Source organism: Glycine soja, chromosome 4 (assembly GCF_004193775.1).
Source record: "Glycine soja cultivar W05 chromosome 4, ASM419377v2, whole genome shotgun sequence".
Classification (NCBI taxonomy): domain Eukaryota; kingdom Viridiplantae; phylum Streptophyta; class Magnoliopsida; order Fabales; family Fabaceae; genus Glycine; species Glycine soja.
Genome location: NC_041005.1, coordinates 11356027 through 11428115, shown reverse-complemented (window position 1 = coordinate 11428115; position 72089 = coordinate 11356027). Strand labels below are relative to the sequence as shown.

Sequence of the window (72089 nt, the reverse complement as noted above, 5' to 3'; positions counted from 1 at the left end):
AGAAACAATTAATAGTTAAAAAAATATTTTTATTTAGTTTTTCATATGATTTTTTTCTTAAAAATAATAAAACTCATAAATGTAATGAATAATTTCATAATCACTAATAAATGAGTGCACAAATTAAAATATTCAATATTAAAATAATTAAAATCTATTATTTTTCTCCCAACACCTAATAATTAGAAAAATAAAAATAACATATTGTATAAAATGTACATAAAAATCCACTGCATATTAAATGCTGTAGTAATTAATAGTAGAATTTATTAAATAAATGGAAAATAAAATTAAAAATAATTATCTAAAATGTCTCTAATTTGAATCATAAAAATTACACAAAAACTTCCTTTTTTATTATATAAAGACTTAATAAAATCAAAATAACAATAATACTTCTTCTGTCCCTAAATATAAACTCTTTTTTCAATTTTATTTCTCCATTTTTATAAAACTCTTTTTAAGTTGTCTTTTGTATTAATTATTTTTTCTCAAATATTCTTTCTTTCTTTACAATAAATGCAATATATTTAAAAGGCAAATTCATTATCTTTCTTATATAAATTGGATAAGAAGATTAATACATATTAGGTGTGAAAGCAACTAAGTGGAAAAAGAGAGATTATGAATCCTATTAAACCTAAGGATAATTTTGATAAAATAATATAAATTATTAAAAAATTTAATACTACTAATTATATTAAGCAATTTTTTTAAAAAAATATGAATTAATTAAATTAATCTTAGATTTAAAGACGGAAGGAGTAGTAAAATAACACTTGTCACTTAGTATCATTTAGCATTACTTTTGAAAAATAAATACAAACATGAAGAGACCATTATATCACATCTTAAACATGATAGGACCACATGACAATGTAGGGCCAACAGCTTCAAAGTTTTCAAAACACACATGACCTAATCCTCTCATTATGTTCCTCATGTGATTAGCTCGTATCCCATCATAACAAACGCATGTGTTCTCAAATGGATAAAATTGGAGCCCCTAAAACCTGTTTGGGGAAACTGTTTGTAAAAGTTAAGTCAATTCCAGAAATCAAAAGAGCAAAGTCCCTAATATTTCTCTCATCGGTTAATTGTTATTCTCTTTTTGTCAAAATTGACATGAAAAGAAGAGGCGTGAATGGCGCCATTCGGAGGGTTACACCAAAATGGGCCTCGAATCGCGCTAAGCAAACGGCGCCGAATTCTGGATTCAAAAGGGATTAATTAGCATAATCACATTATCTAATTTCTTGCTTTTGTGTTTTGGTTTCAAATGTTATTGTGCTTTACTTGGTATTACCCAAACCCTATCTTCTTTCTTCCTATCCTTTTGGACCAAGACATTTATTCTTTGATTTGAATCTCCTCTTTCCACGATGTTCAATAAAAAAAATTGTGGGATTTAGCTATTTATATATAAAAAAAAAGTGGGACATGCATAAAAATAAAAGCAACCCCTGCAAAATGGGATGAACCATCTCCTAGACCAATACGTAGGTAGTTTAAAATTTACGTTGTATTTTGTACCAGAGAAGCATTATACTTCATGCAATTACTTAAACTCTTCATCACTAATCCTTAAAATACTTCTAAATTTTGTTGATTTTGATTTTGATTTTGATAATATACCTTTTAATTTTCATTCAGCACCTAATTAACGATTGATGAAAATTCTGTTATATATTTTTCCCTATATTTTTTTATATAACGCTTTCACTCTACATATTTAAAATAATAATAATAAAAAAAAAAAACCTTGAAATCTCCGCCAAAAGTTGTTAAGTAAACCTTCTAGTCAATTAGATATAAAACAATATACATACTTCAATCAAATCAAAGAATAAATAAATAAATAAAAACAATCCTTTAAGTTAAAAGCGGTTGGCATAGAGACAATACAACAAATTAATAAAAGGAAATTGATGTATTTTTCAAAGATAGATGTGAGTTAAAAATTGAAAATTAAATTTGTTTTCAATTTCAAAGATTTGAAATTGGAGATTTTTTTGTTGCCATTTATTATTGATAGAAGTAGTTTTCATTGAAAGTGTGACTAATCTCTTTGTCAGGGATTGTCAGCGTATATAAGGTAAGTAATTTCTTTTTAACATAATTTATTTCATATTCAATGATCAATCATGATTCAAACCCTAAATCATTTGATTAAGGGACATAAGTTGTTATCACTTGTGTTATGATTGTTAAAAAAATTAGAAAATATCAATATATAATATATATGTTTGTGGGAATAGAATAATTAATAATATCATGATGATGAAGGCTAACGTAGAGAGTCTACCGGTCCAAGCACAAAAGAAACGTGTATTTTGTTCATTCACAAGACAAGTTAGAGTATTGATGCATGAATATTGTGAAAATGATGTCTACGTACTAACAAAAATCAAAACTCTTATTAACAGTTGAATATGCGTGTAATTCGTATATTCCATGCCTCTGGGCTAAGAGGGTCGTGCACGGAGATTGCATAAAGAAAGGCTTTTGAGTTTGCTTTCAACAGTGTTCTACGCTAACATTTCTACGCCTTGACAAAACCATAAAAATAGGTGATTGATGATAATAATGTTCTAAAGAAATGTTTTATTGAAAAGATACTTCATACCCGCGACACTATAATGATCTTCTAAATATTTTATACATCAATTAATTCTTCGATAGATGTGAAAAGACATATTGTAATGCAGGTTTGATATTTTGCGAGGTTAAGGTATATTTTATTACGTAATACTTACGAGTAATTTCTTGTTGTAATCCTTTAATTTAGAAATTAAGGAGAATCTTGGAGGATTTTATTCCTTTATCCCTTTTATTTATTCCTTATCCCTTAACACGAGAGATATGGTGTGATATTTATGGATTTTAAAAAATTAACTATTTATTTCAAATATGTTGACCCAAACTCAAGTTAGCATGAGTATTTCAAAATATTTGTACAAGAAATTAGCTTGGGAGTTATAGCTTGGGAATGTATGTGATAAAGAGTGCATGTATCGGGTGATAACGATTACCTATCCTAAGATCGTTATGTTGCTATTCTTAATTTGTAGGGTGAGAATATGGAATGAGATACACATTTAATATTTTAAGGATCATGAGATTTTATCTATCGTTAGTGTTGGTACTGTTAGTCCTCTCTTAATAAATGAGACTACTATATAAAGCTATTGGGTCACTAACTCACTATGTAATGCCAGATCAAGCCTATTAGGGCTCACCATGAAATATCAATAAACATTAATTTAAACTAATGATTACCTTGCATTAGAAAGGATCAAATTTATGCAAAAAATAATTAAATTACCGACTTGGTGCTCACAAGGGTTGACTTGTTATTTTACGCTTATGATAACAGCATCACTTGGGTTTAAATCCATGATGATAGAGATAGACAATCTGCAATTCCAATTTAAGTTCTCATTGAACTTGGTGGTTTGTTTGATATGGAATGGTAAAAGCTTGCTCTAGTCCAAGAAGAAAAGCGGACCAATTGCTTCAATTGAATTTTATTCAATTATAAAATGAAGTAGACGATTTTTCTTCATTTGCAAATTCCTTAGAAAATAAAATTTGAACTATGCAACGTTTCAAGAACAGAGCTCAAATACAAAATCGTCCAGTTTAATATAAATAAACTTCTTTGAACATCTGCAACTGAAGCTATTACTTTGATCATATCTGATAGGATAATTCTGCTATACACTTTTGTTGGCATTAGTGAATGTTCAATGATCTAATCATGATCGTGCACAAATCCTATATGAACTATATCACATCAAAAAACTATTATGAACTTCCAACTATCACTTAGTTTTGTACTGATACTGTCATCATCCTATCATAGATACACTCATGTAACACGGAAAAAAATGTACAGGTACAGATACTGTCATCGTCCAGTTTAATGTAAATAAACTTCTTTGAACATCTGCAACTGAAGCTATTCCTTTGATCATATCTGATAGGATAATTCTGCTATACACTTTTGTTGGCATTAGTGAATATTCAATGATCTAATCATGATCGTGTACAAATCCTATATGAACTATATCACATCAAAAAACTATTATGAACTTCCAACTATTACTTAGTTTTGTACAGATACTGTCATCATTACTCTAGATACACTCATGTAACACGGAAAAAAATGTACAGGTACAGGGTATGGGGGATACAGACTTTGCAGATTTATAGAAGAATTCAATTCAGGATGATTTCACATCAAAGCAAAATTGGACAAAGCAGCTGACTCATTTTGAATCAGAAATAATATTTCACACCTCACAAGAGTATTCAGGTGCCTGCAGCTAATTTATACAGCAGGCCTGCACAACATCCATTTTAAAGCAACGTTCACAGAAAGATTCTTCTTGAAAAGGTGAAAGTGGAGGGTGAGATTAGCTCCATTTATTGGAAAGATCAGCGAGAATATCCTTTGATTATCCATCCAGGCTTACATGAAGCAAACAAGAGCACCACACAGCTACAACCATGTCATAGGGAAGGATTATCAGTCTCGTCATCACAGAAGGCTTTTGGGAATAATCGGCCTTCACTTTCTACTTCAGTTTTGGAAGTAAACAATCAGGCTTCACAGAAGCTACTCCTGAGAGTAACGGCTCTCACTTTCTGCTCCATAGTTTGGTTAAGGAAATCCTGAACTTAATATAATGCAGTTTCCTTTGTATCAGTAGCATACAAAATCTTTTTAATTGCCAGACATCTGCATAGAAAAAGACATAACAAATGCTTAAGTATATTTAGTTCATTTTAAATGAATGCTCACTATAAATTTTAACAACCACATATGTCTAAAAGACTTTACGATTGATCACAGTCCTGAGCTATTTTGGAACTATCCCAGGTTTAGGAATCGATTTTTTATAAATATATAAAGAACTGTAAGCATTTTCAAATACCAATACATAACATTATCATCCTGTTATAATCCAAGGTCCAAAACATAATTCAATCAAGAATTTCAACACAAACATAGAACACATAACCGAACTACACATAACATACAAAACTATACATCATTAGTAAAAAGCCAAAATCCTATTTCATTCTACACGTATAAACAATTCAAATAAAAAATGAGAATACAAACAAAGTAATAATTCAAAAACAAAATTAAACTTTAAAATTTTAAAAAATAGAGTTTGTTACAGATCAAGTTGATCCGTAAGTCTTTTGCGGATCAAGTTGATCCATAAGTCATTTACGGATCAAGTTGATCCGCAAAAGGCTTGCGGATCAAGTTGATCCGCAAAAGTCTTGCGAATCAACTTGATCCGTAACAGGCAACTTGATCTGAGGCAATGAAATATACATGCGGATCAAGTTGATCCGTAAACTTCTTACGGATCAACTTGATTTGCGCGATCTGTCGTACACCAGAACGCACCCAACACTGCATACCTCATATGCCGTATGCCACTGACGATCACCGCAACACCAAACACCAGAATGCACCTTCACCTTCACCCAACCTAACCGTCTGTGAAGCCCGAATACGTGAAAAATGGAAAAGTGTCGGTGTCGCACCCGTATCCGATACCGATACTCCACGGATACGGCCGGATACGTATCCTAGGAGTATCCAATTTTATATTTTTATTTTTATTTTTTAAAATACAAGATACGGCTGGGATACGGCTTAGATACGGCTTCCTAAGGCTAGACACGGCTTCAATATGACTCCAATACGGCTCGGATACAGCTACCAGGTTTAACCCTTTTTTTTTATGATTTTTAAACGCATAAGCTTTATTATTTGACAAAACCCATTTGCTTCTCTTCTTCTCCATGCTTACGAAGCTCAAACCCATTTTCTTTTCTTCTCCACACTACGTGACAACTGAAAACAAAGCTGCAAAGTGATTCTGTTCTGCATCGACGTGGTTCTTCTTCCTCGTTGATGGTTTTGCAAGCCATCTTCAACGGCGCCTTCTTCTCGACGGCGGGTTCTTCTTCAACAGCTCTCTTCATTGGCAGTTCTGCAAGCACTCTTGTTGTCGTCGATTCTCGTCATCATCGATTCCCATCATTGTTGTTTCTTGTTTATGGATGTGTTTGATGTGCTGTGAAAGATGTCTCGTATAACAGAAATGTTTGCATCTTCAGAATATCAAGATGACCATGCTCCACTGTGGTCATTTGTTACAATAAAGGAAAAGATAGGAGATGGGGGTGGTAATAGGTTGTGGAGTTGTAATTTTTGTGAAAAAGTTGTCAAAAGTTCATACTCTAGGGTTAAAGCACATTTGCTCAGAATTTGTGGTAGTGGAATTGCTACTTGTCCGAAAGTTACTGATGCATATTTGGTTTATTTGAGGAGGGTTTGTGAAGAGGCTGAAAGCATATTAAAGTCTAAGAATGTTCCTTTACCTACTGACAAAAGGACTCCAACACCACCAACATTACCACCAAAAAGAAGAAAATCAAGCAATATAGAGAGTGCATTTAATATTGATGATAGGAATCATCTTAGAGCAGAGATAGCAAGGATGTTTTATTCTGCCAGCTTGTCATTCCATCTTGCTAGAAATCCACATTTTGTTAGTTCTTATTCATTTGCTGCTAACTGTAATCTAAGTGGGTTTCTTCCTCCTAGTTATAACGCATTGAGAACTAGTCTTTTACAGCAAGAGAGGTCTTATATTGAAAGGTTGCTTCAACCTATCAAATCTTTGTGGAGTTTAAAAGGAGTTACATTGGTTGTAGATGGTTGGACAGATGCTCAAAGAAGACCTTTGATAAACTTCATGGCTATATCTGAAGAAGGACCTATGTTTTTAAAGGCCATTGATGGGTCCAAGGAGTACAAGGACAAACATTACATGTTTGACTTATTAAAGGATGTAATCAAGGAGGTAGGGCCACAAAGTGTAGTCCAAGTCATAACTGATAATGCTTATGTTTGTAAGGCAGCTGGGTTATTGATAGAAGCTGAATTTCCTCATATTTTTTGGACCCCTTGTGTGGTTCATACTTTGAATCTTGGAGTGAAAAACATTTGTGCTGCAAAGAATGTTGATGGTAATGAGAATGTCTTCAATGAAGGTGGGTGGATTGCTGAAGTAATTGGCGATGCTTCTTTTATCAAGGTTTTCATCATGACTCATTCAATGAGATTAGCAATTTTTAATGAGTTTTCATCTCTTAAATTGCTTTCAATTGCTGAAACTCGTTTTGCCTCTATGATAGTCATGTTAAAAAGATTAAAATTGTTGAAACGTTGTTTGCAAAATATGGTCATTAGTGATCAATGGAATAGTTATAGAGAAGATGATGTCAGAAAAGCTGCACATGTAAAAGAGTTGATTTTGAATGATATATGGTGGGATAAAGTTGATTACATCCTTTCTTTCATGGATCCTATATATAGCATGATTAGAATATGTGACACCAATGCTTCTAATCTTCACTTAGTGTATGAAATGTGGGATTCTATGATAGAAAAGGTGAAGACAACCATCTATAGGCATGATGAAGTGCTAGAAAATGAAGTTTCTACTTTCTTTGAAGTTATTCATGAAATACTTAATTCTAGGTGGAGTAAGAGTTGTAATCCACTTCATTGCTTAGCTCATTCTCTAAATCCAAGGTAATATTTTTATATCAATTTTTCAATAATGTGTATGGCTTAGCTTAGCTCTTTCTCAACCATAGTATGACTACAATGTATACATATATTTTTTTTATAGGTACTATAGTGATAATTGGCTTAATGAGGTTCCAAATAGGGTTCCTCCTCATAGAGATGATGAACTTTCTAGCCAAAGGAATAAATGTCTTAAGAGATATTTTCCACATGTTAATGTTAGGACAAAAGTTTATGAAGAATTCTCTAAATTCTCATCTTGTGCGGGTGACTTTGGTTCATTTGATTCAATTGAGGATAGATGGGCATTAGATTCAAAAACTTGGTGGGTGATGCATGGATCCTCTACACCTATACTCCAAAAGGTTGCTTTAAAGCTTCTAGTGCAACCATGTTCTTCCTCATGCTGTGAGAGGAATTGGAGTACATACTCTTTTATTCATTCTTTGAAGAGAAACAAAATGGATCCAAAAAGGGCTAAAGATTTGGTTTTTGTGCACTCTAATCTTAGGCTTTTGTCTAGAAAAGAGGAAGGGTATAAAAAAGGAGAGACAAGATTGTGGGACATTAATGGAGATGTACATGATCCACTTGATGATAGTGCTGGAGTTCTTGAAATGACAGATTTATCTCTTGATGAGCCAGATTTAGAAGCTATGCTTTTCTTAGATGATGGCAATGGAGGAGAAGAAAATGAAACAATTAGAGTTTGACAATAATTTAGTAATTTCTAACTAGTAATGATACTTTGATATAGGCTATTGTATAAAGCCAATACTTATATGAAAGCTATATTTTTTTATGTGAAATAGGGTAGAAACTGTATTTTTTGCTTATGTCACAAGTATGTCTTTTTGTAAATTGTGATCATTATATGAAAGCTATAAATTAATGACAAATGAATGAATGATCAAAGTATTAAAAGCGTTTGATGTGATTCAATCTCACAATTTGTTTATTTTTGTTGACTAATTGATATGGTATTATAGTCTCACAATTTGTCAGTGTCACTATCTCTTTTGTGGCTGAGGAAGACGCCCTTAATGGAGCCTGTCCTACAAAAGAGAAGAGTGATTGCTTGGAAGCAGGTCCAACTATGAATTCTAAATTAAAAGAATTAATACCACATGAAGGTATCATTTTATGGTCAGACATAGGTGAAAATGTCCTGTCAAAAATCAGATTTAGTTGGTACTCATTGAGTCTGCAATATCCTGTCATTTTCTGATTCTAATGATTCTTTCTCTGGTTTTGTCTAGTGACAGGAGATGTAACCAACATAGCATTGGATCCTTTATTCATGTTTGTTTTCCATTTGGGTGTTAATGGTGCAGCTATTGCTCATGTTATAAACCTTAGGTTTTCTTGATTTGATGATGATTTATGTTATTTGTTGTTTTACAAAGTTGAATATGTATCATATGGGGTTGAATTAATTGTGAATTGAATATGTATCAAGTAATGACTTGCTGCTGAATTGAGCTACAAGGTGGAATGAATCAAGTGGGTAAATTCGCTATCCTGCCATGAATTTGGCAAATTTATATTAGATTACTTGATTAACTATATATTATGTATACTACTATGTTGTAATGGAATGGAGGCACAATTGTTGTTATCAGTGTTATGAAATGCAATTAAAAATCATGACATGATAATGATTTGGTTTCTAAATTCTATTTCTGAAATAAGTTTTTGTGTTGTGTATCCTCTGTTTTTTTTTTTTACTTTGTTCTTGCTTTTTTTTCCATGAATTGCTTCCTTTTGTGTTCACATTTTTCATATTTTTACTTCTGTTTTGAACATACAGCTTCATATCAGAATTCTAAATCTCAAGCTTCATATCATTTTCTAGTCTAGGCAACATTGATATTATGTCTTGATTTTTCATGTTTTATTTTTTAATATGAATTTGAAGCTATTCCAATGAAAAATCTAACTGTTCTAGGAAAAAAAAATCTGAAATTATATATAACTTTTTATATATTTTATTAACGTATTCAAGACGTATCGTATCTTTAATTTAAAAAATTTGTCGTATCTCCGTATCTGTGTCGTATCGTATCTCGTATCTAGGCTTCATAGCTAACCGTTCATCGAACCAAACCGATTGCAAGGAAGGAAGCACTGCGCACCGAAGAGAGAAAAGAAGGAGACAATGCACAAATGGAAACATTGTGCCATTTATAAAAGCCGGATGCTGGGTGCAGTAAATGGAAGCACTGTTCATGGCGGCACTGTTCATGAAAAGAGAGAAAGAAGGAGCATCAGCGGCAGCAGGCAGTAGGGGTAATTTCGGCAATTTCAAAAGTTGTTGGTTGCACCAGCAATAATGCTTGGTGCACCTAGCAACTCCCAAAACAAAATGAACAAGTTCAAAGGAATTCTCCAACAAATCCCTTCCAAGTCGGTAGTTCAGTTTTTTTCTTTTCTTTTATGATAGATCACACATATCCCTTGGAGATCCCACTGAAATTTTCAGGAATTATTATGAATCACAAATTCTTCCTCTGAAAATATTTAATATAATTATATATTTATGAGTCCAATTGTGATTTGTTTTTACTTTAGTTTAGGAGTGACAGAAAAATAGAGTAACTGAAATAATGATTCAAAAAAATTGTTTCATTGGTCTAGTTAGAGATCATTATATAAATCTTATTAGTTATTGCTTATTAGTACTTTTTTTCTTCAATTTTTAAGGATAAAAATAATTATATAAAAAAGATTTGATTTTGTTTTAAGAATACATTTTGAAAGAGGAAAAAAAACACTTTAAATTCTTATACTTTTGATCAAATATGTTCAAAGTCTTTCTACTTTCATATGAATAAATTTGGTCCTCAAGATTTAATTTCTCTTATATTTCAAAAGATATGATGAATTCTCGAAGAGAAACAACTACATCCACTTACTCTTTTAAAGTTTGAAGATCAAATTCGCTAATATAAAAGTATTATTTTAGACAAGATTTATATATAGTCCAATCGATTTAAAGATAGTCTTTCACCTTAAATTTTTTTAAAAAATCTTTTTAACTTCACATGTAAATTTACAAATGATATTTTTTATGCAAATAAATAATATTACATGATCTAAGGATAAAGCTAACAAAATTTAACAACTAGAGTTTGGATGAACTTTTCAATTTAAATTCGAGATTAAAATAAATAAAATGGTAAAATGAATAAAATTTTCTCAAATTAAAATCATTTCAATATATCAAGGAGAAAATTTCTATAAGTTAACTTATACACAAGTATTTTTTAGGATAACTTATACGCAAGTTAATTTTAACTTATAATAATATAAATTTAATTCATTTTTCTCTATAAATAGTTATTGACAAATTTATTCAAAGCTCAAGCTAAATCAGCATTTACTGATGAATAAAAAATTGATCATGACTCAACGCATTTGTGGTTGATGAGTTAAAACAAAAAGCAAAATCAATTTATACAATATGCTAAATTTGGCTTATGAAAAATGCTAAAAAGACGTTTTGCCATCTTAAATTAGTTAAAATTCAAAATAATTTTTTTGATTAAAGTTTCCAGGAATTCCCACCCACCCCCCGAAAAAAAAAATAGCAAAAGAGAATCCTAACTGTATATAGTTTATATGAAATTATCATAAATGATATAAGTATTTACTTTATATCAATATCAAATAAAGTTAATAGTTGATATTAGTAATGGATCTTTACAAAACTCTAATAATATAGATGAAAATTTACAACAGTAATGGTCATTATTTTTATATTAGAGGGCTCTAATATGGTTCTATAATTTTTATCAGCGGTCTCTTGAATCATATCTAATTTAATTATTTATCAAATCAATAGGACATTACTAAGATTTATGACGTTTTAAATTTTTACTAAAGTATTGACAAATATATACAAAGAAAAAGTTAGGATGGATTACATTATAGAGTAGTTTCTCGCTTGATAAAACATTCCAACACATTTGTCCTATAAACAATAGTGTTTTCACCGGATTCTGAAGTGTTCTCTAGACCGCTCCACCAGCATCTGATCTCATCCTCCGGGCAGTACCGAGAGTTAATCTGCACTCATTTTGTTCGCAGGATTTTGTTGAAGTACACCTTGCAAAAAAATCTTTTTTGCCTCATAGTTTAGCCATATGTGGTCTACTGCCATAATATTTCAAGAAGGGGTGTTGTCCACTTCATAAATTGAGTTCCCACTCAACCCCAGGCGCAATGTAGTAAAGTGTATCAACACTATCATGAAGATCCTCTTCCATTTTTAAGAGGGATAATCCAAAATCAGCAACTTTGAATTATGAAGTCGTTGATTGGCCAGGGCCTCTAAAATGTGGTCCAATTTCAAAGTGCTTATGGAGATAATTACAATGTCTACATTGTTATGGAACTATGTAGGGGAGACAACCTTTTGGAGCGCACACTCACCAAGAAGCATCAGCGGTATGCTGAAGAGGGAAGTAATTCCAATTGTGAGACAAATGCTAAACATCACTTCAGTGTCATTCACACCATGCGGTTCATAGAGATTTTAAACCTAAGAATTTTTTGTTTCGATCATCTAGCAAAAATTCAACATTAAAAGCTTCTGATTTTGGATTATCCCAGTTCTTAGAAACGGGAGAGGATCTTCATTGTATGTTGGTACACTTTACTAAATTAGGTTTTGAGTGGGAAGTCGAGCTATGCTTCAGACTTTTGGAGCATAAGCATTATTATTTATCTCCTATTTAGTGGACAACATCCCTTCTTGAAATATTTTGGAAGTAACATCTTTGATGTGATCACATATGGCTCACTGGACTTTACTGGGATGCCACGGCTAAGCGATGAGGCAAAATATTTTTTGCATGGTGTACTTCAACAAAATCCTGTAAACAGAATGAGTGCGGAAGAAGCTCTCGGTACCACCCCACCGCCTAGAGGAGTTCAGCATACCAAGTAGGAGATCAAATTGTTAGTGAAGATTGATCAGGAGAACACTTCTGAATCTGGTAATAACAAATAGTAATATTTAGCTGACAGTAGTTTCAAACTAAGCAAGTCACAATATCATTGTTGTTTACATTTTCTTCTGTAAAATTAGGGGAGTACAAAAATGATACAAGATTACATTGTACCCTGAGGCTTAAAGGGACGTAACTAGTTTGTCAGTGGCCAAAATGTCACAAAACCTCTTTTAGCTTTTAAGTACTATGACAAGCAATATAACTTCACAGTTTATATATATATATATATATATATATATATATATATATATGGTGGCCTTCTCTTGGTTGCAAAGCTAGCATTATCGGTTCACCAAAAAAATAGGTTAGCCTTACCAAAGTATTCACTGAATCAGGGAATGCAATTCATGAAGGATTAAAGGATCATTCTTTGAACACGACACATTTTAGTGGTCACACCGTGACCTGCATTTTATGCATAACACATGAATGCTAAGATTAACATTTGCATAAATCTCATGTCATAATAATAATAAAAGTTAGAAGATAGAGCAGCAGTCATTACATTTTTACAGATGTTTAGCTTCATAACCTTAAAGCAATCCAATCATTGAATGGTTGACATAGTTGAATTGGTTACAGTAGCATAAATCAATTATAGGTCTAACCATAAAATTGCAACCAGAAGGTGCAGGAAAACAGCAGAACTATGTACCTTAAGAACATAATGTTCAGGATTTTTCTTATATTTTTCAAGAAATAAATCTAAAAGATATATAACCAAGATTTTATTTTTTTATGTAAAAGAAAATGAGTCTAGTTTGCACAGATACAAATACAAATAGTTAGATAATCAACATGTGAATATACCCAGAAGCCTGAAAGGATAAGGCTGGCACCCCAACTAAATACACACATTAAATAAATACATCATACGGTATTTTATGAAATGGAAATCCACCACCCAAACAGCATTGAAATTATGTAAGACCAACCACAGACATCATTAACTGTTGCTAGGATACATGTACAGTTGGATACGGTTTTAGATTGAAGAAAAAAACCTTGTTAAGAACTTCATCAGATTTTTAGGTGAGAGAAAATCATTTTATTCAAGAGTATAGATATATTATAAAATAATATGTAAATGCTAAAAATAAAGAGATTAAATACTCACATGATGCATGGTTATGTCTGGTGCAAAAGCTCTTCTATGGATTCAAATTCTTTAAGATTATTAACTACATGATGAATTTTGGCAGATAGCTTCTCATTGTGCTCTTCAACAATTTTCATAAAAGAAGTCAACTGTTCTTGATATGTTGCACACAACCGTTTTTTAAGCCGAAGCTCTGCTGTTAATTCCTGAATTTTCTTATCCTTCTCATCCTAAAACCAGAAAGCAACAGAAAGTGATAAGGAAATGTTAGCAAACATATCATTTTGAATCAAAAAACAAGGATGTTACGTAAAATATCCCAAAAGCAATACATTTGTCCACAATAGACTATACAGCTACATAAGAAATATGAACCTACCATTGTTTGGCGTGCTTCACGTGGAGAGACTACTAATGGATGATTATGATCCTTCACAAACTTTGTTATCACCCATTTTCCAGACTTATCATATTTGATATGAATCATTGCCTTACAACCTTCCCTTGTGCTTGCCCTAGGTTTACGAACTGACGCAAATTTACCTCGGATGCTGACACAATAACCCTCTTTATTACATCCAAGTCTGCGGGCAAGAATCCTACCATCCCTTTCTGAGCGTCGACAAGACATCACACGCATGACAAATCCTAATCGCCGGGCATATTCATCATAGAATAGCTTAGCAGCATCTTCAGATTCAAATTCCATGCCTTCATATGGTTCCTGAATAGCATGATCTTCACAGATACCCAACTCTCCCCAAGAAGAACTCTCTAGTACTCTACACCCCTCATTTGGATCCACTGCCACGAAATTAAATCTTTTGAACCCATCAGAATGTTTTCTGATGATGAGAATAAATATTGCAGGAGATAACATTTTTCTCATTTGCTAACAATGTTGATAAATGGCGGCGCTAAGGCCGCCATGGCAGACTGGCATGGCGGTTTTTTTGTCAACCACCATAGGCAATTTGTGAAGGGAGGCCCACTATGGCAGTGCCATAGGCTGCAATGGCCTGTTTATATGGGAGAATTTTGGCCTTCCAGAGTTCCGCCATTGATAACACTGTTTGCTAAGAGAGAAATGTAAAGAAAGAACTTTAAATTCAAAGAGTTCAGGCATTCAATTGTAGAGAAGAATTCAAGAATTCTATAGATAATCAGAAGGTCTATATGTCATTTGAGATTTGACTCAATTGTCCCAATGTAGAACCCTTGCCTGTCATATGAATGCACACACATGCACAGACAGGCATAAATCTTATTTTTGTTCTTTTCATTGCCCTGCCCCCAAGAAAAAGAAGAAAAAATAAATAAATAAAGGAGTCCAGTGAAAGGATGCCATCCAAGCAATCACTGCAACCCATGTGCATCATTGGCTATGTATCTCTTTCAAATCAATGCTATGTTTCTTCGAGACAGGATAACATACTACAACTGGTTTCTTTAGGTATGGGTCATGGATCTTGTATGAGGTTTTAAAAGGTCGTTTTCTCTGGGGATATTTCTTTGTTTTGGGAGGGTATGGGCAAAACAAGCATAGAAAATGCAGAAAAATTAAGTACAAAATGATCATCGATGACTGCATGAAGTTACACACAGAATTTAAGGCATTTCGGAGGGGTTGCATGTTTTAGGATTAAGCTATGATGTTGAATAACCAACTCACTATATCAAATTCAGACATATTGCAAAGATATAAACTATACACACCATGGTAGTCAAAATTGAGATCTTACTCAAGATTGGGAAGGGGAGTATGGGTTGTAAATCGGGAGATCGTAACATGGATCATAAGATCCTACAAAATTTATGAATTCATATATATGCACATATAATCATATATGTGGGCATATATATAAAGTAGCATAAATTATTATATCACACTTGAAATGCATAATGAACTTCAATTCAACATGATAAGCAAAAAGACAGTATAATTTGCATTGAAGTTTTCTAGCATCCCCACCAACTGAAATGCAATGCTTCCAAACTATATCACTCCTATTTTCAGCAGCATTCTTAAGAGGCACAGGTGCATAAGAGTTTGGTATTGGGGTTGAAATCATTTTTATGATGGTGTAGAATAAAGGTATGCGTATGATGTAAACATAATCAAACAGATGCTGTGTGTGTGCTGGAAACAGAATCACAGATGAGAGAAGAGTGCGCAGTCCACACAAATAGAGAAGAAAGAAGAATATCGGGTGAGAGAAAGAGATGAGTGTACATGGTTTTCTTTTTAGGTGAAAAAGGGGTGGTAATTTTTGGTTTTTTGCCAAAGGAAGAGTGGTATTTTATTTTTAGGTGAAAAAGGGGCCAAAGGAGTATTTGGACGGAGAGGGAATAGCAAAATTGGGCTTTGGGCTTAAGTAATTAGGGTTTTTTGGGCTGAAGCAGTTCTGGGTTAAAAACTGGGTCACAAACCTTACCAGAAAAACATCCAAACAGACTCACAAAAAGCACTGCACTGCACCCGAGTCTCAATCTTCCACGGCAATCCAGTGTGATCCGCCGAAATTGCAACCCAGCTGCGACGGGAGATCAGAGAGGGTGGAGAAAATCATAAACTCATGATCTTACGCTACACAATGCGATTTTGACTACCATGATACACACCACAACAATCAACAGAGAATTAACTATGTAGCATGCAACAAACTGTAAATTAGAAGTGTAACTCCATCACTACTGTAAAGTGGGCTTTAGAGGGTAGGTAATTGCTGATACAAACTTTCTTTGATTCATTGTATCAAATATCAATTGACTTTCCCCATATGTGATTCTGTTTTTAGCATAGTTTTTACTTTTTAGACTTCTTTTATGTTAACAATATTTGAAAGCTGAAAGTGGTAACTATGTTTGAGGAGTACCATAATCAAAGACTATTATTTGAGCTAGTAGAATAGATATTGAGGAATGGACACTAGGTAAACCACTTTTTAATTAAACCGGAGCCTCCTTCTCACTCCAAGGGGAAGGGTGCAAGAACTAAGGTTTATTACCTTAAAAGCCACAAACCTTCTACATCAATTGTGACATTATGCAGAGACCAGGATAAAGTCATAAACAGGATGCAAGGCTTTATACATAAGACATGCATAATTTTTTATTCATTCAGAATTCCATATCAAAATTAAATGATTAGAATAGAACACCTTCATATGTTTCTTGATGCATCTGAACTTCACACGTACTCAAACCCACATCCCCAGAAACTTCCATCTCATCATTACCATCAATTAATTGGGATTCCATATTGCATAACAACGCAACGAATCAGCAAACCACAAAAATAGATGTAGCCTTATAGAACCTGTCCAGAATTAACAGATTGATATAATTATGAAACTTGTACTTTTGTCTTTAATAAAAGAATAATTTTCATACAAACGAGTATGAAACTGATACCAACCATACTCAAATCTGAAGTTTAAATGAAGTACAATAAGAAAATTAACACACAATTCAAATTAGCAGGTACGGTTTTCTTTTCTAGCAGAACAAATATATTATTATTATCACTACTACTGAGATAGTTCCCAATTCCCATCCGTCCAGAACATAAAGTACAAAACAGTCTAAGATTTTGTCTACTAGTGTTGTTGAAATCTCCAAGTGAAAACTCAGCTTGTTAAGAAGTAGTGTAGCAATATTGACAAATGATATATGGTTTTTGTGAATGAACAATCAAAAAGATTATCAAGCACTGGAGGGACAGCAAGAAGAGGGTTAATAAGAAAATAATGAGAATGGGGGCATATTTTTCAGAAACCTTGCTCGCCAGTAACAGTAAACCATTTTGAATCACAAATTGGTTCTAGGTAGTCAATGTTCATGAAGTATCCATCACCCAAATTCTAAACTCTATTCCACAAAACCCAAAATCAGAATTGCAGATACAACTATGATAGTTACCCAATTGCACAAATCATGGATTAAACAATATAAAGAACATAAAACAAAATTACTTGATACAAGTCATGTCCTGAAAGTCGAAATCCAAACAAATTCAAAATAAAACGTAAACCCTTAAAAAAAAAAAAAAAACTGCCCGTGTTTACCATCGAAATATCGAAGAAAACAAACTCAATTTAACCATAGTTTTAAGGACGTTGGAATGAAAGGGTTATAGAAGGAGAAGAGTGAAATGATGGTGATTTTCAGTTAAGTAACAAACCACCGGTGTGGTCCTGGCTCAGTGCCGTTGGAGTGCGGTGTTTGTCGCCACTTCACTCCACTTGAGTTGAGTGCCCTAAACCTTAGTGGCTTTGTGCGTTTACTGATTTTTATTTTCACAAAACGTTATTCCAATTTCCAAGCATTTTTTTCCAGAATAACCTGTGCAACTCGCTTTTGGTTTCTAAGTTTTATTTCTAACAACTTGAAATAAGCATTAAGTCTATCTTTAATAATAACAAAATATTAAGATGAGCACTTTGGAATAAAAGTTATTACATGCAAATATATATATATATATATATATATATTACATAACAACATGATATCATGCAATTAGACATATTTAAATGCCAAAATTGTAAAATTGGTCCTCCACTTTATCTCTAATTACGAATTTTGTCCCCTTATAATTTAATTCACAAATTTGGTCCTCCAGTTTTATAAATTCTTGTAAAATTGGTCCTGAAAGCCCGATTTGGACGTTGACCGTTAACCTCGGACATTGACTGTCACGTGTCAATGCCACATGTCAACGTCTGAGTAGTTCCTCATAAAGACTTTATTTTTTGTAGGTAAAATTACACTTTTGGTCCCTCAGTTTTACTCCAATTTTGATTTTGGTCTCCATATAGTTTAATTCACACATTTGGTCCCCCAGTTTTATAAATCTCTTTATAAATTGTTCATGCAAAATTGGTCTTTTGAATGGTTTAGTCACTGGTGCTAGAGACATGGTAGGTCTTAATAAATCTCGCACTTCTTTTTCATTGTAAGTTTTTCACTCACTTGGAACCTAAAGAAAAATCACTCGTTGTCTCTCTACCACTTCTAGGGTTGTTCAACTTGGGAAAGTGATGCATGAATTCCAACCTGAGTCTCAAAAGGTTCTGTAATAACTCCCTCTTTTTTTTTTCTTTTTTTGCTCTCCCATGTAATATTATGTGTATACGACTGCTTAAGTGGCCTATGAATGACAATAATATTTTTATTTGAAATTTAAAATACAACTTCTCCAGTAATGAAATTTGGCTAAATTTATAAAGGGATTTATAAAACTGGGGGGACCAAATGTGTGAATTAAATTATAAGGGGACCAAAATTGAAATTGGAGTAAAACTAGGGGACCAAAAGTATAATTTTACCTAAAAAAATGAAGCTTTTACAGGGAACCACTCAGACGTTGACATGTGGCATTAACACGTGGCAGTCAAACGTGGCATTGACACGTGACAGTCAACATCTAAGGTTAACGGTCAACATCTAAATCGAGCTTTTAGGACCAATTTTACAAAGATTTATAAAACTGGGGATCAAATTTGTGAATTAAAATATAGGGGGACCAAATTCAAAATTAGAGATAAACTGAGAAACCAAAAATGCAATTTTACCAATTTAAATTTAGTGTATTGCATATGAAGATGAAGTTTCCCTTGGATTGACATTCACATGAGTCACTCTTCTTTCACACGTTTCAAATATATACGCTTATAAAATTAAATTTTTACATTGAGACAAATATATATTAGATGTTTTATTTTTCCAAAAAAGTATAAAGTTTCACTAAAATGAAAAAATATTTCTCTGTAATCAAAAGACAGAAATTTTCATGGTGAGATAAAATGCTAGACAGTGAATAAAATGGAAACTGCTCCAAGATGGTGAGACAAAATGTCGTACGAATATTAAAATTTACATATGATATCAATATATAAAGAGAATTTTAAAATTATCTACGTGAAAGAAAGTCTTTGATAATTTACATTGATGAGATAATAAAAAATGAATATTGATTTGCTTAAAAATGATTTTTCACATCAATTTTAGTAATTAGAATTTTATATAAAAATATATTTATATTACAATAATAATAATAATAATAATAATAATAATAATAATAATAATAATGATAATAATAATGATAATAATAATGATAATAATAATGATAATAATAATGATAATAATAATAATAATAATAATAATAATAATAACAATGAATCTCAAAAATTTAATTTCACCCCCAATAATTTAGATATATCAGTGATATCAACTAAATTGTATATTCCAGTAAGCTAAGTGTAAATTTTCTTATTTCATTTCATTAAAAAATGTTCACTCGCATAACTTTTATTGCTCTAATATATATTTTATTGATAAAATTATTTCTTAAATTAATAATGCCGAGAATTATTAATAGTTTACGAATTAATTTTATCTGATAAATATGTACTTATTTCTCCCCCTCTCTTTATAATACTAATATATTTGAAGTTCTATATCAAAATAAATCAATGCTCAAAAGGAACTTATTTATAAAATTAAATAATAATTCAAATTTATTTCATCGAAGAGGTACATGCTCAAATATTTTTTTTAAAATATTTAAGAATAATATTAAAGGTAATGACATTTATAAATGTTATGTTGCAATAAAAAAATGTGTCAAATATTTAAGACACACTACAAAAATATTACATTTTATCATAAAATATTCAATATTAATTGTGTCATTGATATTTTAGTTAATCTTTATAACTTTATAAAGAAATAATCATTAAAAACTAACAATAATTTAAAAAATATTATGTAACTATGATAAAATAATCATGTCAATATGTGTATATAATATCCTAATATTATTTGATATAAATTTAAAGGAGTGTAAGTGATTCGAGTTAAGTTTTATCTATTGTTAACTCAATTTAATTAAATTTAATTGATTGGATTAGATTGAGTTTACCTTTTTTATTTTTTTACAACCCAACCCCTCTTTAATTGAATTCAATTAAGTTGGTCATCCGATTGAGTCATTAAAAAAATTCACATTTTTAAGTCTTGAAAAAAAATTTAAAAAATCCTCAAAATTAAAAAAAATCCTCAAACGCAAAAATAGTAACAATATTTTTAAAAATCAGTTTTGCAATTACTCTTTAAACATCAAAAGATATATCATAAACCATTAACTTATAATCAATTTAAGTAACTCATTCATATTGATAAAATATAAAACTCATAACTTATTTAACAACTCATAATATTCATAAAACATAACATTGATTTACAACTTAAAATACTTAAGTCAAGAATAATCATTAATCACAAAATGTGGATTTTTTAATGCACACTCGAGACTCATCTAAAATCACAATCATCACCATCCTTCATGTTCATAATAGAACTCCATCATCAACTCAAACTAAAAGAAAAAAGTTTTCACCAAATTTAGGAATTTTAAAAATCAATAGAAATAAAAAGTAAATTAACAATCCATTGTGCCATTATATATAATTTGGGGTTAATTCAAGGATTAGTTAGACTTAGTAATATAGTATAATGCATAACCATAACTTAGAAGAATGATGCCTCAGAAGTTTAAAAAATAAATAAAATAAAGAATAATGATGTAAGATTGAAGATTTTGCCTTAAATGGAGTTTAGCTATGCAAGAACATGAAAGAGCAACTTATGTCTCCTGCTAGTATGCAAATATTTCCCATAGAGAGGTAAAAGCATACAACGAAAAACAGATGTGTCTAATGCAAAATGAAGAAACTGACTTGAGAATAAGATAAATTGTGATTTTGTATCCATTCTTTTATATCAAACATCCAAGTAATATAGATTAAAGCTAAAACCACAAATTATATGTATACTAAAAAATATTTGAGCTAGAGAACCTATATAGTGGGTGCATTGTACCTGTTAAGTCAAAAGATATTTATGTCCTAAAACTAATCAGGACCCTTAATTATTTTGGCTAGATGTAAACAAATACAAAGGTTAAAAGTTGCATCTTATGAGAAGTTTGTGTTTAATGTTTCAGACGATAGGCAAATAGAGTCATAATCTGATACAACATTTAAGATGACATTTAAGACTTCATTTAATATTGTGTCTGAGATCTCTTTTGCATAAACATTCTTCTAGGATTTGTCGAATCCTAAGAAGTCAAGGTCTGAAAGTCCTCAACCTCTATCAAAATAAGAGCTTTGTTGCACAAGACCTATTCCTGACATAAAGGAAGTGACTACCAACTACAGTACTTAACACGTAAGCTTCAAAGAGTGGACTCTCTACATGAGGAAAGAACATACATTTAATGTAAGCATTCAATGCACCAATGGTCACATTCGTCAAATGAAGATCAAGTGTAGAAATATGTTCGTTGTGAAACAACAAACACTTGAAGATGATGCTTATATAAACCAGAAGCTTTGAAATTTTGAAGAATGAATCTTGTGCAAAAGACATTCATTATTCTTTTTGCACAATTTTTTTTGTATATTCTTGTAAAGTTAGATAAAGCTCTCAAAATACCTTGAACATAATGAGAGAACAAGACTAAGTGTTGATCGTATATGTGAGACAATTCTAGATTTAGTCTCTGTGCAAACTAAAATACAAATCTCTTTTGACTTGTTTAGAACCAGCAGTGGCTTGGTTGGTAATGAGAAGTAGGTGAAACTTGTTATTTTTCCAAGAATTGAATGTAGTCTTAGTGGTTGAGATGAACCTGTATAACTTTTTGTATCTGATATTTACTTGTTTTCCTTTTGCTTCCAACTAACCCAAGGTCTGAATTTATTTTTAGACATTTGAAAACATCTTGTGCTTAACGTGTTTGTTTTTCATCTTCTGATTGTGTTTTTCATCTTCTGATTGTGTTTTTCAAATGATTTGTTATCTGTTTTTGCAAAGTTTCTTCTTCAGACGAAAAAACTTTGTTTGATTGCAATGATTTGAAAATTTTCTAAAGTCACAATTCAACCCTCTTCTTGTGATATTTACCTTCACGTAACATTAGCAAGTATAACATTCATGTGTACACCTTGGTCGAAGCACCATGAGTTGTGCATGCAATGAAGTACTCCAGAACCACCACATCAAGTTTTTTTTTTTACCTGAAAAACAGAAAGTATAATCCAATATCACAAAAAAATAAGATAATATAAAAGGTGGAGAAGAAAAAAGAACATATAAAAATATTGATACAATTCCTATAATATTATGTCACTATTACTTAGGAAGAAAGCCTATTTGCTTGGGTTTGTATGAAGAATACATACTTTTTTCTTTCTATTATGCATATATAAGCCTTGTCCTATGCAATTCTGGTTGCAATTCTAATTCTTTAGAAATTGAGGATAAAGGTGAAGTATCTTTCACACCTTTCTTCCATCCTATATAAACCACAAAGATAAAATAAGTGAAATTCATCAAATTCAATTATAAATATTATACTGCAAGATTTAAAAAATATAATTAAAGAATAGCTAATTATATAAACTCATTAATCACTCCCCCCCTAAACATAAGAACAATGATATGTAAGCCTTATATAAACCTTTGAATCATTAATTATTTTGAGATAGAGAGATAGGCACCAAAATTAGTCAATGATAAATAGTGAAATAGAGACAATGAGATTTTGTTCCTTAAATTACCTTAGGCACGACAAAAGTGTAAAAACTAACAACCCAAAAAAATAGGAAAAAAGCACCAATTACATAACCCATCCTATCATTGTCAATTATGTGTTTTTTTTTTTTACAAATTTATTTCAAAGTGAATTGGGTTATCAATTGATCAATAGCAATGTCCATAACCAACTCCAAAAAATGACACACACCCAATCAAAGAGAAAAAGTAATCAATGAAAGTAAAAAACTAAAAAATCAATGGAAGAATAAATTAACCAAATAGCTACCCTTTGTTGCAATGTGAATTGATTTGTAACTCATTGTGTTTCTCAATCTCCTTTCCATAATCCTCCTATTATCTTCTCGTAAATCTTCTCATTTGCAATCCTTTTGAGCTCATAAAAAATGGTTGATGGTCTGTTTTCTTTCGTAGAGCAGAGGAGGGTAAAGAGAAGATAGTAAACCATCATGAAAATAAAATATGCTTTTGGTTAGGGGAAAAGTAATGGAAAAGGAAACCATAATTAAACCAACCAAACTGTAAAACATCAAAACAAAACCCTAAAATCAAAATCCTAATATCAAGAATCACTGAACCCTCTCAAAGAAATAGAAAAGAACAAAGAAAACCCCAAAACCCATTAAATGAATCATAGAAAAAAAGTAGTATAAACTTTATCTATGTTAATCAAAGAAAAAAGGTAGTAAAACCCATTCCAAATGAAAAGATGGAGCCGGGATGGAGCTAGTGAGAGGTGGGGCATTGTTGTTCAGCAACAATGGTGGTGCAATGGGTTTGCAAACAGAAAAAAATGAGACATGAGCTAGGGAATAAGATAACATGAGTGGATAGGTCTCAAATTTCAAATTCAAATTTGTGAAGAAGGATGAGAGAAAAGAGGAGAAAAAGAAGGGTGGGAAGGTCTCTCGTTCACATTTTGATTTTCTAGTTTTGATGATGAAGAGAGAAGTGTGACATTCAAATATTATAAAATATTGAAGTACGGTGAAAGACTAAAATACCCACATAGATAGACAACTGTCAAACTTTTAAGGTTAATGAAGTAATTTTGCTAGTACATTGCTTTATTATTTAGATATTAGGATATTATATTAGATTAGATAATATACCATGCTAGTTTTTTTTCTCTCATAGTATTTATTTATTTGTAATTAAAAATGAAAGGCTTAAATGTAGTTTTGGTATTTTTTCTTTCACGTCAATAAACATTGTAGTCTGTACTAGATTACTTATACAATTTTGGTCACTTCTAGTTCCCAAAGGCCCAAACAATGTAATAATTCATTAAAATAAATAGTTTGACATTAAATAAAATATAAAAGGTTATCTTTGGTAAAGTCTTTGAGGAGCTTATAACCTTTGATCAGCTTATAAGTTCATTTGACCAAAATAAGTGTAACGACTAGCCACTATTACATGATAACTCAACATACTAATAAAGCAGAAGATTTACTTTAATTATTTCAAAACTCTTCAATTAATTTATTTTTGAAAAGAATAAGTAAAATTTTCGCATTTCCAAAACCCATAACTCGTAACAAAAACCATGCATCTACTAAACATAACCAAATCCACACTGGTGGCTATGCCACTTCAACAACAAAAGAAGAGACATACTTGATTACATAAAACTCCTAGAAGTTATACATAAGACAAACCTAAATTGGTCATTTCTATACAAAACTCAATCAAGGAAAAGGAAGAGAGTGACACAACTTTCGCTCCCGTGTTCGCTCCATCTACGACGCCTCTAAGGAGAAGATCCAACCTAGAAATCGTATGCTCCCGATGTACATCAAGTACGAGATCATCACAAACACATGTAACATACAAGGATAAGCACACCAAAACAACACATACATATAAAAATAAACTAAAATAATTTATATAAAAAGGTTTGATCCTTACAATCATCAGTGAACACCTAAAACAATCTTTTCTTCACCATTTCAAGTGAAATATACAACATATAAACATCAATCAACATGATCATAATACAAGTCCTTAAGTATCAACCACAACATATATCAATTACTCATCATCATGAATCATAATACAACATTCACATATACCAATAGTCAATTAGGCTACAACTGACATACACAAACTACTAATTAGACCACAACTGACACACTGACTCTACTCCATGGAGTTTCAACACAATATGAGCGATCCCCCATGAGTTTCATCCTTTAAAATAGTCTCATTCTCAGACCATTCAAGGAGTCTCTTAGGCTGACCCTACGGAGGAAATGTGATTTTATTGAATATAGACAAGTGTGGGTAGTGCTTACCTCTAGGGTTTGCAAACCATACTTCTCAAAGGGTTTCACCCACTCATTTATTCCATAGGTCCATTCCAATTAGTCACTACGAAAACCTAAAACACTAGGTTGAGAGTCCACCTGATATTCTCAATGTACATGCTTACTCATATGTCCATGCACCAACAGTGCACCCTATGCATGAACTGTGTATACACCGTATACCAACGACAACAACAACAACAAACCTTTTACATTGTTAACAAATTTAATAGACACAAGCACACATTTATTGTAACAGAGACCCAAGCCTCACTTCAAACACCCAAACCACCTAGAAGGGTTAGGGTCATTTTACAATCCCAAAATTGTGATTGTGGTGAACATCAGACTAAATACTTACTATGTTCTCACATAATGGCTGCTTGTAAATCTGTCAATGTTGATCCCATGAACTATATGCCGCTATTCACTTTATAGAATATTTTGCACATCTACGACAACTCCTTTGGTTTTATTGCCGGATTAATGTGTCAAGAATATGAAGGATATGTCCTGATCCAAGGAGAAGGAGGAGTTCAAAGGGTCATCCGATTTCAACTCACAAACCTATTAAGATGGACGAGTGAACGAGGAACTAGAAAAAATGTGAAATATGCCGACAACAGGGTCATAACAGAACAAATTGTCCCAACATACCTTTATCTTGGACAAATATTATTATTGTTTATGTATTTTATTTATGATGTAATGTATTCTTCAATAAATAAATTGTTAAATAAAAAATACTATCATTTTTTAAAAAACAACCAATAGAGAAGTCAGGTTCCTCAATTCCAACTTCTCACTATCGGCACAAAGAGGTGCATTTCAGGATTTAATTTTTAAAGTGATGTATATTGAAAAAATAGAGGAGAGAGAATGTACATTTAAGGAAAAAGTCCTTTTTTCATCCCTATCTCTATTTTACTTTTGGTTTTTCAAAATGCAAAAGGAGGTTTGGAACACATTAGGGGATTCAAAGAAAATATTTTTGGGATTGGAGTGAGGAGAACAAAAAAATAACATGGGTAGGTTGGGAAGAGATTTGTAAAAATATACGGGATGGTTGTCTAGGAGTGAAGAATTTGAAAATCTTGGATGATGCTTTGTCGGGAAAATGGGGTTTGTGGTGGGAAGTTCTAAACTTTAAGTTCTAAATAACATGGAGGTGGCCTCTTTTTCACAAAAAAAAAAGGGGGTTTGTGGTGGGAAGTTCTAAACTTTAAGTATTGGGGATGACAAGGGCTTTTGGAGGAGGGTGAGAGAGCAAGGGAATCCTTGTGGTGGAAGGATTTGAAGAAAGTTTGTGGAGGGAGAAGTAGTGATAGATGGTTTCACAAGGGTGTTGAATGGAAAGTGCGAAAAAGAGACAAGATATGATTTTGGTTAGACGACTGGGTGAGTGGGAGGAGTTTGGCAATTTTGTTTCCCAGATTGTACCTTATTTCAGAACAAAAATTGCATACTTTGGGTAGGATGGGGGAATGGAGGGATGGAGTGTGGTTTTGGGAGCTAAAGTGGAGAAGGAATACTTTTGAATGAGAGAATGATTTGATCATACAATTACAAACTGTTCTGAATTCTATACAGTTTCAAAAGGAGGTTTTGGACTCTAGGTAGCTGGGAGGGCAGTCCTTGGGAGAATACTCAATAAATTCTGCATACTCGGTACTGCATCAAGCTGGTTATGAAGCAGACACAACTTCGATTTCCTCCTTTATTTGGAATCTAAAAATTCCGAATAAAATAGCATTCCAGATGTGGAGGATTTTGAAGAATCACATTCCTACAAAAGACAATTTGAGGCGGAGGAACATCATCGTTAATCAAGCTGAAATGGTATGCTGCATATATATGCCAACAACACAGTGAAACATTGCAACATCTTTTTATTGAGTGTTCAGTTTTGTGGAGCGTTTGGATTGAGTGCATGTTGTGGTTTGCTCCTGATTTTTCCACGGCAATACCTGGCTCTATTGAAGAAATTTATCTGTTATTCTCGGGGATGAGTTGGTGGCAGGTCCTATGTTGTGCTGTTATTTCATGCTTTTGGAAAAGCAGGAATAATAGTATCTTTAAACAGATTCAAGTCAACAAAGTTTCTTTGATGGAGGACAAAAAGTTTCAGGTCAGGACATGGCTTCACAAGTTTTAATTGCTCCTTTGTTATTTGGTTTTAGCAATCCCGAAGCTTGCTTGGCTCCGTGAGGATGTTTATTGTAGTTTTGATAATCACTTATTTAGGGTGGAGGGTCTCGAGCCATTGTTAGCTTTACCGTAACTTCTTGCATGGGTAGTAGTGTTGTATATCATGTATTTATGTATATTGATAGCTATTAAATGCGGGAAGGTGGTTACAGGTGAAGGTTAAGTTTTAAAGATAGGAGTGTAAAGGATTCGTTGTAGAGAGTTATGGCTGGGCTGGCTTTTGCTAAGGGAAGGTTATTTTATATTTCCATCAAAGTGTGATGCAAATATAGTATAACCTTTTGTATTTGTATTTTTTTGTTGGCATCTCTGGGCCATGATATTAATATATATTGAGTGAAAAAAAAATAAACTTATTGGTACATGAGCTTATAAAAAAATTAAAAATTATTTGATACATATACTTATTTTAGTATCTTATTTTGAAAGCAACTTAAAGTAACTTATAAAAAATAAGTTACCTTATAAGTTATTAATTTTTTTCTTCCTAATTTTATTTTTAGTATTTTATTTAAAATTCCATTTTATCATTTTATTCAATTTAAAAATCCTCTAATTTTTTTTCGTTGTCTGGAAAAAAAAAATCTTGTATCTAATTTTTTATAATCATACAAGTGAGAAACGTACACAATTAAGTAATTGTTATACAAATAAAAAAATGAGTGATGAAGAAAAATTATAAAGAATTTTTTTTATTTTTTTAGATAATATTATTAATAAAATATTGAAATGTTAAAAAATGATTTTAAACGATATAATTTAATTTAATTCTACTTTAAAAATTTAAGTGAATTAATCATATAATTTTATAAAAACAAAATTAACAAAATCTACGAGAATAATTTTTCTTTTTAGTTGACGTTTTTAAAAATTCAAGCTGTAAATTTTCCTTAATTTTGGTTTTAGAAAATTGTACAATTTATCGATCTTTACATGATTTTAATTGGTATGTTTTGAAGTTTTGTCTAAATATTAAGTATTTTCAATAACTAATAAATTCCATGACTGGTCTACTAGATTGAAGTTCAAAAGAATATTGTGGTGGCCATCAAAATATCCGTGTTAGATTTGGGCTCAGATAAATCTTATAGTGAGCTACTATATAATTAAGCATATATATTGTTACCATATACTTTATGTAATCTGAAATCCTTATCTATTTTAATAATTATAAAAAAATTATCATTAAATAATTGATAGTTTTATTGAGTTTAATGTGATGTATTTATGTATTGTCATCATAAATCATTATTAATATGATTTTTAAGATAATTATTTTAAAAATTAATAAATTTATTATATATACATAATGGGTTGTGATTTGATAACATTAGCATTAATGCATAACTTTTTTTTATCAAAATTTTTAACATATAAAGATGTTGAAAGCAAATAAAAAAATTGATTGTGAAGTGTAAATTAATATCATGATTTAAAGAGAGACTCTTCTCTCTTTTTTTATTCACCAAAAAAAAAAAATCAAAAGCTAACTAATATCTTAGTGTCCTTAAAACACTAGTTAAAAAAGTAAAAGAAGATTTTATTTTATTTTTGATAGGTGATCCTACTTAAAAATGTGATGCGATAACAAATTAATCCCTAAAAGATGAAAAATATAAATTTAATTAGTCTTTGAATATGCAAAAAATACGACTAATTAGTCATGTCGTTAAATTTGTAAGACCATTTTGTCATTAATTTATAATATTCAAGAAATAATTTGACAATAAATTATATTTTCGAGAATCACTTTGATATTAAGTTGCAAAATTTAGTGATCAATTTGTCATTAAATTATAATTAGGACTAATTTGTCACTTTTTTTACAATTCAATGACTAAATTTAAATTTTTCATTTTTTAGAAATCAATTTATCAGCGTCTCACACTTTTAAGATAAATTTGACTATTTATCAAAAAATTAGAAATTTAGAAAACATAAAAATGCACTTTTTTTTATAACTTTTAATTGCTCTGTCACATAAATTCCAATGAAATCTTTCCTCCAAAGGTGGTGGAGAGACCATTCTAGTAAAATTATATCTTTTTGAAATCAGTAATTCAATTAATGCAATTGCAAGTTACATGGTTTAGTTATACTTTCAATTAAATGATATTTTCAGATTTATTGTAAAAGATTACACTTTTTTTATGGGACAAAAGATTACACTTGGTCATCCCATGTTTTTTCTTTTTTTGGCATTAAAGATGAAAAATAAAATTAAATATTAATTACTGTTATTTAGATCACATTGAATTAAATTAAATCTATTGAAATTTAATTCATTATATTCTATTTAACTAGTCTATGTTAAAACCAAAATACTATTCAACTAATAATAATAATAATAATAATAATAATAATAATAATAATAATAATAATAATAATAATAATAATAATAATAATACAATACATTTTTTTCCATTTAGTTACTCATTTTGTAGCACACACTCTTTGTTTCCAATTCTCTCTCACAGACCTACTACTTAGATGTGGAAGGAAAAGAATTCAAATTTATCATAGGATAAGAAGGGCACCAAACTTGATCTTTTAATTACCTAATTTCAAAGTTGTATCTAAAGATTTACAAGATTCACTCACTAATAAAGTCATGATTAGATTAAATTAAGATTTACATGTTCTTGGGTTGAGATGATTAATGATAAGCATATCTTATCATTAATTTTTTTTGTATGAATTAAATTATGTACAATATTTTCACACCAGTAATTAATCTTTTACTTATATGATTGCAAAATCATATCCAAATTAAGATTTAGCATATTTGATCACAACCAATGGAAGTTGTGTTAGTGTTATATATATATATATATATATATATATATATATATATATATATATATATATATATATTCAAAAAATAGAAGATTATCTATACATACATGTTCCTCTCAAAACAAAACAAAAAAAGCTATCCATAGGTGCATGGAAGAAGTTGGCAATTTTAGGGAAGGGTTCTTATGCTACGGTTTATCTTGCTACTGTTGCTCAACAACAGATCTACCTTCAAGCATGCTTACCACTGAGGTCTGAGGACCTTGATGGCTTGAGGGAGGCAGTGTCATTCGTGTATAAAAGAGCCACATCGATCATAGTTGTAACCTCCTTTGTGTTGAAGCCAAGTGTCCATCAAATTAAGTGTTTTTGGTGAAATTATATACAACTACCGACAACATCAAGGATTTCTCGGCTTCCCCAATGGCATCCTCAGTGGTGAGCTCATGGAGCGTTGTCGAAAGCAATTCCTATGTTATGATACTAAGATCTAGGGGTGTGCAAAAAATTAGGGTCAAACCGAACTAGATTGCAACTGACCAACCCGAACTAGTTGCACACTCGAATTGGGTTAAAAAAAATTGCCCCGTTTTGTAGCCAGTTTGGTTCGACCAAACCTGTTTCGGAAAAAAAATAGTGACTTGAATTTAGTGAACTGCACTACGCATTATCCTTCATGACAGTTAGGGTTCCTCATCAGTTTCTCGGTGAAGGGTTTCTCAATCGGAGCTGACCTCAAGGGAGGCCTCGCTTTCTTCGTAATCTTGAAGAGTTTTTCAGCCCTTGCATTTGAGAATATTACATTTGAGAATTTTGCGCCTGAGGTAATGCATTGGTTGTTTTGTGAAATTTCACTGTTTTCAAGGTTTTTGATTGCGTTAGTTTCTTTCTTATCACTTATTCACTTTGAAGAATAAATTCAAAACCAATTTGGTTCCTTGGATGGCAAGTAGTTCCAGAGCTCCACTGTCTTGTTGTCTTTAGTTCATATAGGTTAGAGGATCATGATTTTCTTTGTGTTTGTATGTCGGTGATATGTGCTTGTTGAAGTGCTGAAATTTTTTTTAAGGGCCACAAAAAGTCCATCTTTGCTTGTGATCTATAAAAATGCGTTGTTGTGATGGATTTGTTCCTATGTAAGTTATGATTGTCACTTTTATGGCTTGTTCTCTCGAAAAGAAATGGTATCTTAAATTAACTTGGGACCTTGATTAGTAGACTAGTTGGTCTTACGTTGAATCCCAAAATTCTGTTTCGTTAAGGACATTTTATCAAAGTTACAAGAGGATAAATTTATTCCATGATTATGGTGTAGGACACATTGTACTTTTGGCAATAGCACTACTCTTTTGGAGCACTGTCATGTCCACTGCAAGTCTACAGGCTTCATAACCGCACAGAGCAGAAAATCATCACAGGAAATAATTGGTTATGTATTCTTAAGGTGAGTAACTGATCACTTTCCAGTGTTAACAATCTCATCTACCACTTATTGTTGCACTTTAGTCTTTAGAAGTCTACAATCCAGTGTTGTTCTTAAACTGTCCAATGGGGAAAGAATTAGTTCTTAGATCATATGTTTTTATACAACAATGTGAATTGAGTTTTAAAAGTGACAGGTTTAATATGGTTGAAAGTGATAGGTTTAATATGGTTAAAAGTGATTTCAACTCCTACATATTGAGTAATATGGAATTCAATTTATTGCATTATGTCATTTGTGCTTCTCAAGTATATATTGGCCTTTTGGTAATGCTCTCAGTGAATATGTTGTATTGTTTATGCCTTGTTCAAAGAAAATTTTTATGAATATTTGATGTCTTAGCTTTTTGCTTTTTTTATCGATGACTTGTTAATTTGTTATTTATTTTCATTAGTTTTATGTTTCTATGTTGAACTATACAGATTTGAGCCAATGTTGACCATGAGTGAAATATTGGGTGTTGTCATGGAATTTGACAATGTAGATGCAGTATGGGAATTTTGGAATATATTGTTAATTATTTTTTAATTTTCTCCTTTCATTTGAATATATCCCTTAGTTTGAATTAGAATTGGTATGTTTTTTGTAATGGGGTGTTGGCTTGTTTATGCCACAATTTTCCCTTGTTTGTCAATGCTTTATATTTCAGTTTATTGACTTAGGAGATCAAAAACTTATTTAATCAACACTCGAGACTTTATTTAACAAAATGAACTCAATTTTTGTCGAACTAGCCACTTGTTGGTGGATTAGTCCAACTTCTCATAAAATTAGGTATAAGTTACAATTTTCTTCTATTTTTTCAGCTAAAATATGCGAGTTTTCACTGTAATTAAGGCATGATTGTATTGACTTTGAATTTGAATATCTTTTTAAGCTTGTTTTATTATAATTCTATATCAATTGTAGATCTTCTTAAGCTAAGATAAGTGCATTTAACATTGTTTTCAGCTAAGATTTATATACTTATGTTCTTTTCAAATGTAAAATCATTAGATGGAAGACCATGATGAGATTGACATCTTGGCCTCTAGCATAGTAGGAGAAAGGTTACCGCCTCGTTTCATAGGGCGTAAAAATCAATCTACTGCATGGGATCACTTTGATAAATTGCCAGACCCCAATCCTTTATCCCAAGCTAAATCACATTGTGGTGCTTTGATCAAATATAGTAGTGGAACAACTTCCATGTGCACTCATTTAGACAAATGCAAGAAGAATTCAGACGTCATGAGCAAGAGGCAAAAATCAGATTCTTCTTCAACAACCATTACTCCTTCTTCCTCTTTCATGATTGACCAAGAAGCATGTCGGATTGCATTGGTCAAATTATTTGTGGCATTGGAGCTCTCCTTCCATATGGTTGAGCATGACACCTTTCGAGAACTTTTTAGCATTGTAGCACCTTTTCTTGTTGTCATTTCACGCACTACCTTGGCACGAGATGGTCTTAGTCTTTGGAGTAATGAAAAAGTAAGATTGAAGAACTTTTTTTCTCAACATTGTCAAAGAGTTTGGCTCACTACAGACACATGGACTTTGTCACAAAATCTGACTTTATGAGTTTAACGGCACATTTCATTGACAATGATTGCATGTTGCAAAAGAAAGCGATAAACTTTTGTCAAGTCAAAAGTCACACGGGAAGAATTTGGCTAGGATGGTTGAGAGTTGCTTAAGTAGTTGGGTGCTAACTCATGTTCTTTCATTGACGATTGACAATGCCATTTCAAATGATAAAGCAATTGAATATATGCAAAAGAGGCTAATGTCTTGGAATCGTTTGGTGTTGAATGGAAATTATCTTCATATGTGATGTTGTGCACATATTTTTAATTTAATTGTGCAAGAAGGTTTCAAAGAGGATATTCCAGTTATTTGTAGGGTTCGTCCTGCTGTCAAGTATGTAAAATCCTCCCGTTTTAGATTATCTAAATTCAAGGAATGTGTTGCCTATGTGAACATTGAATATAAAGACCTTGTTTGCTTAGATGTAGAAAATAGATGGAATTCTACTTACTTGATGTTGGAAGTTTCTTTAAAGCATCATAAGGCATTTGAGGAGTTCAAATTAAGAGACAAAAATTCATGGGCATGGCTCCTACATATAGTGATTGGGAATTTGTGCGTTCAATCTTGCCATTCTTGGAGATTTTTTATGATGCTACTTTATGCATTTCTGGTTCATCTTATGTGACAAGCACTATGTAAATGTTTGAGGCCTTTGGGATTGGAATGAAAATCAGGGAAATGTCTACTTCCAGGGGTGTGAATATGAGTGTGAGAATGATGGTTGTACGCATGAAGGAAAAATATGATAAGTATTGGGGCAATCCTAATCGTACAAACATGCTATTGATGATCTCTCTTGTGTTGCACCCGAGTTACAAATTAAAATTCACGAATTGGCTTATTGCTGAAAGTTTTGATGGTAAAGGGGGTGAATTGACTTGTAAGTTGAGGGATAAAGTGGAATCTAGCTTGAGATCACTTTTTGAAGAGTATAGTAATGGTGGTGATGAGTTTGAAGTTAGCTCACAAGAGGCTCGAGCTCAACCTAGTGAAAGGGTCGAGAATGATCCTTATGATTATAGTCAATATTTTCAATAAACTAGATCTAGTACATTTGAATTAGATATATACCTGGAGGATGCTAGAGATAGTCGGCTGGATTTGGATGTTTTGAATTGGTGGAAGCTAAACTCAAGCCGATTCCCAACTCTTGCAAGCATTGCAAGAGATGTGTTTGTTATACTTGTCTCTACTTTGGCCTCTAAGTCTGCCTTTAGTATTGGAGGAAGAGTTCTTGATCCTTATAGTTGTTCTCTTACACCTCAAATGGTGGAAGCACTTGTTTGTACACAAGATTGGATCAAAAGAACACCATCACCACTACCTTCAAATGAAAATAATGAATTTTTGGAGTTTGAAAGAATTGAAGAATGTAACAAGATTTTTTTTCTCTTAAGGTTGTTTTATGTACTTATTATATAATATGAATGACAACTAATTTTTTTTTTTATGTTTCAGAACTTGTTCCCTCACTAGCCGCATTGGATGTTACTCATTCAGTCTCCTTGACCTTTACACTTGATGATGATTGAAGAATCAAGAACGCTTCTTTTTAATATTTTTTAGTTATTAGGATTGCTATGTAATCAATTAATTTGGAGTTTGGACCTTTTTGATTTGGATCGTCACGATTATTGAACTATTGCAAATGTCAAATTTGCTTTCAAAATTCTTTTTGTGTTAATATCTTTGATTAGCTACATTTTCTATTAACATTAAGTTACATTGATTCCTCTTGTTTCTAAAGGAATTTGTCAAGCTTTAATCTTGGTGGGGAGATATCATCCGTCATTGGTAAACTTGCAATCCCTTTATGTATTATACCTTTTGGTTATTTGATCGTACACTTTTTCTCTTGGCTTTTATTTTTATATTTAACCTGAATTTTGCTCTTCTGGCAATGACAGAGACCTGCAAGGAAATAAACTAACTAGTCAAATTCTAGATGAAATTGAAAACTGTGTTGAACTTATTTATCTATATGAACCATGACATTATCTTGTTTCTATTTACTTATTTGTGTATCATTCTTTTCATACCCTGCTGGAGTTTCCTATGATACAAATGTTGATCACATGTTTTTCATTTTTTAATTTAGAAGGGATTTGTCTGATAATCAATTTTATGGTGATACACCTTTCTCCATATCAAAGCTAAAGCAGCTTGTGTTTCTGTAAGTTGAAACTAGAACTTGTCATTTAATGTGTTTCTTTGGTTTTTCATGCTACAACATGTCCTGAGTTGAGTTGGTGAATGCAGGAATTTAAAGAGTAATCAGTTGACAGGTCCTATCCCCTCAACATTAACCTAAATTCCAAACTTGAAGACTATGTAAGTTCTCATTTTGTCATTAATGGGGTATAGAAAATAAAATTGCAATCCAATGTGAGCCATGCCACAGTTAGGATATTGCTATACAAAGTTCTAATAGTCGTATGATTATGTTTTTTTGTGATCTTGCACGAAATAGACTCACCGGTGAGATTCCTGAACTGCTCTATTGGAATGAAGTCTTGCACTACCTATGAGTTTTTTTTTTTCATATTTTGTTTGTATCATTTACATTTACCACTATTACATGTTTCTTATTATAGTTTACTATACTATGCAACTGGTATTTGTGAGTATTTCAACCATTTCAATGTGGTTTCTCTCTTTCTTTTTTCTTTCTTAAATATCCTTTTAATCTTCCTTGGTTTATTAAATTTGCTATTTTTTCTATTTAACCTGAATTTTTAGTGATGTGAGAGGCAATAATTTGACTAGCATCATACCTGATAGCACTGGAAACTATACAAATTTTGCAATCTCGTATGTTACTTCCCTGATGCATTCAGTAGTTGCATTGTAGTTGGTTTTGTCGAAATTGTAACTAAAAAGTTATGCATGAAGTGCAGATAAACTAACTCCACATCCTAACTCTTGAATTCAGTTCATGAGTCAGGATAAAAAATGGGTTAAAATTTCAAAGGACAAGTTATGGCATATCTAGGACCACTGAAAATGGCACTTTTGATTGCATGTACCTTCCTTCATCCCCCCCCCCCCTTCCATTGTTCATTATAAATAATCATCTTGTCATTTTGGTTAATTTGTATTTTTCTGGGCAAAATTATCTTCCTAATTCAAAAAAATAATTTGAAAACCAATTCAAAACCAGTTCGACTCTTAAAACAGTTTTAAACTAGTTTGAAACCAGTTCAGAATCGGTTCGGCTTGGAAAACAGTTATAAACTTTGGTTTAGAACCAATTCAAAATTGGTTTTCTAAAACTAGTTCGGTTTCAAACCAGTTTGAAAACTAGTTCGCAGATTTAGGTTAAAAACCAAACTGGTTAAACCAGTTCGAAAATCAGTTTGGTTCGATTTTTTTATGAACAGGTTTTTGCACAGCCCTACTGAGATCCACTATGTCATCATCGCCAAGCACCTCCAGTAACTCGACTCTAATGATGACTTCAACGACTAATTGAACAATTGGATCTCTCAACCACACTTATGTATTGATTGAACAAACATCCTCGTTTTCTTCTCTAACTATTGCAAATGACGATAAGCTTGGGGTTTTATTCTCCACGTTAAGAATCTGTCTCCTCGTTAGGTCATTTGATGTGGCAAAAATTTCTCAAGTTCTTTGTGTCAATTACATTGACGAGGAGAAGAATGTGATACAAAATGATCGGAAATAATGACAAAAAAAAATGAGAAATCTTTCAAATTAGAAATGTTTGTTTTTATCTCTTTAGTTTTTTTTTGCATATTTTTAGTGTTGTTATAATTTTTTTGGTAAAATATCATTTTTGATATATTATGTTTTAATATTTTTTATTTAATACATTAATTTTTATTTTTTTAATCTTTTATGTCTTTTAAAGTTTCATTTTCCTATTTTTTTTATATTTTCTTAATGTTTTTAATTTTAAAATAATTTATTTAATATAGCAGTTTGGAGTTAGGGTCAATCAACCCAAATTTTTAGTGTCAAATCAAACGATCTAAATGATGATATATTTCAATTTTATAGAAATTATCAAAAAAAAAACTGTGGTATCAAAAGGCGGACATTTCTAATAATGAAAAATATATTTTAAATTTAAGTTTTTTTTTTACAAAAACTAATTTTTATTTAAGCCTAACATAAATGAATGATACGAAGAGTCTAGTGAGAACAAAGGCATTCGATACTCTAAGTAATAAATGACAATAAATTTGGGTTGTCATTTATGGTTAAGAATTATAAGCGATAACATCCACTTCTTGCCAAGAGTCGCATTTTTTTTTTGCTAGCTTTTTAATAATAAAGATTTAAAGATCAAATACATTTCTTGTCGTCACTTATATTATTTATTTCCAATTTGACTCTTGTATGAATTGTTTAGTTAATCTGTATATATTAAATTATTTTTAAATTCACTTTCGCCTTTTATTGTTTCCTATTTTGTTTTATTAATGTAAGCAAAAAAATCTATTTTATTTTATTAAATAAATGACCTAACGGCCAACAAATAAGAACAAAGTTAACGATAAGATACGGTGGTTGAACATTAGCAAGCAAGGGAAAAAAACAGAAAATCAATTAAGGGGAAACTATATATATAAAAAAATCTACATCCAATGTCAGCCGGTTATTATTGCTGTCATGACACTATAAAATTGATGTAAAAATAATAATTATTATTTTAATTAATATAATTAGGATTTCGATAAAATTATGAGTTTATAAGCTTCTGTTTTCCTCTGAGTTCTTTTAATTTTTTTTTTATTTTTTTAGTCAAATGTAGTTGTAAACAACTACCATTGAAAAGTTATTTGTTATTGAAAGAGTTTAGCTTGATTGAATAAAATTTGTGAATTATTATAAATCACGTAATATTTGTTTTTGATTCTAATGGATAAAGAAAGACTTAATATAAATTTTGGTTCATTATGTTTTAGCGTTATTTTATTTTTGTATATTAAGTTTTAAAAGTTTCATACTGATTTTTTATGTTTATCATGTTGGTCTCTTTTTTTCTTAATTTTCTGTTAGAAACATTAGTATTTTGTTAACTTTTAAATCTTAAAAAAGGATCAAAATAATACATTTTAAAAACATAAAGACCAAAATGAGACTTTTAAAACTTAATGTATCAAAATGAAATAATTACGAAACATAATGGATCAAAAGTGACATTAAGTCTTTTAAAATAATTAACTTTACATAGTGACCACTAAAAAGTGCTACTATCTTTATTTTATTTTTAAAAAATAAACAACTAAAAAAATAATCATCTCCTCCAACCTCTTCTAGATCTAAAAAAGTAAAAAAATAAAGTACCATACAAATCGAACAACGTCAACACATAATCTCATTAGAACTACCAAAAATACTTACTTATACTCCTCACTGTAAAACCAATTAACCTAGATCGGAGCAAGAGTTATCTTCAACGAAAGACAAAAACATAACCCTAACTCACCAATTAACCTAGATCTAAATGAAGAAATCACAATGTATTATTTGTGAGGTCTGTGAGCAAGACCTCCGGGCAAGTAGAAGATTTTTCATCCGACATCTACAATCGGATTGGGTGAAGACGAGTAGCACAAAGAGGGGTCAAATTTTGTGACTCATTGGAAGAGGATTATGACTAGCCCGACTTGTCAAACCTTATTCACAATCGGCATTGTCGGTCTTCTTCTTTCCCTTCACCAACACACTATTGTTGCCGACGACAATGAGACAGTTGGTTGTCATTAGGTGAGACAACAATTCCGGGCGCATAAAGTGGATGCATCGAAGACGAAAGTGAGGGTGAGACAACGGTCTTTTTCGACTGACGGCGAGAGACAAAGCAACAAAAAGAGAAGTGACCTTTACCCATTGTGATTGAAAATAATTGGTGCATGAAATTATTATTATTATATATGATTAAATAATAACAATAATAATAATAATAATAATAATAATAATAATAATAATAATATGAGAGTGAAAATTGTTGTTTGTGGTTTCAAATTCATTTTTTCTTCATTTACTTAGTGATTTTTAATTTGTTAAATATAAAAAAATAGTGATGATTTTTAGTCACCATTATATTAACTTAACTATTTTAAAATTTAAATACTGACGTATACTAACATTTCTAGCAAAAAATTAAAAAGGAAACATTTTGAAAACATAAAAGGCTAGAATGAAATTTTTAAAATATAATGTACCAAAGCAAAACAATTATGAAACAAAATGGACCAAAAGTGACATTAAATCATTTTAAAAGTTAACCAAACACTAACATTTTTAACAAAAAAATTAAAAAAATGACTAAAATAATATATTTAAAAAACATAAAACATCATAATAAAACTTTTAAAATTTAATATACCCAAACAACTAACTGCTTGTTATTATTGCAGTGCATTTTTTAAAAGTAGCATGAAGTTAGAAAATTGTCTACACCAAAAATGAGTATTGTCTTGATTATTAGTAATTTTGTAATGAATAATTTTTTTAAGTAAAAGTGTAGGAAGAGGCAAAATGTACCCGATTTCAGATGTAAGAGAAATTGAATAGTGAATCCCTGGCGGGTAGTGTGACTGACTTTTTTTTTTTAAAAAAAACCAATCAAAGTATTTTTCAATCAAAAAGTAACAATTAATCTTTTAAAATACTGACATTTATTTAACGGATTAATCTTCACATTAAATAGATGATTCAAAAAGTAATATTTTTCACCAATCATAACTGAGTATAGTGATGGGTAGTGTGGCTGACGGTTATTAATTAATAAACACTAGTAGATTGCGTCTGAATGATATCCGTATCCCTGTGGCCTGCTGTGGTAGTAGTATTTACTATTTAGTTGGCAAGACTTAGGGTTAGGCTGGTTTTGTTAATACTACAACATCAACACTTCTACAGATTCTTTTCTTTTCTTTTCTTTCTCTTCTTGGTTTGGTTGCTGGAATACTATGGAATCTAATCCAACAACCATGGACGCAAAACGCGAACTCGAAGTGGAAGACTGGGAACTGCTCCACCCAAACGACGACGATTCAATCGTGTTCGGTGGGCCCCCACTCGACTCTATCCTCCCCGATCACTTCTCCCTTAATCCCAATTCCAGTTGCAGTTCCAATTCCAATTCCAATTCCTCCTCCGAGGTCGATCGCAACTTCGACGATTCCTATGTTGCCAATCAGATATTCCCAAATTCCACCCTCGCACCCTGGAACGGGGATTCCGATTCCGACACCACCGCCACCAACGCCCCCGTGGTGGCGATGGCCGAGGCCGAGGCCGAGGCTGTGGTGGAACAAGAAGAGGAACAGAAAAAAATGGAAGAAGTGGAAGAGAAAGATGATGATGAGGAGGATGAGGGGGAGGAGGAGGAGGAGGAGGAGGAAGAGGAGAAGGAGAAGAGATTGGTGTGGTGGAAGGTTCCTTTTGAGGTGTTGAGGTATTGGGTGAACCCTCTGCCTCTGCCTCTCCCTGTTTGGTCTCTCTCTGTCGCTGCCGCCGCTGCTTTTCTGGGACTCTTCTTCCTGGGACGGAGGTTGTACAGAATGAAGCGCAAGACTCAAACTTTGAAGCTCAACCTCGCTCTCGATGATAAGGTCCTTTCTCCCCCTTACTTCTTATTATGTCTACCCACGTCATTCAATCAAATTATTTTCAAGAAATAATAATAAGCATTTCAGAAAACGTGCATGTTTGCTAATATAACTGCTTATCTAACCAATGGAGCTTAAATCAGTCTAGCATAAGAGTAGTCTAGTCAGCCAAAAATCCTGAATTCAATTGGGATTCTAAAATGAAGCTCAAGCATCATGAATGAAAGCCTGATTTTTTTCGGACTTTTCTAGGCTAATCGAAGCAAACTAAAAAGACCCGTGTTTAGTTCAAGCTCAAAATTTAGCCTTACATTTTATTAGGTGGGTTTGGGGTGGCTTGACTAGTCCAACCCATTTTGCCACCTCTAGTAGTTGGTCCCTCAGCACGGTTCAAATCTTGTTAAGAGAGGTGTTCATATTTAATGTCTGATAGTGTCGTAAACAAAATTGCTTCCGAAAGAGGATACCTGTCATGAACCAAAGAAAAATAAGTGATTATTTTTGGAAAATTGTTTAGTGTGTGTTTGGTTTGGCTTATTCTGAAGAGGTAATTGCTTGTTTTTACGGTTTTTTTTAGAGTTTTTGAAGGATAAGTAATTGTTTCTTTAAATCTAAGTGTTAATCTTTCCTAAACAATGCCTTAGTATGCTGTTATAAATTGGATGGGAGTGTCTGAGGTAGCTTAACCTGCCTTAAAGTTAACGGTTCTTTTGTCGAATGGTCATGAGTAAATATATAATTTGATTCCTGAAGATGTTACTGGACAGGGTTGCTTTGATTCCTCAAAGGTTTTGTCTGTACGTGAATTGGCAACTTCAGGGATTGTCCTGTATATGCAGAGACTCTAGAGGACAAATGCAACACAAGTAACATCTTTTTGGGAATCAATTGTATGTTTACTCAATAGTTGCTTGCGGGTTTTCATTATCAATATAACAAAAGGCTACCAGTATCCGTAAGAAAATGAATTGGAAACTCTAGACTCTGGTCTATGTTTTGAATATTGAGTTTTACATCGGGCAAAGACAACATAGTGATTGGATTATGTATTATGCAAGAATTTCCTGCGGTAACTGCTGAATTTTGTGGATTGGAACTTGATTAGATTAAGATTTTCAGAGATATGAAAAGGGTGTGTTTAATCTGCTGTTGTGTCAAGGGTGTGTTTAATCTTCTGTTGTGCTAGTCCTTACTTGCACCTATGGAGCAGTTTTGGATGGTTCTTCATAAAGGTTTTTGGTAAAGACTAGAAACGAAAGGGTGATGGAGTTTAGTGTTCCAGTGTGGTTTGTGTTGTCATTTGGTGCCATTTAGTTGGAGAGGCAGACCGATCTCATATTTAAAGGTTTTTTCTTTGGAAGCATATTTAAGGGTGTTTCTTTGTCCTCAACCTTGCACTTTTGTCTCTAATGCTAATTCTTATCAAATAAATACTTCATTTGTTGGTGGTTGCTATATAATATTAAAGGATACATTATGTATTCATGTAAACATGTACTTTGAGATATACACAGTCGCACACCAAATAATTCTGCACTAATTAATGGAAAACACACGAATTTATTAGCTTGATATTCTATCTAGCTTTGCCATTGCTTTTTATATTACCCTTTTTGTATGTCTCCTTTCTGGTGCAATAACAATGAAGTCTAAATGATTTACTTGTTTTAGTAAATCAAAAGATTGTTAGTGAATCATGTAATGTCCCTGATTGTCGACTTCTCGGCTGTTCTCACACTACGACACTTCACGCGGTGATATTTCATTCAACTTCTTGTTGGCCAGAACCCTTCATAGGTAACCCTTTTTGAGATCTCGACAATTTGCTTCGACTCTTTTCAAAATCAATGAGATTTTTCAGAGTGTTTTATCCTCATTCACACGCTTTCTGAAAAACTTTCCAAAAGGTCATTCATCCCATAACTACTACAAGCCAAACATGTTTAACTATGGAGTTTTTAAGTGATGCGCTATCAAAAAGTAGATGCATCTTGTTGGTATATGTAATATTAATTAAGTCCTTTAAGTCATCCTTAGTTATACATTCTCATACTTACACAGCTTTTAGATCTCTCTCATTCTCGTGTGATTCGATCGGGTTGTTACAAACTACAAACTCGAGAACTAAGCTAAGGCAAATGAGAATATGTTTGAATACCCTATATATGCTTGATATTTGACTTGGATAAATTCTTTTTGACTTCTGCCCTGCATATCGAGGGTAAATTCTTTGTCTTTTGCTCTTTAAGTATGCAGACCATGTTTAGTGTGTGGAGTAATTTGTACTTGTTTCACTGCAGTGCATCAGTTAAGAAAAACTCGTAGAGATCATAAATTCAAATGCTTGGCTTCAATTTGTGTTTCTGCATGCATGTGGATTTATTAAAATGATTGGTAGAAAAAATAAAATGAAGGGCAGTATTTATTTGAAAAATTTATGAGTGGTGATATTTTGAACTGTGACTCACTATATATTTATAGTTTTTTTTTTATCTTCAAATGTTATGATTTCATGTTGTTGAGGATTGGTCATGCATCCATATCCACTTCACTTGTGTCATGCATATGATGGTTTTGTTGATGTTTATCTATCTTCTTGCTTTCTTTGACAAATCTCGTGACATTATCAATCTTGTGGCACTCCCAAAACAATTTTTTCAGAAGGTGTCTCAGCTCATGGGTCGTGTTGCTCGTCTTAATGAAGCATTTTCAGTAGTGAGACGTGTTCCCATAGTGCGACCACCATCTCTGCCATCTTCAAGTGTGACTCTGAGGCCTGTGATGAGTATGAGATGAAGAATTTGACAAATTACTTGATTGAAAGTAGTGTGAAATGCAATAATTGTTTAATACTATAAGAATCCTTTTGTATGAATACATGTATGTATGAATCTATTATGTGTGTGGGAGTTGGATTTTATGAAGCTTTTCAGTAGCTTCTTGTATATGATTATGATATCCTACCATACTCTTACTTTTTATGTCTTGTCAATATGTTTGTGCTGTAAAATTTATTTTTTGTTTCGGGGTAATATTGAAAAAAGAAAAGAAAAATTACAGGCTTGGGATGTGTAATTTATATAGTTAAGAATTATGATCTCAACTATAAAATTGTAATAAAAATAATTTGGTTTTACCCTTTGTGATAATATTTAAAATGTTCTAGATTGAGAATGTAACAAGGAAACAAAGCAATGGGTTGACTTTTTGCAGTGTCACCGTTTTAATCTTGTTATCTTGCTAGTATAGTCTTGCATTATTTTCCAATAATCAGTATCAAGAATACTTGTTTCGTCTAGTTACAGCTTTTTTTTTTTTTTTTGCATATCTTTTAATAAGGGAAGCATTTTTATACGCGATTTTCAATTTTCACGCATAAAAAAGGATAACTATAATTTTTTTTTAGAAAGTTACAAATTAAATAGATTTAGAAAGTGTACTAGTAGCTTCTGAAGTATATACTATAGGGAGTATATAAAAAAAATTATTTTTTTCATGTGGATTTTTACTTTTGTCATGTAGATATGTAGATTTTAATGAGCACTCATTAAAGTATAGTTGAGAATTATACACTTTTTTTTAGATAGAGATTATACAATTATTTCGGAATTGTACACTCATTAAATTAAATAGATTTATGTTAGGATATATAGGGTGGATTGAATAATTAAGAAAAAAGGAAGAGGAAAAAGGGTGTGAGTTTGATCTTTAGGTTGAAAAAACTAATAATTTAATAACTAAATTAATTTATGTTCAATATATGTAATAGTTAAAGTTGGATTATAAGTTTCAGGTGGATGTTCTTGTTTAGTTTAGGTTAAATTGTAATTTTAGTATTTTTTAAAATTCTGATATGCAATCTGACTCATATATTCTTTTCTTGAGATTTTTACAAGTTTTTCTTGAAATTTTAGTTGACACATTTTAAAAAATTTATAATTTTGGTCCTAATCTCACTTTTGCATATATTTTACTTTTTTTATTTTATTCTAGTCCAATTAAACTTTAAATCTAACATATTCATTTAAGAAACCATCCAACAATAGTTTAATTAATTAAAATGTAAAAAATGAAATAAATAATTAAAAGTTTGAAAAATTGAGAATTAGATAAAAATTACAATTTAATCTTAATTTATTATTAATATTTTAAACTTTTCATGTACATTATTTATTATATCTTATTTATAATTTAAGTACTTTTTCAAATTTATCTCTTTCTTTCTTCTCATCACATTATTCACCTAAAACTTAATCTGGACTATTTTTATTTAACGAAAATTGATAATTATATTTACTTATATATTATTATTAAATTCATAATCAAGCAGTTAAAACATAGTTTAAGAATTTAATAGAATATTTTTCTTACGTTAAAAATAATGATGATGCAAAAAAAATTGCTTTTCAATTTACTAAATGTATAAATTGGATATATTAATTTATTTCCAATATATTTAATTAATTTTCAAAAAAATTATCAAGTTAAATTATAAAATAATTAAATAATATATTCATGTGGTAAATATTTAACAAATGCCATAATATTCTTTAAATAATTGATATATATATATATATATATATATATATATATATATATCTTTATATTAATAAAAATAGAGAAGTGTTGGAGAGAATTCTTATGCATTTGAGCAACAAAATCCGACAGAAATTTGTTATCTATTTTTTAATCCATAAAATTATATAAATAAAGTGGCTATATTAATAAAAGTAAAGAAGTCTTGGAGGAAATTCTTATACGTTTGAGCAAGAAATTTTAAGAGAAAATTTTAATTCATAAAATCATATAAATATAGTAGTTAATTAAGGTAATTATAAATCATTCTCTTGAACCTCTTTCTTTTAGGGATGACAACGGGTTTGATTTTTCTATCTCTTTCTCACAAAGGCAGAGTTGGATTTAGATTTATAAAGTGCGGAGGTAAAAAAAAATGAAACTTAATCCCATCTCTATCCGGTTTTGTTGTGTTCAAGAAAACTTATGAGAAACTCGTCTCACATTTTAAGAAAATAATATTTATTTATATACTTTAAATAAATCATAAATTAAGTTATTAATTATATTTTAATTCAATCAATATATATAATTTAATAAAAAATAAATAACGTAAACATATTTAAGAATTAAATTTTATTTTTAGTATAATTTTTAATTTTGTTATAATTAGTATTAAATTATAATATTATTTATTTAACTATTAAAATAATTATTTTGTATTTTAATAATTATAAAAAATAAAAATGAAATAGTTACATAATTAACAATTACATACAATATATATAATACAATATATATAATAATAGGATTATATATAAATATATAAGCACATTATTAATAATTATAAAGATGTGATGTAGTGGAGTAGGTAAGGGGGTGGGGCTCAACAATGAGTAACATACCCGTCCCCTTCCCTAAAAATGTCGTAAAAAAAACTTAAATCCAACCTTGGTTAAAATAGAGTTTTTCTTATCAAATTCAAGTAGGATTCGAATAGGTACTCATGAATTATATTTTTATTATCATGACACATCATATTATCATGTAACAAAAAAGTTATCATTGAGGATAATAAAATATGTTTTATTTTTACAGAAATTAATACAAAAAAATTATGAGGACACAAGTAATGTTTTCATATTTTACAAGAATTTCAAGCATATTTTATCCTAAAAATAAAGATCAAAAGAAATAAATAGACTTAATTGCACTTTTTATCTTTTTTTTTAATTTTTGGCGAATTTTACTTTCAACAAATTAATTTGGTATATTTTATCCAGAACTTTAAAAAAACTTACAAATTTTACCTTCTATTATTTTACTAATAACTTAATTGCACTTTCTACGCCCAATTTATTTTTTCAAATTTTGCACCCAACTTTTTTACTTTTGGCATATTTTGTCCCTACTCTTAATATTTTGTTTACAAATTTTACTTCCAACTTTTGTGCTTATTAATAGATAAGTATCAAAGGATGAAATTTGTAATTTCCTTAAAAATTGGAGATAAAATTTACCAAAAAGTAAAAAAAAAAAAATTAAAGATAAAAAATATAATTAAATCAAATAAATTTTGATGTTTTATTTTTTAGAGAACAATTGCTTCACGAATTTGATTATATTCTTAGGAATAATATTATTATTCCTAAAAATGTTATCTGAGTGTTATTCTAATAAAAAAATATTTGATACATACTTCTAATTCTTGAGAATGCTTCTTAATTTATTCTAATTTAAAAAATAAAAAATAAATAAAATTAAATAAAAAGATGAGAAATTATTTTAAACATTACATTGCAAACGTAAGATTCTCATCACATGAGAATATAAAAATGAAGAAACTATGTACAATATGTATTTATGGGAATACGTTATGACTGAAAATATTTTTTTATTCCATAAAAAAGATTTGTTGTTTTATCTTTTACTTGTACGAAATAAATACTTGAAATTTATAAGTATTTATTTAGCATTGAATTTTAAGGAAAACCATTAAGTAGTTTGAACAGCAGTGTTAAGAAACGTTTCGTTGTTACCATAGAAAGGAACAGAGAGAGAGAGAGTGGTTTTTGAATTCAAAAGCAGTGGACAAAAGAAGACAACCTGGATGCAGTTTCCACGCGTTGTGTTCCTTCTCCTACAAACCCAATTCCCTCTTCTCAATGATTATTCCCAATTAGTACAAGTGTAGAACTGAACACTTCACTTTCCAAACACCCAATTCCACTGCTTCTCAATCCCAAAGGTCACTCTTCATTCAATCATGTTCTTTCTGATTTGGATCCCACCTCTGATTTCTTGTGTTTTACCTCAAATTCTTGCTTGATTTCATGACCCTTTGAGATATCATGTCTGTTCTGTTATTCTTTATATGACCCTTTTCAGCATAGTTTTAGTACTAGTGAGTGCTTATTGTTTTTATTTGGTTTAAAACAGTTCTTGTTGTGTTGCATCAATCTGACAATCCTTCTTAGGTAGATCTCCAATATATGATATGATATCTAAGGATTAGTTGAGTAGTTGTGATCGGATAAATATGTTAGTTGAGGGTAATAATTCTCTGTTGACAATCTCAGCATGTCATTTGCACTTTGACTAATAGTATCGAGGGTTCCTCCATGTTCTACTACTTTTTCCAATAAAAAAAATTGAATTGGGTTCAATTTTCTATGATGGGTCTTGTTTTTGCTGATTGGATTTGGAATAGAGTCTTGTCATTATCGTTTTTGGTGGCATGTTATTCCTTTTCCGATAAAAAGGGTATTCTTTTGCTTTACTATTAAGATGGATTTGTGATCTTGATTGAAAAATTTCAATCCATGTAATCGCGAGATGATTGTCCTTGGAGCTTGGCTTAGAATTGAACTTTTCATCTTTTATTGTTGGGAATGTGGTTTTCGTATGTTACTGCATCCACCTTTCAGATTTATAAGAAACTTCAATTTATATCTTGCTCGTTGTGCGTGTGCTCTTGCATTGTTGTGATCTCTCATAAGATTTTGGAGCCTTATTTTTTGTGTGGCACTTTGCTGATCTCAAAAGTTAATTGATACATTACATGCCCTTTTGCTTTTGCATCTTATTGATGAACTTTGAATGAGGGAAAAAGATGTGTTTCCTGTTGTTGCAGGGGTATAGCATTGAATTGGGTTGATGTGCAATGCAGAGATCACGGAAAGCTCTTGTGGAAAGAAGGGCTATACAGGAGGCTACAAGTGGGAGGAACTATCTGTATAAAGTTTCTCTGTCGTTGGTTTTTGTTTTGTGGGGTTTGGTCTTCCTCTTCAGCTTATGTATAAGCCATGGCCATGGTTATGGAGGTATTGTTTATTTTGTTTTTCTTCTCCTGGCTTTGTTTTTAGCTATTGAGGTATGCTGTGTGTGTATGAGATTCCATCTCTACTTGGCACTGTTTTTGCTTGTAGATTGCTTTGTCATCATAAATAATGGTTGTGGCAGATGGATACACAGCTTTGTTTAATGATTGAGCGGTAAGTTTTGCATCAGTTGGCCTATGTGTTGTTTGATGGAATAGATCTAGTAATTGTAAAGCAGTGTTATCAATGGTGGAAGGATGAAATTCTGCCATATAAACATGCCATTGTGCCTTATGGCACTGCCATGCAGGCCTCCCTTCACAAATTGCCTATGGCAGTTGGCAAAAAATCTGCCATGCCATTCCGCCATGGCGGTGCCATAGCCGCTATTTAACAACACTGTTGTAAAGAATTCATTTCTTATCTTGGAATACAGATATTGATCACCTTTACCCCTATGTTTCCTAATATTGCGGTAGAAGCTTTATGCGTCCAATTTATTTACCTGATGGGTTTTATGTTGTTAAAGAATTTTGTTTGGGTTTATAGGTTGAGTTTGGTCAAAATGATTATTATTTTTTGGCTTAAATCTCAAAATAATTTCTTCCAGCAGTGTCTTAATTATCAGAGGGTATGACTTACTATGGGGTCTGTTGTTTAAATCAGGAGTGGAGCTAAAAAAAGAAAAATTAAATTAAGTACAAATGCCACACTCTGTTCCCCCTCGGCTAAAATGTAAATTCATAGAAAGTAGATAAGCATCACGTATTATCACAAGAGTGAGTGACAGATCTAAACAATAAAAGTGTCTTGACTTTTACAATCTTTTTCTTCCTTTTCTCACTCCTTTGAGAAATTTCAACTATATTGATTGGGAGAAGAAGCCTTCCCTTTGATATGTAAGTAGTTGAATACTTGAATAAAATCTGACAATTTCATTACTAGATTGACAAGCACTTTCCACGTTTCACAATATAAACAGAGGTTCTACAATACCATATATTGCCACATTTCCTTCATTCTCTTGGATGAAAATTTGCTTCTTGAGGACAAAGCAAACATATATGGCATTGTTTTTGAAAAAACAAAAGAATCCCCTTTCCTTGCAGATGTATGTAGCTTATTCTTATTTAGTTGGTTTATTGTCTGTATGCAGATCATGAATCTAGAGAAGTTCCAGTTGGTGTATCAAATTGGAATGAAGATGAACACAGACAATGTAAAAACTCTAATTCTGCTGATGAATATTTAACTAAAGAGACTGATGATGTCTACATTCCTTCTGAGACTTTCTCCTCTGATGGTGCTAAAACTGATGGTTTAATCAGTGAGTCACTTTCCAGTGGAGAAAGCATAAATCGTGTAGAACCGGGTGATAAAGAAAGTTCCATTTCTCCTGATACAGAGGAGCATGAAGTTGAGAGATCTGAATCTGCTGTGAAGCATCAAAATGATGTGCAGAAGTATAATCACTTGTCTCAAGCAATGCCTCTTGGTCTTGATGAATTCAAGAGCAGGGCAATTGGTTCTAAAATTAAGTCAGGTACTAATCCTTCTGGAAGTGTGATACATAGATTAGAGCCTGGTGGTGCTGAATACAATTATGCTTCAGCATCAAAGGGAGCCAAAGTTTTAGCTTCTAACAAAGAAGCCAGAGGTGCCTCTGACATTCTAAGCAGAAACAAAGACAAATATCTTCGAAATCCGTGTTCTTCAGAAGAGAAATTTGTTGTCATAGAACTTTCAGAAGAAACCTTGGTAAAAACAATAGAGATAGCTAATTTTGAGCACCACTCTTCCAATTTCAAAGAGTTTGAATTATATGGCAGTTTGGTATATCCGACAGAGGCTTGGATTTTCCTTGGGAATTTCACGGCCTCAAATGTGAAGCAGGCTCAAAGGTTTGTTCTTGAGGAGCAAAAATGGATGCGATATATAAAATTGAATCTTCAAAGCCACTATGGTTCAGAATTTTATTGCACACTGAGCATAGTTGAAGTTTATGGGGTGGATGCCATTGAGAGAATGCTAGAGGATTTGATAGATAAGCCATTTGCATCTGGGGAAGGTAATGGTGAGAAGAGGGTAGCATCTCCCCTTGTTAACGCTGCCGAGGCTGACAATGTTAGGCAAAATACTATCACAGGGATCAATTCTGATCCTGCTTCAGAAATCTCTTCTGAAAACCCAGAAGCTATAAATGTGAAAAGAAATGTTCCTGATCCAGTTGAAGAAATCCGTCAACAAGTTGGTCGGATGCCAGGGGATACCGTTCTCAAGATTCTGATGCAGAAAGTTCGTTATCTGGACTTAAATTTGTCTGTTTTGGAGCAGTATATGGAGGACTTAAATTCTAGATATATCAATATTTTCAAAGAGTACAACAAAGACATGGGAGAAAAAGATCTACTTCTAGAGAAGATCAAAGAAGAAATTAGAAGATTCCTTGAACGACAAGATGTTATGGTATGTTATGTTTCTTCCTGAATATTTTTGGCAATATTTGTCTATAATTATAAAACATTACTATAGTTTTACTTTCTGTTCACCTAAAAATAATTTGTTATCCTTGCAGATGAAAGAATTTAGAGATCTTGACTCTTGGAAGTCCCATTTTTCTGTGCAACTGGATCAGGTACTAAGGGATAATGCTGTTTTAAGGTGAGAATTTACAAGCTTTTCTTTGATTTTCCACAATAAGGGGCTTGTTCAGATCTAATAACTAAGATTTTTTTGAATTACCATAACGACAATGAGGTTCGAATCTAAAACATGCAAACTAGACTAAGGGCACATTCATTTAAGGCTTTTAAAAAAGTGATTTATTTTTAAAGATTTTGTAAATAGTAGAAGCTATTTTTTTCTTTGGTTACTGCTTCTTATTTTGAAAGCTATAGTTATAGCTTTTTTCAAAAGCTACTCAAGACAACTTCTCAAAATAATTGAAGATCTATTATTTTTTCTGATTCTGATTTTTGTTTTCCACAAGCTTAAAACACTCTAATTTTTTTTAAAATTTATTTTTCAAAATAGAAGTGTTTTTTCATGAAAAATAAAAAATGAAACAGAGGAGCTCTAATATGAGAGGAGCTTAGTAGCATAAGCAGAGGAATAATTTCCATGCATTTCCCTGGCTTGGTATTTTCTATCGTTATCCTTTGGCAAGTAATTGCTTATCAAGAAGTATGAGATGAAGATTATTTTGTTTTTGGTTTTAAATAAATTTTTAGTCCTATAACATAGGATTGTTTTTATTTTGGTCCTCTTAGATTTTTCCCCCTATTTTGGTTCTTATATATATTTTTTTGGTTTCATTTTAGTCCTTGTTCCTATTAAGTGGTGACATTACTAGTAGAGATTGGAAAACAGGTGTGATGTTTCCTAATTAAAATGAGAAATTTTCAATACTAGAGAAACCTATATCAAATGTTTATAATTTTATTGGGACATAAACAATAAGATCAAGGTTTAAATTGAAACAATTTTTTTATAGGGATCAATAAAGGAATGTTTTTAAGAGGGATAAAAAGAATCCAATTTATAAGGACCATAAAGTTATTTGATTATACAGTGTCTTTTTTAAATGAATTATTTTGTCTTGGGATATGATTTTTCATTTGTTTCTTTGGTAATGCAGGTCTGAGGTTGAAAAAGTCCGGGAAAATCAAGTGTCTTTGGAAAACAAGGGTGCAGTTGTGTTTTCTGTGTGTGTTATTTTTTCATTGCTTGCTATATTTCGGCTATCTTTGGATATGATTATGAGCCTCTATAGAGTCCTAAGTTTTGAAAGAACAATAACCTCCAGGAGATTTTGGCAAGGGAGCTCTTCCTGGCTTTTCCTATTATTGAGTTGTAGCATTATTATTTTCATATTAACTTTATGAAAATCCATTTTTAAGCAAAGGGGTTACTATCTTCTGCATGATTCTTGGTAATTGTGTTGGTTTCATATTTCATTCTGTATGGATCTCAAAACTTCTTTCTAGTGTATACCATCATTTTAATTACTGAAAGTGTATAGTTTTATTACATTAGTATTTGAAATTAGAATTTTTTTAAATAAGTTTCTAAAAGTGCAATTTGCCAATTATAAGTCCATTTTTTTTATCAAAAAACTGTATGATTTAAATAATAATATTAATATATGTTTAAGGATTAAAATGATAATAAATTACTAAGTTTAAGGTTTAGATGAGACAATTGAAAAATTTGTAAACTTATTTAAATTTTTCTTAATTATAGAGGCTAATATAGTAATGTGTCAACGCTATACATTTCGAAGGATGAAAATGATGGTTCCATTCTACTAAACTAAACGTGCTCTTTCCGCTAGCGTGAGGAAGTTCTATTACTTACACGGCCATTAATGAAAGAAAAACAAGCCACGCATCTCAAGTGCATGGCCATAAAAAGTGTGAAGACCAATAAGCAAATTGCACTTATCACACGTGATTGACATTAACTAGTATTTTGAAATCATTCTTGATCGAAACCACCGAATATGTAAATCAATTCGTATTTGGTTATTCTAATTATCTAAAGGTGTTAGTTTGAGTTTTAAATATATAATTCTGATAAATGATAAACATTTAAAAAGAAGATTTTTTATAAAGTTTTGTTAACTTTTAAATAGGTCATTTTCGTAAGACAAGTTAAATGACTCATAAAATAAAAATTAAATTCTCATAAATATCATTCAATGGTTTTTGTATATTAGAGGAGAAAAGAAATTTCATTTCACTCTAGGTTTTATTCCAATTTTTTTCTTTATTCTATCATGTTGGCTTTCTAACTTTTTTGGATGGTTCTTTTGATTAACTCAATTCTTCTGCGATTCTTTCCCCCTATCCCAAACACAAAAAGAGGTAGAGAAGAAGTAAAAGCATAAACATTACTCTTCATCATGTGGATTCCAATGATTTGGAGCATTTCTTATATGACTATTAGCGCACCTTGTTAAAAAAAAAATCTAGTGAGTGCACATCTTCATGTAAATTTTAAATAAAGCCTTTATTCTTTGCTAATAGGTCCTAGGCATTTGGATACTAATGGTCTAAATTAAGAAAGAGTCGAGTGGCTAGTTGACTACAAATGCGAAAGCCCTCATAGATACATTTGGATATTCCTTGAAATATTCTTTTGGGGGCGTTTTCCCTTTCCCAATTCCTAGTGTTGAGCTCCATATATCTTTAATCCATGGCAGCCCACTAAATACCTGTCTTCCATCTTTTGACGTAACCTCCACACATTTCATGTTCATACGATACATCTCTTTTCCACAACCTTTGGTTTATGTTTCGTTTGTTTCTGTTTCCATTCCCCTAGTGTACAGTTCTTCCCTTTTAATTTGTCACTTTATCCTCTCAATTTAATTCCATCTTTTTCTTTAGATTCTTATCAGGATGTGCAAGTCACTCTTTGGGTGTTCTTTGATGCCATCTTCAATAATTTAAGTTAAAACTCACCAAAATATGAAGTTTCGTTTGCACGGTCAATTGGTCATGTAATAGCAAATCTAATGTTTGGACCGATCGTTGAAACAATAATAAAGACAAACCATAGCAGTGAAGCACGTATGCAAGCCAATTAGATAATTTTTCTTGTTGAATATCTTGGTTATTCTTCAACAATGAGCTACATACATACATACATATTCTTTCCCAGTTTTGCCCCAGTTTCGAATTTGGTTCCACTATAATTTTATTCACAAATTTGGTCTTCCATTTTTGTAAATCGCTGCAATGTTGGTTCAGGGCGTCTCAATTGAACATTGACCGTTAGCCTTAGATAGCCCCAGACATTGACTGCCACGTGTCAACGTCTGATTGGTTCGATGGAAAGGCTTGATTTTTTTTTACCCTGCTGTGATGTGGTAAAAATTTGGTGACAATGAGGGACCAATTCAAAAAGGTTTTTTTTTAATTAACCCTAACCCTAAAATCGCGCAATCCCGAAAATCGCAAACCTTAAACGTCGTGAAGCAGCCGCCGTGGGTGAAGGTGCTTGAAGTTGAGTGAAGGTGGTTGAAGAGTCATTGTTGATCCTAGGAAGATGGACGGGGATTTTCAAGTAAGTTATTTTATTTGTGGGTTTGTTTGTGGAAGTGGTCCACATAGTTTAGGGTTTTGTTTTGTGTGTGCATGCCCGTCAAGGAAGTGGTTTTGGTTAATTTGTGTGGTGGTTGTGTGTTTGTTTGTTTGTGTGGGGTTTGTTGGTGGTTAAATTGTGAGTAAAGTTTTGTTTATTTGTGCTGAGGTGTCAGGGTCGACGAAGGTTTATTTGTTTTATTGTGTTGTTGTGTTCCGTTGAAGGTGTGGTCCCGACCAATTTTTTTTTTTGTTGTGGTGGACCCTTGTTGTTGTTTAACCGGAAACATGAATGCTTGTTTTGTTGTTGTCGTTGTGATCCCCCTTTTGGGTTTTATTTTTGTTATGTTTTGAAAAGCTTTGTTGGTGATGTTGTTTTATTAATTTTTTGGGCTTTGTTGTCGTTCGCGTTTTTGCAGGCCAACTGAAGAATAGACAGTGAGGTTAAAGATTCACCATGGAGGGATGTTTATTTATAATCCATCCACTGCGTATGTCAATGGAGAAATCGTTGAAGAAGAATGGGTTTGGGATGTGGATACTATGTCATACATTGACTTGACGAAGGTCATTAAGTCTATTGGCTACAAAGCATTCAAGTGCTTATGGTACAGGCACCCTAAAAAGGCACTTTGGAGAGGGTTGAAGCCACTGAATGGTGACTCTGATATTTTACAATTGGCTGAAGATGTTGTTGGGTTTGATGTGGTGGAAGTGTATGTGGAAGATGGGGTAATTGACAGATGTGATAAAAAGTTGGATGATGTTGAGGGAGATGAAGTTGTTGTAATTGATGGAGTGGAGGCTAAACCAGTTGTGGAGGGTGAGGTTCTAGTGGAGGCTGAGGTTGAAGTGGAGGGTAAGGTTCAAGTGGAGGGTCAGGTTGATGTGGAGGGTCAGGTTCAGGTTGATGATGAAGGTTTGGTTGAGGTTGAGGTGCAGGTTCAAGAGGAGGCTGGTGGTGTGGGTGACATGGAGGTTGTTGTTCTGTGTCTGGATGATATTCATGTTGGGGTTGACACAGTTGATCATGATCTGGGGTCTAACGAAAGTGATGAGGAAGATGATGATGATGATGATTCTAGTGACTATAGTGAAGATTCAGTTAGTGATTTTGAATAAAACTCTGAATGGACAACATGGTTGGAGTCTGAAACATTTAGTCAAAGTATTGAGGGCAATTTTGATCCTACTAAGCTGGACCCAATAAATTCTGATTTGGCTTATGAAACTGAAAATTCTGATGAGTTGGATACTCCAGTTGGAAGTGAAGATGAAGGTCCCCCAAAAGTTAGATATCCTCATTTTAAGGTGACTGAAAATGATGAAGATGTGAAGTTTGAAGTTGGGCTGCAATTCAGTGGTAAGAAACAAATTCTAGAGGCTGTGAAGACCTTTGCTGTTATGTCTAAGAAGAATTTAAAGATTTAAAAAAATGACAAAAGGAGAGTGACTATAATCTGTAAACAAAAGGATTGTCCCTTCTACTTACGGGTGAGCAAGTCTATGCAAGCCACTTATTGACAGGTACTCTCATTCCAAAATGAGCATTGTTGCTTTAGAACTGTCAGAAACAGTCAAGCTACACCTGAGTGGGTTTCAAAAAGGTTGATGTCATTATTAATGCATAGTCCCGACATGAGGCTAAAAGCATTAGTTGCTTTTGCTTTATAAAAGTGGGGATTCAGATTGAATATGGATCAGGCATACAGAGCAAAGGTTAAAGCAATGGAAAAAATTGAAGGTGCAACCAGAGATCAATATAAACATTTAAGAAGTTATGTTGCAGAGCTACTAGATAAAAACAAGAACAACACTGTGAAGATCAAGTGTGATTTAAGTCCGCATGGTCCAATTTTTGAACGTATTTATGTATGTCTGGAGGCTTGTAAGAGTGCATTTGTAACAACTTGCAGGTCGTTGATAGGATTGGATGGCTGCTTTCTAAAAGGAGAATTTGGTGGGCAATTGTTGACTGCAGTAGGTAAAGATGGAAACAATCAAATGTTTCCTATTGCCTATGGTATAGTGGAATTTGAAAATTATTCATCTTGGAAGTGGTTTATTGATCTGTTGATAGATGACCTAGATGGTATGCAAGAGGGATCTTGGGCTTTCATTTCTGACCAGCAGAAGGTAAATATTTAATTGGAACTAATATCAACTATGGCTTTCATTTAATTGGTCCACTGTTTTTTGCAGGGTTTGGTTGAGGTAATCAAAGAGCTTGGTGAAAACGTAGAACATCGCCTGTGTGTCAAACATTTGTATGGTAACTAGAAGAAGAAGTATCCGGGAGCACACATGAAAGAGTTGATGTGGATGGCAGCTCGAGCAACAACTACCCCTGACTGGGAAAAAGCCATGTTGCAGATTAAAAATTATGATGAAGAAGCATGGAATGATTTGCAAAAGTTAAACCCTGCTTGTTGGACAAGGTCTGCTTTTAAGGTAAACACAAAGTGTGATTTTCAAGTAAATAACATGTGTGAGGCATTCAATAATGTAAAAATGGAGTACAAACATAAGCCAATTATTACACTATTGGAGGGAATTCGATTTTACATAAGTTCTAGAATTGTGAAGTTGAGGACTACCCTGATGAGGTATGAGGGGTCAATCTGTCCTAAAATTCAGCAAATCATGGAAAAGAATAAAAAAGCATATGAACCATGGCGGGCTCATTGGTGTGGTGATGCTGATCTGTCTTTGTTTGAGGTGTCAAAGGGCATGGAAAAATATGTTGTCAATCTTAAACAACAGACATGTTCTTGTAGAAAGTGGGAGTTAACTGGAATTCCATGCACTCATTCCATAGCATGCATGTGGATCAATGGTGTTGAACCAGAACTCAGTGTCAACTCTTATTACAGGTGTTGTTTTATGTAATTTCTTGCAGTGATGTTATTATTTTTTTACCATGGTTTTTTAATTTGAATATGTGTACTTGTTGCATTTGGTAGGAAGTCTACTATGCTCACCACATATTCATTTATTGTGTACCCATGCAATGGACCCAACTTATGGCCTCCTCTGCAGACACCAGTGATGCTTCCACCTGTCATGAGGAGAGCTCCTGGAAGACCAAAGAAAGCAAGGAACAAGAAAAATGATGAGTCTACCAAAAAGCTCTACCTGCTAAGACAGTTAAGTTCAGTAGTGTGTAAAAATTGTAAGGCAATTGGACACAATAGAAGGACATGTAAAGGAAAGACATTTGTAGATAGGACCATTCCAAAAGGGGGAAATACGGTACTTTTCAGTTGCATAAGTGTTGTAAATATCATTTATCACAGATTCTAATTACATTCACCATTCTTATGATTTTGGTTATACATTTTGACAGAACTTGAAGAGACAATCATCATGTCCCACCCCTGTTGCAACAAAGAAACAAAACATTGGTCCAAGCATAAGTCAAACCCCATCTACAGGACATCAACGAGGTGACAGCACCAGCGAAACACAACAATCACGAATCAGCTAAGGGACCAGCCAAGGACATATTTGGCACAACAATGTTTTACCTGCCTTGTTTTTTGGGTGTAATTAATTTAGGAACCTAGTTCTGTCTGAATGTTTAATTCAGAGGCTTTGTAATGCACTCTTTAACTTGTTACCAGTTGCTGTAACTAAGCAACCACAATATGAAAGAATGTTTTATTGCAATGTTAAATCTGCCTTGTTTTTTGCAAATATGGTGACTTTATGGATGCCTTGTTGAATTTAGGTAGTTTGTGTTGTTAGAATTTTGGCAGAAAGCAAGTTTACAGTTGTATTATATGATCACCTTCATTAGGCCCTGAACTTGCAATTCAGGAACAACTACTTTGAGTTGCTACTGAAGAATATTTGCCTTTATTATATTTAAGCTATTTTCAAATTGGTTTTTACTTTGTTGGTGTTGATTGTCATTTATTGTGTCATTAATTTAGGTGCAATTAAGGATACACAAAACACTCTACAACCTTAACACTGTACCTTTTAACAAAATGACTCAAATTCAAGTCACAATACTTTATTTGATTACATTCACAAGCTTAAATTCTCAAAACACAGCCAAATTACTAACATACCAATTCAACAATTCCACAATTCAACAAACTTAGGCATATTCCACAATTGTACATTGAGGAATATATTATTTTATAAATATTATTTCATTACATACCAATTCATCAACATCACTTTCTTCCTAACTAATTACAAAATGACAACAACTTATTGACTTGCATACCACCAACACCAAATTACAGACCTCGGATACATAATACACATACTAACAAGCAAAGATAGACCCAACACACAACCAAAAGAATCCCTAAAAAATTTTCCTTCCTCTTCATGTCCTTGATCCTGCTTTGCAAATCTTTTTCCCTCAACTCCAATTCATCAACTTTCTTCATCGATGCCACCACGATTTTCTTCTAACGACTGTTGGCAACTGGATTGTGCCACTTAAAATAATTACACCCTTTCCTACTTGTAATCTACATGCCGAAAATATCCAAAAAGAATCAACAAATAACCTATAACAAACCCCTTACGAAATTATTTTTCCTTACCTTGTATAGACCACATCAATAGAAACGCCTTCCTGGATTATCCTCGGTCCACGATGTCACCAGTGGAGCCTCTATGTTATAGAGGCACAACACGCGACTTCGGGCCTCGAAGGTGTACGATGATGAACTCCTCTCCATGGCGCCGTTTACGGAGGATAACAAAATCTTGAATGTTAACCACTACGTAGCGACGCAGTGACGCCAACGACCCACCCACGCCGATGACCCAACCACGCCTACGACGCACCCACGAAGAAGAAAACGAACCTCCACACCAACAACGTCGCTGAACCATAACCCATACGAACACGATGAAGCACAAATCAAATTTAGGGTTAGGGATTGCATATAACTTATGTTTTAGGGTTTTCATTTAGGGCTAGGTTAAATCCTCAACGTCACCAAATTTTTACCACATCACAACAGGGTAAAAAAAACCAAGCCTTTCCATCAAACCAATCAGACGTTGACACATGGCAATCAACATCCGAGGCTAATTGAGGCTAACGGTCAACGTTCAATTGGGCGCCCCGGACCAACATTGCAGCGATTTACAAAAATGGGGGACCAACTTTGTGAATAAAATTATAGGGGGACCAAATCCGAAACTGGGGTAAAATTGGGGGACCAAAAGTGCAATTTTGCCTATTATTTTTACAGTTTTAATGTTATCACTGTAGTATTCATGGTTTGGTACGAGGAGAAAATGTGGAACTTGGGAGAGATTCTGATACTGGTGGTCAAGTACCTGTTTGTTTTGCTACTATATTTGTATTTCATGGGTCAATTTTCATTTTGGGTACAACAAATTATCCAGGAGGGCTAGCAACACCCTGAGTAACACACTTCTTCTAATATATTTTTTTTATGGATTAAAATTTATTGATAAGTATAAACTAGTACAAAATTATGAGTGAAATTCATTAAATACAAAATGATATATACAAACTTTGATGATTTTTAATAAACTTTAACCAATAATAATAAAAAACCTGTGATGATGTAGCAAAAAAAAAAAAAGAACATGCTAAAAAGACTGTGTTACCAATAGCATTTCTTTTTGTCCTATAACATTATGCCTTGTTAAGAACCAAACTTAAGCATAATAAAGCGTTTCCTGCTTTTTTTTTTCTCTAGACACATATTGGCAAATTGTGACAGGAGAATTATGTCCTCAGCAGCCATGACTGATCAATTAATTTCAGGTGAAATATGTAGTGAAACTTGCTCGTGCTCTAGCCAACACAAAAGGAATTTACCGTGTTGATCTATTGACTAGACAAATAGCTTCACCAGTAGAAGTGGACTCTGGCTATGGAGAGCCTATTGAGATGTTGTCATGCCCCTCTGATGGCAGTGACTGTGGGGAAGCATACATCATTCGTCTTCCATGTGGACATCGTGATAAGTAATTACCACGCGTGAGTTTCCATTCGGGGTATGGTCATAAAATGGATCTTGATTAGTACAACACATTTGATTTTTGCAGGTACATACCAAAAGAATCACTTTGGCCTCACTTGCCTGAATTTGTGGATGGCTCTAAGTCACATTGTTAACATGGCAAGAGTTTTAGGGGAGCAAGTGAATGGTGGGAAGCCAACATGGCCTTATGTTATCCCTGGTCACTATGCTGATGCTGGGGAGGTAGCAGCACACTTATCAGGTGCATTAAATGTGCCTATGGTGCTCTCAGGCCACTCGTTAGGCCGGAACAAGTTTGAGCAATTGTTGATGCAAGGGAGGCTCTCTAGGGAGGCCATAAATGCAACCTACAAGATCATGAGGAGGATTGAGGCTGAGGAGTTAGGTGTGGATGCTACTGAAATGGTTGTCACTAGCACAAGGCAAGAGATTGAAGAGCAATGGGGACTGTATGATGGGTTTGATCTCAAGTTGGAGAGGAAGCTTAGGGTCAGGAGAAGACGCAGAGTGAGTTGCCTTGGAAGACACATGTCAAGGATGGTGGTATGCACAAATGTCACTATCTTCTTTTCAAACAATGTTCACATATGCTTAAGTGTGTGTCCTGCTGAATCTTGTCATCAGGTAATTCCTCCAGGCATGGACTTCAGCTATGCCACAACACAAGACTCGGTGGAAGGTGAGGGGGACCTCAACTCACACTCATTGGATCTGACAGAGCTCAAAGCAAAAGGAACTTGCCTCCAATTTGGTCTGAGGTCTTAAAATCTTCCCTACAACTACCATCTTTTCACTAGAGCAATTCTTGCATTGCATGAGCACATTGCTTATAAAGCAGAACCAATGAAAAAATTCTAGCTAATATTAAAAAAAAACTTCAGCATGAACTTTTTTTTGTTTTTTATTATTACTTCAATATATTTTGAGTTTTAGATTGGTTGTACTTGTAAATATTGTGATCAATGCTTTTGAGAATAAAAAAATTGAGGGATTATTTGATGTATAAAGAATTATAACCTTTTCTCCTTAAATATTTATACCTGTATCTCAAGATGAGTTATGATGTGCCCATGCAGATAATGAGATTTTTCACAAATCCTCACAAACCAACAATACTAGCCCTGTCCTATCCTGACCCGAAGAAAAATGTCATGAATTTGCTCAAGGCTTTTGGGGAATGCCAGACCCTAAGAAAACTAGCTAACTCGGTGAATTTTCCATTTATATTTTGAAAACATGCAGATTTGCCATATCATATGATTATCAGCTTGTGATCAAGCAATATATTTCTGCTTTTATAACAGACCCTCATACTTGGCAACAGAGATGACATTGAAGAAATGTCTAACAACAGCTCTGTTGTTCTTACCATGGTGCTCAAACTCATTGACAAGTATGATTTGTATGGTTAAGTGGCTTATCCCAAGCATCATAAGCAATCTGAAGTTCTAGAAATATATCGTCTGGCTGCAAAGACTAAAGTGCATTCTTTGAAGAAAAATTGATAACGCCTGATTTTGTATTGACTTTGATAAGATGTGAAATCTAGTCTATTCTTTGTACAAAGTCATTAAATGATAAATACTATCTTTCAACTTGATAGACAAAGCAAAGAAACTAGGCTAATATTACATTGATGGTAGTATAAAAACTTCAATGCAAAATAGGTGGAGCTTAGTTCTCAATCCTATTAAACTCATTTATTAAATAATCAAATCTACAAGTATTAATTATTGTCTCAATAGTTTAGCTGACTGTAACTGCCTTTTCTTTTTTGAATATTATATTTGCTAACAGTAACACATGGTGTTTTTATCTCTTGAAGGGAGTTTTATCAACCCAACCCTGATGGAACCATTTGGTCTCACACTGATCGAGGTAACCACTAAACCTCAAGCTGTTATTATTTCAGGTAGATAATAGGCTCAGTGGCAATCAACTTATGAATTATGATTTACAGAAGTCAATTATGTGAAAAATATGAAAATTACATGACCTTCCTTGTTCCTCCCACGCTACAGGCTGTAGCTTATGGTTTACCTGTTGTTGCAACAAAAAATGGAGGGCCAGTGGATATTCTGAAGGTATACTATAAATCCTTTTTGTGATATTTTTACATTTCACTTACTGCATATTTCATATTTACAGACAATTAGTCAATTCATAGTCAAGGTTATCATTAACAACACTTTAGCAACCTCCTATTTAATTTAATCATACTTGTTTACTACCATGTGTTGCATCTAATGATTGCAGGCACTCAACAATGGACTCTTGATTGATCCACACGACCACAAATCGATAGAAGAAGCACTGTTAAAGCTTGTTGCAGACAAAAATCTTTGGCTAGAATGCCGCAAAAATGGCCTAAAAAACATCCATCGGTTTTCTTGGCCTGAACATTGCCGCAACTACCTCTCCCATGTTGAGTATGGCAGGAACTCTCGCTCCACATCCCACTTGGAAATTACACCAATTGCTGAAGAATGAATAAGTGACTCATTGAGAGATGTATAAGACATTTCTTTTAGATTCTCCACTGAAGGAGACTCCAAGCTGAATGGAGAGATGGACCCTGTAGCAAGGCAGAAGCAAATTATTGAAGCAATCATGTGCAGGGTCTCTTCCACTGGCAATTCTAATGCCAGTTGTTACTTTCCTGGTAGGAGGCAAAGGCTAGTTATGGTAGCTGCTGATTGTTATGATAGTGATGGAAATATAGCCGAGGAGGCTTTTCAGGCAGTTGTCATAAATGTGATGAAAGTCGTACGACCGGGCATCAGATCAGGCAGGGTTTGTGTGATGTTGCAAACTGGTTTAAGTTTTCAAGAGACAATTGAAGCATTGAACAACTTCCAAGTGAACATGGAAGAATTTGATGTTGTGGTTTGCAACGGTGGAAGTGAAATGTATTATCCATGGAAAGATTTAATGGCTTATACTGATTATGAGGCCTATGCTGAGTATGCATGGCCAGGTGAGAATATTAGATCAACAATACCGAGGTTTGCTAAAGTTGATGATGGAGAGGAGAATGACATCGTAGAGTATGCTAGTGCTTGCAGTTCAAGGTGCTACTCCTATAGTGTGAAACCAGGAGCCATGGTAAGATAACTTGCTCCTAAAGAAACCTGAACCTGTCTTGTTTGTTGAAAAAGGTACCTCTTTGATGAACATTTTTGAAGGTTAAACTATTCACTTGGTCTTTATAGTTGTTCGGTTGTTCCTATTTTAGGTTTTAGTCCCTACAGAATTTTTTGTAGCGATTTATCACCGTCATAAAGTTTTTGTAGAGGTTTTATATTGCCAAAAATTCTTCTTTGGTATTAGTGCTACGGAGTAAGAACCAAAACACAACTTTTATCAATTTATGTATATATGTATAGGGACTAAAACTTACAGTTTTCTCTTGCAGGGATTAAAACTTAAAGACAACTATAAGAATCAAGTGAACAATTTAACTTTTTAAATGTTGTAAGTTATTTAAGATGACAAATCGCAGATCCAGAAGATAGATGAGCTTCGCCAAAGGTTGCGAATGAGAGGCTTACGCTGTAACCTGGTCTATACACATGCAGGATTGAGATTAAATGTGATACCATTGTTTGCTTCAAGAAAACAAGCACTAAGGTCAGGAACATAATTGACTCTTCCCAACACATTATATGTAGGAACTTCAAATGTACATAAAAGTAGATGTAAAATAAATGACCTTATGACATTGTTCTTGTCTAAGAATTTAGGTATCTGTCAGTTAAGTGGGGAATTGATCTATCCAAAGTGGTTGTATTTGTGGGAGAAAAAGGTGACACGGATTATGAAGAACTAGTGTCTGGCATACAGAAGACACTTGTTTTAAAGGGGGCTGTTGAATATGGCAATGAAAGGCTTCTTCGCAGTGAAGAGAGTTACAAAAGAGAAGATGTGTTATCCCAAGATAGCCCCAACATTATCTATGCAGAGAAGAGCTATGAGGATTGTGTGATATTTCAGCAATTCTGGAGCATCTCAAAGTATCATGATTTCTGTTTTGGTAACTATTTCTAATTTTCATCATCCATGAACTTAAAAAGGACTACAAGTCAAGAGAGGAAAAAAAATACCATATACTAGAAGGTATACCACAACTTCAATAATATACAACAAATACATCTCCAACGTGATTTGTCTCTCCAAGATGCAATAGAAACTACAAGGGAATTGCAACCTGCATTATAACATATCATTAACAAAAGTAGCATCAATAATACTCTCGTTAATTGCTCATTCTTGTGAAGTTGATCACATAAGGTAACAACTTTGAACTCTTCCTTGATCCACTCCTCGTAACTGTGACTACTAAAACGTTAGAAATCTATGCCCGTGAAGCATTGTTTTTTAAATTGAAAGGGAAAATGAATAATTGCAGAGGAAGTTGGCATTGTGCATGAGATTAAACAACCCCAGCAAATAAGATTCAAGTATTGGATGAACATAAATTTAGTAGGTGAACTAGCATGATTCAATTTATTAACATCATTGTTGTTAAAGGAATAAATGTTCTATAAGGAATAAATGTAATACATATTCAATTTATTAACATCATTGTTGTTAAAGGAATAAATGTTTATGTGTGAGTATATTGTTTACAAAAGTCTAAACTATTCTTTTCTGTGGTCACCAAGAACTAACAATAAAATGAAAACCTTTGTGTAGGAGCAAATTTGAGGTGAGTTTGTATATCAAAAAACATAATACCATGCAAAATAGGAATAACCATAGATGAAAATCAAATTTAATATATTACAAGCAACAACAAAAAGACAGACATGATAAATTATTTTGTATATAATAATATGAGGCTTAAATATGTCTTGGGTCCTTCATAAATTAACAAATTTAGTTTTAGGTCCCTAATAAATTTTTCTTTGTGTTGAGTCCATAGTAAAACAAATTTTTGGTTTTGGTCCTTGTTATTTTGTGCCAATTAAGATAATCTCATTGTCAAATAAAAATTGCACAAATATTTGTCATATTCTATTGACATTTGTCGATAATCCCATAACAAAGTTCTTAAGCATTGTACAGGTTTGCCACTAGTTTGTGTGTGTGTGTAGGTGACGATTATGCATGAAAACGGGACAGGACGGGGATGAGTATGTAGTTCCATGTCCTCATCCCTATTCCAACTCTTGTCTTCATCTTCGCTCCTGATTTTTGTTGGAAATAAAATTTTGTACTCAAATTTTTTTATTACTACAGAAAAAATATAATTTTTTTTAGAGTTAATATGACCAAAGTATGAAGCACCATTTCTGACCTAGAGTAACTTTAAGCATCATTTTACACTTTGAGAAACAAAATTGTTTCTTGCTTTTCTTTAAAATATTTCCAGCACTTCCAAGTTCGGCTTTTGGTAAATCAAAAGGTCTTTGCTTAACATACATGTTTCCTAGTAAAACAAACCACAAAAATTATAATCCAATTTCATACAAATCAGATAATGGAAACTTAACCATCTGAGTAGGGAGAAAAGACTACAAGTAACTTTTATACGTAGAGTGGAAGAGAAAGAAATCATAAAGAAAGGCACATTTGATGAAAGGATATGTCTTTCCCCAAATGTGGAGGAATTAAAGCTCTTCAAAGAGATTTTGCCCATAAAAATCCACGGGAAGAAGAGAGAAAAAAAGTGTTCTATGTAAGGAGAGTTTATTGCAAGGCACTAACTCAAATTTTTTTATTACCATAGAAAAAATATGAATATTTTTTTTATTTCCAATTAATATGACTAGAGTTATAATTATATTTTCGTTATACCTATATTATTGTTATATTTATATCATACTTGTAAGCTTATGTTTATCTCTATTCATTGAGGAATGTGATGACTCACTCCCCGTGTGTTGTTTGTGTCTGGATCCTATAATGATCTTGAATCTTGTGTTTGTGGGAGCAGATGACTAGGTGAATTGCTTTAAGGAATCTCGTGTTGGAGGACGTCGGAACACAATGCTGTGATAGGATGTGACATTGGGGCATAAGCTTTTATTTTAATTGCATGGTGTTCCGAACATGTTATTTTACTTTATTTTATTTTGCTGCTTAACTTTAGTTCTTTTGTAAACTTGAACGACCTTGTTTTGAGCCAAAAATGTTTCTAAGAAGTTGCATTTGGTAACAATGAAGCAAATGTGGACCTTTTACGCACATGGATTTACTTGCGATTTTATTGAATAAAATTGATTTAATTAGACTCCGCGTTTTATATGTTTTTTCCATTTATATGCATGTTGGGGTAGATAGTGTCACACTTCCCTCTGAGTACTTGGTTCCTAGCAAGATACTAAACTACAAGGCCTTACATTGAATACATATCAAAGGCTACATGAAAAGCATCAAATTCAAAATGAAGCTATGGCAGAGCCTACATCAAAATGGTGAAGACCTTGATTCTAACTTTTTGAACATAAGAATGGTACTTACAAACTCTAATTGAGAAATCTGCATTTTTACTTCAACCCTTTCTGTGGGAGTGACTCACTTTTGTATTGTACTTACAAATCTGTAATATTCTTAAATAGAAGTGTGAGATTTAATTCCTTAGTGAATCCTTCTTGTGAGGAGAAAATCTATATTTTGTGCAATAAAACACATCTTTTTTTTTTTTTCTGTAGAAGAACCAATAGTGATTGGCAAAGGTGAAATCGAGTGGTGTTGTTGATCTAGTCGAGGCTAGATTGAAGTCCAATTAGGGAACTAGCAGGTTGTTGAATTCCAGTGGTTGCTGGTTTAGTTGTGAGCTAGTTGTATTAGTGAAATTTCATCTTGAAGGGTGAGAACTGAACGTAGCTCAAGATTAGGGTGAACTAGTATAAAAAGCTTTGTGAACTCTTCTTTTTTTTTCTTTGCTTTGCACAAATTTGAAAAGTGTTGTTTGTCTAAACATTAAACCAATTAACCTTTCAAATTAACAGCTAAAATAAACTTGTTTTTATCAAAAGGCTTTAAGTAAACAACTATCTTCGAAAAAAAAGCTTTAAACTGCAAAAAGAACTATTTTCCAAAGTTGTTTGCATTTCCATTTTGAGTAGCTTGAATTTTCATTCTAAACTCAAAAACAATTCTTCATTCTAAATTATCATTAACCTGTTTTTTTTTTCAAAGGAAGGATAAAAAGTTTTAGAATCTCAATTCAACTCCCCTTCTTGTGGTATTTTTGTCACTTCAATTGGCATCAGAGCTTAACTCTCAAGGTTAAGCATAGTTGACAATTTGAAAGGAAAATCCTAGAAGAAGTGATGGTTGGACAAGTTCCAACAATGTTTATACCTATAGGTGCTTCAACCAACAAGTCTCCTGGCTTTGATGGAAAAAACTTCTACTACTGGAAAGGCAAAATGAAGTTATTCCTGGAATCTCATGATGTGGATGCTAGTGTTGAAATAGATAAACCAAACAAAGAATGGACCCCTGATGAGAAAGCCAAAGTTCTTCTAAACTCTAGAGCCAAGTTCTTTTTGACATGTGCTCTGAGCAGATTTAAGTATGACAAAATAGATGGGTGTGAGACAACATAGGAAATCTGAAACACACTCAGAACAACACATGGAGGTATAGATCAAGTAAAAGACTCAAAGGTCAATATTTTAACTCACAAGTTTGAAATGTTTAAGATGCAGGAACACAAATCCATAGAAGAAATGTTCACAAGGTTCACTACTATAGTGAATGGACTTAATCTTCTAGAGAGAAGTATATAACACATCAAAGAATCAAGAAGATTTTGAGGAGTTTGCCCAAAATCTGGAGACCAAAAGTCATTGTCATAATTGAAGCCATGAATATGAAAACTTTGGTTATTGATGGACTTATTAGTTCTTTAAAGATTCATGAACAAGAGCCGATGAATAAGATACAACTACCTAAGGGAAAAAATCACAACTCTTGAGGCCTCTTAGAAAACTAAAACCAAGCATAAGTTCAAAGCACTAAACTCAGTAGTAGCTTCTGATGTTGAGAACAATGATGATGAGCTTTCTGAGGAAGATGAACAAGAACTAACATGCTTAACCAAAAGAGTACAAAGACTCCTTAGAAGAAGAAAATGTCCAAGAAGAAACATTTTTTAGAAGAAACTTCCAATAAGGAGAAAGTGTTGAGTCCAAAAACCCTTGGTGTTTTTATTATGACAAACCTTTTGAACAAAAATCATAAGCCTTCCGAGATTATGCCTACGGATAAATTTTCTTAAGTGTATTTAGAAAAGACAAGTTCTGTAAACTCGGGGTTGTCATGAGTCACTCAAAAAGGATGATAAGCTTAAAAGCTCAAAATAAGACTCAAAGTATCATTGGTTGTGTACTGCAATGAAGAAGTCACATGTTCGTTGAATGAAGAAAAAAACTTCAAGTCATGAGAAGTAATCAATAACTAACGGACAAGAAGAATGTTTCAAACATAAAGATCTACACAACAAACATGATATGGAGAACAACATTGTTGTAACATATTCAAAATGCAGTTTCATCAACAGGATAAGTTCATTCTAGACATTGTATCTGGAGTTCCAGAAAAGAAATTGACTTGTTTTTGGTGGCTATGGAAAGCTTGAAGAAATATCTTAAACTTTCATGAACAAATTATGGCCTGATACAACATGGACAATAGAAAAAATTGAGCTTAAAGTCACATAGGCTTATCTGCCTACACAACTTGATTTATATGTAGTAATTTGAAGATTTCTTGAGCTAGAAAAGTGAATTTGAGATGATATCAGTGGTTATGGAAAGCTAAGAGAAAGATCTACATCTTTCACGAATAATTCATGGGCTTAAGTCTTGGATCTTGGGAGAAAATGATATGAAGATAGAGATGTCATTTTATCCTCACAATATAACACAATTACAATGTTTTGAAGATTACTTATGTTGTAGTGACCCAAATGACATGAGACCTGTGCTTGAATGTTAAGGATAGAATTCTCTACAACTCTCCTAAAGACATCGAAAGGAAGTTTAGCCATTTAAAGTGTCAAAGAATTAAAAAATAGTAGCAAGCATAACATGCTACAGTAAGCTCACACTAGAATGTTTGAAAGACAAGTTTGTTATGTCATCTCATCAAAGTATTTCTGTAAGAAGGTCATTTAGTGGCTTTCCATCTACATCAGAGAGCTATCACAAAGTTGAATATCATATTCAGGAAAGCTATGTCAGCCAACAGATCTACAAATGATACATATACAAAGAGCATAACATAACTAGTGTTCTAATGAGTTCAGAACAAACTCAAAACGAATGTCTCAACTATGCTATCAAGTGAGAAGCTTCAGAAAATTTAAAAAAGTCAATTTGTAGATGAAGTCAATGTTTCCCTTTGAAGATCTCACTCTTACCATATTGCAAAGACATCAAGAAGGCTTTATACAAAAGATTTATCAAAGGCTACAAAGAGCAAACAACATAAAAATGAAGTTGCATCATAGTCTATATCATAATGGTGAAGATCTTGACTCTGAAGACTGAACTTCATAATGGTTCAGAATGTAACTTAAAGACAACATCTGTTCTTCCATATGTTGCCACACATACAAAGGACACATTAGAAGACTAAAATTGATAGCATCTTACTTTCCATGTACTGCCACACACACTGATGACACATCAGAAAGTAAATACTAATTGCATTAGAAAATGCAATCATATTGAAAGTTGAAGTTGTCCATGAGAGGCTCTGATGTGAAGCATCAAAATAGAAGACTAAAGACACTACATAGTCTAACCTTGTATAGAACACTAACACATCAGTAACTGTGTCTTCACTTTAATTCTATGAAAAATCTATTTTAGAATGCTTTGTGTTGTGAAGATGTGTTAAGGATGATGAATCCAAAGGAGAGTTTATTGCAAGACACCAACTCAAATTTTTTTATTACCGCAGAAAAATATAAATATTTTTTATTTCTAGTTAATATGACTAGAGTATGAAGCACCATCCCTAATTGAGAGTAACTTTAAGCATCATTTTGCATTTTTACCAATAAGATTGTTTCTTGCTTTTCTTTAAAATATTTCCTACACTTTCTAAGTCTTGCCTTTGTTGAATCCAAAGGTCTTTGTTTAACATACATCTTTCCCAATAAAATAAACCACAAAAATGACAAATCAATTTCATACATATCAGATAATGGAAACCTAACAATCCAAATGGAGAAAAAATAAAACTGATAAAAAAGAATGCACATTTCTTGAAATCATCATCATTTTTAGCCAAACAACCCTTGACTTAACCTTCAAGAGGTATCCAACTACATTAACTACCAACACATACATAACTCCTTATCTTTGAGACTTTGCTTATATGCACATACATAACTCCTTATCTTTGAGACTTTGCTTATATGCTTGAGGGAGAATATGCTTAGGGTTACTCCTCGAAATATTGCTTAAATCTTATAAAATTATTTTTACTTATAAATTGTATAAATAATTTTAAATAATTTCATAGATAAATATATTGTTGAATAACATTTATTTTATGATGTTGAAATTTTTATACTAGATAATAATTTAAATCTAATTTAAAATATATTGTCTCTATGTTTAATAACTTCTCATACAAAAGTTTTGTTGATTAATATTTATATAATAATGTTTTTCACATACATGTATAATGAATATATTATAATTAATTTATTGTATGCATTTTTACAAAATAATTTTAAATTACTTCATCAATAATATCATAAATTATATTATTTTAATTTTTTTATGACAAACCCTACAAGTATTATTTATGAGAAACAATTATACTCAAGTGAGGTAGGATTATTATGTGCATGTGGCATATCTTTTTGTTTGAGTAATTAACACAATTGC

General features: G+C 32.3%; 4 protein-coding genes and 1 pseudogene across 13 annotated transcripts; 4 read left to right on the top strand and 1 right to left on the bottom strand.

Annotated features, from left to right (window-relative positions):
- Window positions 1-6113: 6113 nt before the first annotated feature.
- LOC114410549 lies at window positions 6114-8340 on the top strand. Its single transcript, XM_028374534.1, has 2 exons — window positions 6114-7630; window positions 7731-8340. Exons 1-2 carry the CDS (start codon window positions 6114-6116, stop codon window positions 8338-8340), a joined length of 2127 nt encoding a protein of 708 aa, XP_028230335.1.
- Window positions 8341-9819: 1479 nt separating this feature from the next.
- LOC114409330 (protein FAR1-RELATED SEQUENCE 5-like) lies at window positions 9820-18076 on the bottom strand. 9 transcript variants are annotated; one of them, XR_003666030.1, is made up of 7 exons: window positions 17925-18074; window positions 16903-17060; window positions 16177-16275; window positions 14121-14545; window positions 13760-13971; window positions 12958-13047; window positions 9820-9849 (listed from the first exon to the last, which is right to left on the bottom strand). XR_003666030.1 is itself a non-coding variant. In XM_028372752.1 (6 exons), the coding sequence occupies exons 2-5, from the start codon at window positions 17000-17002 to the stop codon at window positions 13771-13773; spliced, it is 825 nt and encodes a 274-aa protein (XP_028228553.1). In that variant the 5' UTR covers window positions 17003-17060; window positions 17925-18076; the 3' UTR covers window positions 11480-12624; window positions 13760-13770. The 9 variants fall into 9 exon arrangements, 7 of the variants coding, with proteins under 7 accessions (XP_028228553.1, XP_028228551.1, XP_028228550.1 ...); XR_003666029.1 differs by lacking the exon at window positions 9820-9849 and adding an exon at window positions 11480-12624; XM_028372752.1 differs by lacking the exons at window positions 9820-9849; window positions 12958-13047 and adding an exon at window positions 11480-12624 and having other exon boundaries at window positions 17925-18076.
- Window positions 18077-40519: 22443 nt separating this feature from the next.
- On the top strand, window positions 40520-44311 carry LOC114409329 (nucleolin-like). Of its 2 annotated transcripts, XM_028372747.1 has the most exons (3): window positions 40523-41322; window positions 43002-43116; window positions 43981-44311. In XM_028372747.1, exons 1-3 carry the CDS (start codon window positions 40678-40680, stop codon window positions 44016-44018), a joined length of 798 nt encoding a protein of 265 aa, XP_028228548.1. In that variant the 5' UTR covers window positions 40523-40677; the 3' UTR covers window positions 44019-44311. The 2 variants fall into 2 exon arrangements, with proteins under 2 accessions (XP_028228549.1, XP_028228548.1); XM_028372748.1 differs by lacking the exon at window positions 43002-43116 and having other exon boundaries at window positions 40520-41322.
- A 3533-nt stretch (window positions 44312-47844) lies between these two features.
- On the top strand, window positions 47845-53161 carry LOC114409328 (SUN domain-containing protein 4-like). The gene is made up of 5 exons (XM_028372746.1): window positions 47845-48082; window positions 48968-49157; window positions 50311-51620; window positions 51730-51815; window positions 52792-53161. The coding sequence occupies exons 2-5, from the start codon at window positions 48998-49000 to the stop codon at window positions 53036-53038; spliced, it is 1803 nt and encodes a 600-aa protein (XP_028228547.1). The 5' UTR covers window positions 47845-48082; window positions 48968-48997; the 3' UTR covers window positions 53039-53161.
- Window positions 53162-55665: 2504 nt separating this feature from the next.
- Window positions 55666-68789, top strand: LOC114410548 (annotated as a pseudogene).
- Window positions 68790-72089: the final 3300 nt, after the last annotated feature.

Coding starts and splice junctions, on each gene's coding strand:
- LOC114409328 (XM_028372746.1), top strand. CDS start 48,998: ATGCAGAGATCACGGAAAGCTCTTGTGGAAAGAAGGGCTATACAGGAG. Junction 49,158..50,310: donor CCATGGCCATGGTTATGGAG/GTATTGTTTATT, acceptor GTCTGTATGCAG/ATCATGAATCTAGAGAAGTT. Junction 51,621..51,729: donor TTGAACGACAAGATGTTATG/GTATGTTATGTT, acceptor TTATCCTTGCAG/ATGAAAGAATTTAGAGATCT.
- LOC114409330 (XM_028372752.1), bottom strand. CDS start 17,002: ATGGAATCCCAATTAATTGATGGTAATGATGAGATGGAAGTTTCTGGG. Junction 16,276..16,902: donor GCATCAAGAAACATATGAAG/GTGTTCTATTCT, acceptor CTCCCGTCGCAG/CTGGGTTGCAATTTCGGCGG. Junction 14,546..16,176: donor TCTGTTTGGATGTTTTTCTG/GTAAGGTTTGTG, acceptor ATTTCGTGGCAG/TGGATCCAAATGAGGGGTGT.
- LOC114409329 (XM_028372747.1), top strand. CDS start 40,678: ATGGAATCTAATCCAACAACCATGGACGCAAAACGCGAACTCGAAGTG. Junction 41,323..43,001: donor ACCTCGCTCTCGATGATAAG/GTCCTTTCTCCC, acceptor GTAAATCAAAAG/ATTGTTAGTGAATCATGTAA. Junction 43,117..43,980: donor TTGGCCAGAACCCTTCATAG/GTAACCCTTTTT, acceptor CAATTTTTTCAG/AAGGTGTCTCAGCTCATGGG.
- LOC114410549 (XM_028374534.1), top strand. CDS start 6,114: ATGTCTCGTATAACAGAAATGTTTGCATCTTCAGAATATCAAGATGAC. Junction 7,631..7,730: donor GCTCATTCTCTAAATCCAAG/GTAATATTTTTA, acceptor TTTTTTTTATAG/GTACTATAGTGATAATTGGC.